This window comes from Solanum dulcamara, chromosome 7, assembly GCF_947179165.1.
Source record: "Solanum dulcamara chromosome 7, daSolDulc1.2, whole genome shotgun sequence".
Classification (NCBI taxonomy): domain Eukaryota; kingdom Viridiplantae; phylum Streptophyta; class Magnoliopsida; order Solanales; family Solanaceae; genus Solanum; species Solanum dulcamara.
This window is the reverse complement of record NC_077243.1, coordinates 14,404,233-14,458,514: the sequence shown is the minus strand read 5'-3', so window position 1 is coordinate 14,458,514 and position 54,282 is coordinate 14,404,233. Positions and strand designations below refer to the sequence as shown.

General features: G+C 31.5%; 5 protein-coding genes across 6 annotated transcripts; 4 read left to right on the top strand and 1 right to left on the bottom strand.

The window, feature by feature from the left end:
* Positions 1-2,567: 2,567 nt before the first annotated feature.
* On the bottom strand, positions 2,568-5,696 carry LOC129894184 (late embryogenesis abundant protein At5g17165). Its single transcript, XM_055969743.1, has 2 exons — positions 5,480-5,696; positions 2,568-3,079 (listed from the first exon to the last, which is right to left on the bottom strand). Exons 1-2 carry the CDS (start codon positions 5,590-5,592, stop codon positions 2,809-2,811), a joined length of 384 nt encoding a protein of 127 aa, XP_055825718.1. The 5' UTR covers positions 5,593-5,696; the 3' UTR covers positions 2,568-2,808.
* A 6,823-nt stretch (positions 5,697-12,519) lies between these two features.
* On the top strand, positions 12,520-15,177 carry LOC129896860 (flavonol sulfotransferase-like). Of its 2 annotated transcripts, none has more exons than XM_055972842.1 (2): positions 12,520-12,718; positions 13,817-15,177. In XM_055972842.1, exon 2 carries the CDS (start codon positions 13,911-13,913, stop codon positions 14,907-14,909), a length of 999 nt encoding a protein of 332 aa, XP_055828817.1. In that variant the 5' UTR covers positions 12,520-12,718; positions 13,817-13,910; the 3' UTR covers positions 14,910-15,177. The 2 variants fall into 2 exon arrangements, with proteins under 2 accessions (XP_055828817.1, XP_055828816.1); XM_055972841.1 differs by having other exon boundaries at positions 13,801-15,177.
* Positions 15,178-33,653: 18,476 nt separating this feature from the next.
* On the top strand, positions 33,654-34,445 carry LOC129894537 (flavonol 4'-sulfotransferase-like). Its single transcript, XM_055970241.1, has one exon. The coding sequence runs from the start codon at positions 33,654-33,656 to the stop codon at positions 34,443-34,445; it is 792 nt and encodes a 263-aa protein (XP_055826216.1).
* A 5,145-nt stretch (positions 34,446-39,590) lies between these two features.
* Positions 39,591-40,840, top strand: LOC129896109 (flavonol sulfotransferase-like). Its single transcript, XM_055971934.1, has one exon. The coding sequence runs from the start codon at positions 39,687-39,689 to the stop codon at positions 40,653-40,655; it is 969 nt and encodes a 322-aa protein (XP_055827909.1). The 5' UTR covers positions 39,591-39,686; the 3' UTR covers positions 40,656-40,840.
* A 2,540-nt stretch (positions 40,841-43,380) lies between these two features.
* Positions 43,381-46,640, top strand: LOC129896490 (uncharacterized). Its single transcript, XM_055972410.1, has 6 exons — positions 43,381-43,692; positions 44,388-44,606; positions 45,111-45,277; positions 45,499-45,580; positions 45,696-45,764; positions 46,303-46,640. Exons 1-6 carry the CDS (start codon positions 43,558-43,560, stop codon positions 46,471-46,473), a joined length of 843 nt encoding a protein of 280 aa, XP_055828385.1. The 5' UTR covers positions 43,381-43,557; the 3' UTR covers positions 46,474-46,640.
* The last annotated feature ends 7,642 nt before the right edge of the window (positions 46,641-54,282 follow it).

The following is a 54,282-nucleotide window of genomic DNA, read 5'->3' as shown; positions in this document are numbered from 1 at the left end:
TATCACACTGGTAGCAAATATTGAATTTACCTCTGGGGATTATTTTGAGGAACTTTATTGTTCTCATATTTATTTCAACATGATAATGATATTTGTTTCGTCCTCTACAACGTCCTCGCCCACGTCCACGACCACGGCCGCGACCACAGTAATTATTTTATATTGATTTAGACTGATTATGTGCTGCTACAATATTCGCTTCAGGAAATTGAGCAGACCCAGTGGGACGAGCTTCGTAATTTTTCATTAGCAGAGTATTATTCTGCTCGACCACAAGTAGGCATGTAATTAATTTTAAATATTTCTTAAATTTCTTTTCACAATATTATTGTTGTTGTAGCAACACATTTGAAGCGTGAAAAGTGGAAAGAGTTTTCTCAAGTAAGTCATCATCAGTGATAGCATCTACAGATAATTTTAACATGGAACTTACCTTGTGAATAGCAGAATTATACTCTGTTATAATTTTAAAATCTTGAAATCGAAGATGTATCCAATCATATTAATCTTTTGGTAACACCATAAGTTTTAAGTGGTGATATCAATCCTTCAAATTAATCCATAATTCAAGAGGGTCTTTCACAATTATGTATTCAATTTTTAATCCTTCATGAATATGATGACGGAGAAAAATCATGGCATTTGCTTTATCTTGGCTTGATGCTTTATTTTCTTGTTTAATAGTATCACCAAGACCTTTAGCGTCAAGGTGAATTTCAGCATCAAGTATCAATGACAAATAATTTTTTCCGGTAATGTCAAGTGCCACAAACTCAAGTTTTGATAAATTTGACATTATAAAAACTGAGATAGAAATTAATTTAGAAATAACAAAGACAACTAAAATTAAATTTCTTCAGTAAATATACCTAATATAAAAGTTAATTTATTTGGATAAAATTAGAGTTTCGTGCTGATAATCTGTTATAAAATAAATTAACTTACCAATTTAATAATAAAGACAATTGAGAGAATTGCGTTGTATCTGTGCATCAATTTTCATTGCCAAAATATGACAATTTATAAGCAAACAAAGGAGAATAAGCTGTGGACAACTTGCCTAGTGGGTCCCACTACATGGACATCCACTTGCATATCCTTTCATAACAAAACTATGTAAGAAGCTAAAATCTTGAAAAAGTAACTAATAAAATACCGCTAAAAGCTCATTTACTTAGCAATTTAGATTATTATTTTTTTAACAAATTTATGCCATTAGACAGAGCTTGTAGCTATCTTTTATTAATAATAAAACAAAATTCTCAACCTGAATAAGTACAAACAAAGGGGATTAGGCCTTACCCTACCAATTCTAATGGGATAACGAATTTAGAATAACTAAATTATTTGAAAATTTCAAATTAACTCTTGATATTTTTGTAATGTCTTTAATTAACGACCAGACATTGCAGTCTTCCAGATTCTAAGGTCCGTTCGAAATGCAATATTAGATCATGATTTAAAATTATATTAATTTGAATTCGAAGTTTTGTGTTTTGATATGCAATTTAAATTTGTTTTAACTGTATTATTCTCATAAACATGAAAAATCCATCAATTGTGAAAACTTATCAAAATTTTCTCAATTCTTATATAATTTTACCAAATAAGCAAATTATAGTTCATAAATAAAATATCAAAATATCTTAAGACGCCACATTGATAAATCACATATCTCAAACCATGTGTGTTTCTTTTATAAATAAATATTTGCGATTATAAACTTTCAAACACACATAATTTATAAAGATCCGCTAAATATAATAATAATAACTAATTATTTCTTAATATTAGTATCATTTTACATGGCACGTGCAATTCTTCACATTGAGCATGTGTATTTTTTTTTATAAAATATAAATATATGAATCAAGTCTTACATTTAAAAAAATTGAGATCACAATTTAGCATTCCAAATCTTACTTTTTAGAGAATTTGAAATTATTATTCCAGATCATATATCCAATTAAAATCATAATTTCATATCATTATTAAATCAAGAAAAAAACTAGAGGGTTCTTTGCTTTGCCATCCTAGACTCATTATCTTTGGTCCCCACAGGGAACAGGAGTACAAGACGATAGTAGGAAGATTTATAGAAAAAGCAGAGGGACAAAAGTATTGGAGAGTAGGGGGACAAGTGGAGTAAACTCTTTATCCCTTAACAGGTAATGGGGTTGCCGTAATGGTACGGGATTCTAGAGGATAGGACACACTGATGTGGATATGCCTACATCTTTTCATTTTATCATTGGGAAAAAAATTGTGATTTCAATTTATTATTGGGGAAAAAAAAATTGTGATCCGATAAAGTTGGATATTTTTGAGGCGCAATTGCTAAAGTGCATATGCAATCAACAAATTCCCTATCTTGTTTAGCTTCAATTTTGGATTAGTCCTACTTTTGAATCTTATCTTTTTCCTAATCTTGCCAGCAACTTTATCATGGCATTAGCATTTATTACAAGTTTACAACCTATCGCCTTCCGTTAGTCTTTCAACACAGCTACCGACGTACTAATCTCCTTCCCATTTCCAATTGATAAGATTTTGAAAGTTACATAATATTCTGAAAGCAAAAAGTTCATAGCATAGATCACCAGCGGTTACGTAGCAGTAACAAAACACACCCATATTACATTACCATATGAACTTTCAAAAGTAGTGCAGCTTTAATACCTTATTATTCTATATACTGCACCTTAAAACTTACTCTAATAAAGTAGAGACTCTCATAAACGTAACACAAGCAAAACAGCTTTACTTGTACCCAGTATATATAGTTATAAAGCAATTTTACTCGTGGAATTAGTTAAGCATGGGCTTGTCCAAGTCCTCAAGAGGGCGAAAGAAGGTCTTCTGCTCCAAAATGGATTCAGCAGCGGCAGCAGCGGCGGGTGAGGAGTGGAGGCCACATTCTCCGCCAGAAGTATCAGTGGCTACTGGCCCAAACACCCCAGTTTGTGGGTGAGGAGCCCAGTACTTTTCTGATTGTGCCTCTAGCACTTCATCAGGCACAACCGAATCGCGCACATGATCCTCTGGGTTCTTGTCGTACACTGATGTCTGCACTCCCCTCCTGCGTAAAACAACTATCAACTATTTGTTAATTCAACAATGTACAGTACAAGCTAAATTTATTAGGCCTTGTAATTATATATCATATCTAAAATTGATATATGCTGTGACTTGTTGCTACACACGTCCAACATATTTCGTGCCCCAGTGTCGGGTCTACTCACGTGATTATGACACCTCCTAATAAAGAATTTGAGACAAACCAAACTTTAATTATACGCCAAAGTTAACATGTAAACCATCTTCAACCCTAACACCAAATTTTACATCAAATTTGGTGGTATAAATCAACTCAACTCTAACACCAAATTTTACATCAAATTTGGTGGTATAAATCAACTCCAACTGACTTCACTAAATTTTTCACCAAAAAAAATAATCTTTTTCTCTCTCTTCATTATTATATTATTATTCCATTTATTATTTCTTATTTCATAAAACAAAATTCTTTCTAAAAAAACATTCAATATAACATTCAATATATATAATTGTCATATTGTTTCAAATTATCGCCATTTAATATAAAATTATTTTATATCATAATTTTTTAAATAATATAAATTGTTAGCAAATATTACATATTATACATAATAATGAATAACACAAATAAATGTGAAATCATAAACGAAATATAATTAAATAAGCATTATACAATTGAACATTTTATTTTAAGTTCTGCATTCAAAATCAGTACAGTACTCCCATAAATGCTCAATTAATGCATTACATAATTCAAATTGAGCTTCTTTGTCCTTAATTTTTTATGTTGAGATTTATATTTTTGCATATTTAATTTTTGTCAAGGTTAATCGTACTTATATCCAATTCAAATTTATAGTAGAATTAATTTAAATTTAATTTCAAAAAAAATTAAGTAAAGGAAAATAATATATAAAAAAATTAAATTTTAATCTAAAATTTAATATTATAAAAATATTACGTAAAACTAATAAAATATTTTAATTAAAACATATCAATTTATATAATATTTAATTAAAAGTATTATATAATAAAATAATAATAATAATAATAATAAAGGACAATTGTTTGTGGATCACAGGAAAATTATTGATCATCGTGGTGGAGACACGTCACATTCCCCAACCCACACCTGTTAATGAACCAACCCATTAATCATCAGCAATATTGTTTTGCTTCAAAAAGGCAAAATAAGCTCCAGCCCTACATGTCTAATCAAGTGCTTCTATCTAATCTTTTTATCTTCATCTTTGATTTATGTGGGTCCCTATAGTTTCATCAACAGACCTACACCTACTCACCTACTACTTTTCCTAACTTTCCATTTTTTACCCTTTCCAAGCTTCTCCGAGTTCAGGTTGGACGGTTACATCCTTACATCTAACTTTTTTCTTTTATCTGCTATAATAATAATAATAAATAATGTTAATCGTCATCTCATCACCGTGAAATACATGAAAGTATTAATAAATTTTGTAAATTGTGAAAAAGATCAACGGTTCAGATCAATTGTGACTTGTGTGTGTTAGGCTCAGGGAACATTATCTGTCATAAGAAATTCCTAAAGATACCCCCGGCAACAGGTAATAACATTTTCAGGGCATATTAGTGGGTGAGACGTCCTCATCCGATAAGCCCTCCACTTCAGCACCGCACGCATTATTTTTATTATTAACAAGGAAGAAAAAAACGTGACTGACAGAAGTAGGCCTAAAATAGTGCTTAGGTGAAAATATCCTGATTTATGATCCCTGTTTCTGGAAATACATTAAACGGGAAACAAATCAGAATAGAAAATCGCCAGATCAGAGAGACGAATACGGTACAAACTTTCCGGGAAAAGAAATATGCCGTGACAAATCGGACCAAAAATCCCAGCTAGCTAGCTAGAAGACGAGTAATAGAATCTACGGTTGCTAGATCTGGAAAAACAAACTAAAACTGGTAAAATGCGAAGTTTAGCTCCTACAAGTTTAAATCTAACTGAAATGATCTCGAATTTGATTGGTAAATACCAAATACTGGTTATTATAAACCTAGGATCCCTCATGGTGAGTGCTAAGGTCAGTGATCTCTTGCTCAATGAAATCACTAACTTTGTTTCCTCATGAAGGATCAAAACCAGAGAGAGACTAGAGAAAAAAAAGGAGCATCGTGGACTCCGAGCATTGTTTGACCAACAAATTCATCCATTACAGAACTTAGCACAGGACAACAAAAGGATCTCATAATTTTCTCAGAAATTAAGCAAAGATCGCAAAATACTAATTTTAGTATACAAATATCGAACATTAAGCTTGTCTATACGAATAAAATGCACTAGAAAGCAAACACTGTACACTGAATAAGTTAAAAAAAATGCTAGCTCTAAACGGTAAAAGGACAAAAACAACATTCACAGAGATGAAATTTAGAACTATACCTGCCAGAGAGGGAAGGTGAATTAGCAGTAGCTCGAACACTTGCGTAGCTGATCTGGTTGATAACTCGCTTCCCCAAGCTCACGAGTCCACGGCTCTGCAAATTGGCGGCCATACAACAAACACTAAAGAAGAAGAAGAAATGGAGTTTCTGAAGAGATGATGAATTCACAGAGATAAAGAGCAAAGCCCCTATGTGATGATGATGACACCCTTGGCCTATTTCCCCCTTTTTTTATAGTGAAAAAATGAGCTGTGTTTCTCTTTCCCACTCACCAAGTACAACGGCGTACCACTTCCGTCTCATTTAACGGCAATCGGTACGTTAACAGAATATCCAATTCTTAATTCCGTCGATAAAATGGAATTATGGATCTTAAAAAGAGATCCCGGTATCTTGATTATATTGTGTTGGTTTATTTTATTTGTCCATTATTTTTATTTTTAATATATTAAGAGAAAATAGTTAATTTTTTCATGTTTTATTCTTAGTATTAATTATTTATTTTTTAAATTATTTTTCAAAATTTAATATTAAATATTAATTAATTTAAATATATTATTTTTTAAAATACATGTAAAGTCTGGACAAATAAAAATGAACATAATTTTTAAAAAGAAAATTAAATAACTCAATATCATATTTATGTCTAGTTCATGAAGCTTCTAAATTGATTCCGATTAGGTATCGGAACAGGACCACGATGGAAAGGAGTAAATAATCTGATTAATTAAGGGAAAAGTCGTTTGGTGATCTTGATGTACGACAAGGACACCGTTACCTCCGTTTCGAAGTTATCATTGTCTCATAAAGGAAGATGATATTTAGTTAAATGACTATCTTGTCCTTGAATGGTCCCTATACTCATGTTGCCAGGTGTTAACATTATCTTGAATTAACACGCGGTTTTTTAGTATGGGGATAAGATAAAATTGTCAAACAATCTTTACAAAAAATAGCAAAATATTCCCTTATGTTTAGAGTAAGTACAAATTAGTTCCTTAAGTATATTACAAAGTAATTTTGATCCTCTAAATTTATCAAAGTCGATAATTTTGATCTCTGCAGATACTTGTGAACTTTGACTATTAAATTTGATGAAAATTATAAAAATAAAAAGGGAGGAGGATGAAGAAGGTTGGTGTGTACAAAGTTTTATTTATTAACTAACTTTGTCCTTTGTCATACTATTTGACTATTTATGTCCCATCATCATAAAACTTTTGTCATTCATATTTCTTGTTTGGATCAAATGCAGGTAACTTTAGTTATTTGGGTCGGGTGCGGTTAAATTAGGGGCGATGATTTTTATTTTTTATTTTCATTTTTGGATAATTTGATCTAATTTGGGGTTTTCCATCTAACAAGAGGTATAAATAATAAGTTTTGTGATGTTGGGGTTATAACTAGCAGATAGTATGACAAATAGCAAAGACAGCTAATAAATAAAAATTAATGGGTATTTTTAATTTTTTCTCCTCCAAAATAAATAACAAAACTCATATTTGAAATTGCATGCTATATTTGTCTATTTTCTAAAATTTAATGTAGCTTTTTAAGATCAACTTTTACTCTCTCTTTATTTGTTTTTTTATGGGCAAAATATTGCGTTATGGTCTTTAGTATTTAATTCTGGATCCTTTATTTTATTTTTTCATTGAAACCAAACCTAAACATGTGCTCGAGAGATAAATTCTCGAGTAGAGAGGAGTCGTGTTGGTTTCCTTAGACATTTTGTGTTTTCAAATTATATTTTTTATTTTGTATTTTATCTCAAATCCAACAGATAAAGTTTGCTAAAATATTTGACTGAAACTAAAATGCTCTCTTTTGAAAAAATTAAAATAATAAATTTATTTAGAAATATATTTAAGGGGTTATTTTGAACTTTATCACAAAGATACTTTCGTCTTTTTCTAACATTTTATTTAATTTCTTCTTCTGTATTAATTTTATCTGCTTCCTTAAGTGATCGAACCGAATTGCTGATTAGATATCGAGTCACACCTACTTAAAGCAGATTATCTATGGACATAACCTTAATAAAATAAAAATAAAACCTTGTAGATATTGAAGTCTACCTAACATATAAATAGGGTTGTTCACGGATTGATTTGGATTGATTATTGATCAAAACAAAATGAAATTAATTTAATTGGTTTTAAAATTATTAAAATCAATAAAATAAAATAAAATATGCATTCATCGATTTTGATTTGATTTGATTCGATTACTAATCAAACACAAAAATAAAAGAAACGATTCATTTAAAAGAGAAAAAGACAATAATTCACTCAAAGAAAAAAAATTGTCCTCGTGTCATTTTGAATCTTATAATTCTTATACCAGAACTTTAATAATGTTTAACTTCCTACTTATATTGTTAGTTAATTCAATGTGTTAAACAAAATAAACTTAATGAATAATACATAACCTAATAATATGACTGTACAAATAAAAGACGCATCATAACTTACTATTTTAAATTAGTGTGTTGCATTTTTTACATAAAAAAATATTCATAAAATATATATATTATGTATGAATAATTATAACAAAATATGTATATAATTTGTCGGTTCAGTTCGATTATATATTTGAATTTTTCGAACAAAATCAAAATTAAACCGAATAAAAAATTAATTTAATTTAATTTTTTGATTTGAATCAATTTTTACTCAAACTGTGAACACCCATGCAAACATATATGGTGCGCTAGCTTTTAATAGCACTTGGAAAATAAAACCTTCATATTTAAATGACGTTGAAAATTAGACATACTACATTAAATAGGTTTATCAAATATTTAAATCAAATCTGGGAAAGAAAAATTAATATTGAGAGTAAAACAGCATTAATTAGGACTGTTAATTCGGGAATCCATGTGTTAATAAGGATCTTTGTATATTTTCTTGAAATTTTCTTCGATAGCTATAAAAATAGGATAATATTTACTCATTTTAGCTTGATTATTTTGGATTCCAAAAAGTGTGAGAGTTTCTTTACAAAGATATACACAAATTCAGTCGAAACATATTATTTACATATACCTTTTTTCTTTCTAGAATTCGATCAAAACATATACAACTTATATGCAATTTTTATACAAAATATTTATTGTATACAAATTCGATCAAAACATACAAATTATATATAATTTGCGTATAAGCTATTTATGTCTTCCTTTTCAACTTTCAATATAAAATTTCAATCAAAATCAACGCTGATCCTTACCAAATTAATTCCCTCAAAATTGAGATAAAAACTCCAAAAAATATTTTCAAACTAACTATATTTCGCAAAACTTGTTTTTTGAATAGTTTATCCATATTTTATCGGTGCCTTCATTAATTAAAATCGCAACTCTCTTCCTTTTTAACTTGTAATTTTATTTTATTTACGATTTCACATACATTGTTTGATATTTGCTTTACAAATTGTCTGATGGTTGTTACATATTATTTCATAATATATTGTATTGTATAGTATTGTATTGTTTTGATGAATATAATGTTTAGATAGATTGTATTATTTTTCATCATTTTACAAATATCACATATTAATAATCCGGAGAATAAACTTACATTCAAATTATTAAATAATAAGCAAAGGCAAAATGAGGGGGAAAAATGTTGACATGAACATTACATAACTAAGACCCGCATAACAATTAATTTACGTCTTTAACGATACATTGCAATAAAACTTAAATAATAATCAAAACAAATGTTAAAATTAAAGTGGAGAATGGCCAAAAATGCCCTGACATATTAAAAATTGTTTAAGTTTGCTTTTCTTTCATCTATTGAACCCCAAATTTCCTTAAACATCAATTTTCAAATAAAAAATTCCTCTCCATGGACAGAATTATATAATGACACGCGTTGAACTTCAATTAAATAGGTAATACTGGTTTATTGTTGTCTAATATCCACATGAACTACTAGTAAGTTAATACAACCTATTTAATCAAAATCTCACGTATTCCGTCTCATAATTACGTTAAAATGAGGGAATCTTTTAACCGTTAAGGATTCATGTTGAGGTTTAATAAGTTGGAGCAGTATTTTTCAACCCAACAAATAATGTTAAAAATAATTATGATTCGATAAATGGAAGAAGGACAAATTTAAATCCTTTTCAATTCCTTAGAGATATTTTTAATTTTTTTTTCATATTTAAAGTAACAATACAATATGTTCCTAATACAACAGGTAATAATCACCCAAACAAGCCATTAGAATTTAAATAAAGACTACTTTATTATTAAAGATTGAATTCGTGAGCTCTAAAACTCTTATCGCAATCTTTATTGGTGCTAAGTCACAAATTTAGTTTATTAGCTAGTTGACCACATATTTGGAGGCTTAAATGTTGCGGGAGTCTCCTTGCACTATGCAAAAAATTAAAATATGGGTAAAATTAGCAAAAGTAAATTTGTTTATATCATTTTTATTCATTCACGAAGACATGCTATTAGATATTTATTCAATTGCTACCTCTCGTATTATATTGTTTACGTATTAAATTTTTTATTTTGAAATCTACTAAATTTAAGTGTCCATATTGATTAAAATATGAATTGTTATTTCATTATATGATCTTTACATCTTCTTCAATTAGAATGTGTTACGATTTTTCAAATTAAGATGCAAGTGACCTTTGCTATTATTATATTAAGAAAACACACATAAAGAATAAATCTCCATCTTATCCATTCTTCCAATGAAATGATGCTTTGAGCATATGCTAAATTCCACATATAGCTAAATAGGGAATGAGTTCGAAAGAATTTCAACTTTTGAAAAGTGCACCCAAAAAAAGTCAGACGTTAATATTTTCATTCAACTTTAGTCACTTTGATTTAAGTGTGACATTTTTATTCTTTGATTTTTAATTCTTCATTAGTGCATACTGTACCAAATAAAAAGTAGTTTAATTTGATTCGATTTATATAACATGTAACTATCATAGAGTAATATTAAATTGCATTATTCATTTATTACATTGTTGGATTACTTATATGCACCGTTCTATTTTTTTTAAAAAGATGTAAATGTTCCAAGTTACTTGGCTTCCAGTCTAATTTGTGAGCCAATAAATAAATAAAGTCGGCACGTTTGATTTGTTTTTTCCTCTTGGACTCGTGTTATAATTATTTTTAGAAAAACTATGCGAATAAATAAATATATACTTGTTAATTAGTTAATATAGCTATAATTTAATTAATTTATAAGTTGTCACTAATATTTAGCGTTAATTACAATTTAATTTTGTATAATTCGCATGATTGTATAATTCGAAATTTATATAATGTAATTTTGTATAATATAATTTGTATAACTGTTTAAAGTTTAGATGTTTGTGTTTCTATAAATTTGTTATTTCGAATTTTTATAAAAATAGTTCAATTATACAAAGTATCAGTGAATTATACAAATGAAACAACTTAATCTATAATTATAAATCGTAAATATACAAACTATAGTTAAGAAGCCTAATTAAATTTATTATAATGATTATTTGTGAAATATTTTCCATTATAAAACATCATAGCTAATCAGCTGGAATGTGCCAATTTAGCAGATACAATTTATTTATTTATTGGGATAGAAAAAGGGAGCTAGTCAACAACAACAAAAAATTATTCTACCAAATATGTGGTGTTTGTGGATATTGTTCGCCAAATCGCTAGTTTTGAACTTTAATTTTGAAGTATTTATTCTAAAGTTTTTTATTGCATAATGCTTTTAAGGTTGAAACTTGAAAGCGAAAGAACATACCACCAAAAATTGGTGGGCGGTATTTACCCCCTCTATTTTTAATTAAAATTTTTGGATTCAAATAATATAATAAAATGCTGATATAATTTTGTTTATACTCTTGATTTTTATTTTCTAATTTTTTTTCATAATTTAAAGACTGGAACAACATTTTTCTCTAAAGAAATTAAAATTTAAAATAAAATAATTCTCAAACTTTTAATAAAAATAAAATTCGTCTCATAGAGTCCCATAAAATTTCTACATCTACACAAAGATGAAACGACATTAAAATAATTCTTAATCGAGTGGATCAATTGTATATCATAATCCAATTTCCAGGAAGCTTCGTAGCCTAAGTTGATAGATTCACTATCTGCGGAAAATTACACTCAACCTGGAATCATTCCCAAATCACAAAGTTCGACGTAAATTCAAATAAAATTTTGAATTATTTTTTGAAAAAAGTATTTTCCACTATTTAAGCTTTGGGTTTGTCATATACTATATGAAATTATGATTTAAAATTAGATTAGTTTAAAATTAAAATTTTATTTGGACATGTAATTTTTTAAGTTATATTTTTTCATAAATATAAAAATTCACGAATTGCGAAAACTATCAAAATTTCTACAATTTTTATACAATTACCAAATGAGCAAATCATAATTTATAAACAAAATATCAAAATATCCTAAAGCACTACATAATAAATCATGTATCTATATATTTTTTTGTATAAATAAATATTTTCATTTACAAACTTTATAAGTACATAGAATTTTATGAAGATCAATTACTAATCAACAATCATAATAACTAGTTATTATTTAATATAATTTTTTTAAATGTTGTAACCATTTCTTTCAACGTCGAATATGAGTATATGATAGAATTTGTGTAAGACAAAGTGTGTGTTTGGTACAAAGGAAAATGTTGTTCACAGAAAATGTTTTTCTTAAAAATAAGTGAGTTTTTTAATTTAATTTTTTAGGTTTGATAAGTATGAAAAAAAATATTATTTTAAAAATATTTATATGTTATCAAATAAAATACTACGAAGGCTGATGAAAAGTGAGGGTTCTAAGCTGGCGGGGATGTGATGATTAGTGACGGAGCTAGAATTTTCAATAAAGAATTTAAAATTTAAAGAAATAGACACATAAATTAGCCAAAGATGGTTCGATATCTACTATTTATACATAAAAAATTACTTAATCATATAGATATAAATAGTATAAATTTTCACCAAAATATGACTCGCAGTAATGATCAAGGGGTGGGGGATTGAATGAGTGTGAATAGACAGTAAACTTGAAATGTCGAGCAATTTATCTTCTTTCTTACTTTCAAAGTCATTTTTCTAAATTTGAAGGACTGGAAGTGAAAATCCCATTTGTTCTTCCACAATCTCTACCGGCGTTCCACGTCCTCTCTGTTTCTCCGGCGAAATTCACGATCTCACCGCAATAAATCAAGTAAGTTCCCTTCGATTCCTGAAGGAAATCAAAATTGAAGAGACACGAAATTTGGGAATTTTCTGTATATTCATCAATATTGTATCTACCCATCTTATATACAAATACCTAACTAATAATCTATTAAAGAAAACAAAAATCCTACATATTTGTGCTATTCTCATTGGCTGAAAAAATAACAAACTAACTAAATTTGTTTTTATGTACAGGTGTTGTATATTGAGATATATGGTTCAGATTTGATCCATCAAGATTGCTTTCAATGGTTGTGATGTTATCTTGAACATCAATTGTTGTGATGTAATATGGGAAATCAATGGCTGTGATGCAACCTGTACATTATTTGGACACATAAATATCTTCTCTTCTTCTCCTGGAGACTTCTATGTCTCTGTCGGTTCAATGTCTTCTCTTTCTTCTTTGTTTTTCTCTTCATCTTCTTGAAGCTGTAGATTCTTCTTCAGAGATGGCTTCTTGCCAACAATTCCTCGTCTGCTGCTCCGATATTCCAAAATCCCTCAATTAAAGCCTTTTCCCAATTGTTTTTTAGTTACAAGTAGAGAATATCAGTGATGTTTGCCTGACACTTTTTCGCATTTCATAGAATACAAGTAAATTCTTACCTTCTAGTATTGGATCCTGAAATTGTACAGTTATGTTGCTCAAATCCTTCAAAAGTGATGCATTTTTTGATGAATTAGACACTCGAGCGTCAGATTCTGAACAACATAGCCTTCAAGATAGTTTTGTTACAATTGCTAATATTTTCACTGGACACTCCTTTTGTCTACTAGACTGCTAGTGCGGATTTGTGGACATAGAAAGAGGAATTTTCTCGAGTTGTCCTAATGATTAACTTATGCTGTGCTAACCATTAGGGGGGGGGGGGGAATGCTGCAAGGATATTGGAAAATAGTACACAGTGCTACATTGTTTAATAGCTATATCTAAGTTAAAGTAATAGTATTGGAAGTATTAAACCATATCTCTATTATGAAAATGTTGCTTTTGATCACAAATCACAACTGAGTTTTTGATTACTTGAACAAAAAAAGATTAAGCCATTCTGATCATTCCTACAGTTTTCTTACAACTTAGGGGGACAAGCTTTTGTTGATGAGTAGGGTTCAGCTCTGGCTCGAGCTGGTGAAAACGAATTTGGTCTATAGTTTATCAAATTCCAACCTCGTCCATGGACATGTCGCGTTCCCACTGTTCTCAACGTGAACTTGATGATGAATATGATAAAGATGAACAAAATGAGAGTGATATTCTCATAACCCTTTCCAAAGAAAAAGGTTGGATGACTGAGTATCTTTACCAATACAAGTCCTTTTGGTTTACTCCGGCAGCTATTAAAGGAGTTAAGAGGGCAAAACAATGCTTCAAAGCTCAACCCACAGATATTCTTCTATCTACTTCACCAAAATCAGGAACAACATGGTTCAAGGCCCTTATCTTTTCCCTCATGAATCGTGATCGATTCGATTTCTCTTCCCATCCTTTACTTACCAAGGGCCCCCATGAATGCATTCCCTTCTTGGAAGCCATCATACAAGATGAAACTTCCTACCAAGATTATCGAATTTCGTTTTCACCACGTTGCCTTTTTGCAACCCACATTCCTTACTCTTTGTTACCAGCATCAGTAATGTCTTCTGGTTGCAAAATTGTGTATGTTTTTCGCGAGGCCAAGGATGTTCTCGTTTCAAATTGGCATTATATGAAAAAGATAAGACTCAAAGAACTACCTTCTTTTCCAATCGAAGATGCGTTTGATCTGTTTTGCAAAGGGGTATCACATTATGGATCCTTTTGGGATCATGTCTCGGATTATTGGAAGGCAAGCTTGGAAAATCCAGACAAGGTACTTTTCTTGACTTACGAGGACATGAAGAAAGACCCCGTTGTTTGTCTTACCCAATTGGCCAAGTTCTTGGATAAGCCATTTTGCTTAGAAGAAGAGAGAGAAGAGGTTGTGCAGGGGATTGTAAGGCTTTGTAGCTTTGAGAATATGAGTAGTTTGGAAGTGAATCAGACCGGAGTGCAACATTTCAGTCCACAACTTGCTGTTGAGAACCGAAATTTCTTGAGGAAAGGTCAAGTTGGAGATTGGAGAAACCATCTGACGCAAGAGATGGCTGAACAGTTGGATGAAATCACTAGGCAGAAACTCTGTGGATTAGTTTGATGGGAAGTTTGCTTGTCGATGCAATACCCTATAGCACCAAGGCATATGTACGTTAGTGATCTACTGTCTCTACTCTATGTATAGTCCCGAAGCATGTATTGTTAATCAAAACATATGCAAATGTAATTATTCTTCGGTTGGTGTAATTGTCAAGTGATTTTATCCCGTTGGACTTTCATTCCCAAAAAATAACTTCACACATTAATTGTAGTAACAAAAATGAATGACTTGATGAGATTTTGGTACATGAACCTTAGTTATTTGGTTATTGTGCTCTTGTTGTGGTTCATTAACTATTACTCTTTTAGTTCACTTTTATTTGTTCATTTTGGATTTTGCAAGTCTTTTAAAAAAATGATTAATATGATTATATTACCACAATACTCATATTAATTGTCGTATAGTCTTAGATATTAGAAATGATCTAGAGTGAGTAATTAATGTGGAGAGTAAAATAATTTTTTTTATTGATATGTTAAAAGTGATAAAGTAAAAGTTAACTGAATTACAAGTTTGTCAAGTGCTTACTTTGCGCGAGACTCGGGATGGGAAAAGGTTAGTTAGGACTAACGAAATTCTTCTCATCATATGATGGAGTGCAATTCAAGAAAGGAAAAAGCTTTTAAAGGATGGATAAAGACACTATCTCCATTAAAAAAAAAATATAATAGGGAAAAAAAGAAATTCGGAGTCAAAAGAGTTAATTATTTTTTAAAAAATTAAAATGCACAAAGGGCCACTTATATTTTTATTTAATCAAAATGGATAAATCGTTGGGCTTCGAGAGAGTTGTCCTAAGTTTAACTAATGGCCAAATGTCGGTTTATCTATTTAATTTTTTTTAAGTAAGTCGTTGAGCTTTCAGCGACTTACCTTAATTACCTTAATTTTTTTATAGTGTATCACTAAAATTTGAATAACAATTATTTATGTGACTTTTAACTATTTATTAAAAATTAATTAAGAAGGTGTTTGGATTGACTATTTTTAATTGACTTATAAGTTAAAAAATTGAAAACACTAAATAAAAATCAGCACCAAAGTGATTTTAATAAGAACAATTTGATAAACATAATAAGATATTCTCTTATTTTTTAAACTTCGTATCTGATCAAATAATGTCGGAAAAATTACAACAAAGAGAAGTATAACTTTTAAGATCGAAATTGCATGTCTAAAAACAAAAATTTCTAAAACTTCAAATCAATAGAGAAGGCCAAACGGGTTAAGTTCAAACACGAGAAAAATAGTTTCACTGTGCGGGTTGGGTTGACTTCTCCGATTGGAAGAAGCCCATTTGTTTGTTCCACTATCTCTCCCGGCTGAACTTCGTGTCCTCTCTCCGGTGAACATCACGATCGTTCTGCTAAAAAATTAACAAGTAAGTTTGCTTTTTCTGATGAGAAAATAGCCTTAAATCCTTTCCAAATTGCTTTTAATTAGTAGTAGAAAATATATGAGTGCATTTTGAATGTCTGACAATTGTTCCATTTCATAGTTAAGTCCCGGTTTGTTAGATTGGGTTACAGTCCCACAATGGATCGGTGGTCTATTTATATGGACTTGGACAATTCTTCTCAATAAGCTAGCTTTTTTTGAGGTGGAGTAAAGTAGAGATTTTTAGTTGTGGATCCTGAAATTATTGGACCTTCTGGTCACAAATGTTTTGACTGAACATTTCTTATTGCATTCTTAAATCATATCAGTTACGAGAATTTTGATTCAGATCACAACTGAGTTTTGATTGCTGTGACTCAATCTGGGTTTGGTATAGAGTTATATCAAATTTCGTCTTCCTCCATGGATATGTTACGTTCTCAACGTGAACTTGATGATGAATACATGAAAGATATCGAAATGGCAGTGATATGCTCATAAGCCTTCCCAAAGGAAAAGGATGGATCATTGCATGGATGAGGTTTTCTCAAAATGATATAAATGAGCCAATTTTTTAACGAATAACATAAATGAGCCTTATCTCAAAGTTCGCTGGTATATTTAAACTTTTTTCCTATAATATTGGCATATTTAAACTTTTTTCCTATAATATAATACTATCAAGGGCATATCTGTCAATTAACAAAAAGAATCCAGCTTCAAGCAGATGAGAGAATGTTAAACTTCTGAAAAAGTCATTCAAGTTGAGCAAAATTACAATAACCACGTGGTTTCCACACAGAGTCAAAAAATCTTGTATACGTCTGCAAATGTGGGCTTAACTCTCGTCTTCTAATTTATGACCATGTTTTTTAAGCTACAACACATTCCAATAATGGAGGAGCTTTTATAGATTGACAATAATGCCCTTGGTCGTTCCAAGGATTCACCTTTCTATCTTATAACTAGATCCCAACAATTTGAGAGAGCTGGGAAGTCTAAAGCTTTCATTTTGTTGTCGATTTTCTTTGTTATCTTTTAAATAAAATAACAAGATTTTTAGTAAGAAGCTAAACAACAAATTGAAAAATGTAAAAGATAATTGCCCTACTTTCCGGATTGCATTGCCAAGTCTTTCCATGAGAAACACAGTAATCTACAAAGATTCCTCTTCAAGACCACGACCTACCCCGCCTTCTACCAATTTAATTGGAAGTGTTGGACTGTACAACTTGATTCACCTTCAGGCAACTATCAAAAAGGGAAGAATAGCCTATGTTCCAAAGAGCTAGAACTGATTTAGATTCAGGCAACTATTTTAAAAAAAAAAAGCAGATGAAGATGATTTCTTGTCGTCTTTTTCATAAGAATTACTCTAAGCTTATATTACTCCTAGCTATCAACCAAAAAATTTCATAAGCTTTGAAGTTTGTTTTTACTTCAGTCAAATGTATTCTTCAATGTAAGCATAAAACTATTAGCGTGGGTAAAGGTATCTTAAAATATTGACACAGATTGACTGTTAAATTGCACAAGTTGTGACGCTGACATACATATAAAGATGGTTCTATTTCAGCATGTTGCTGGTTATGCTATCCTGTGAAGAAGTGGGGATGCTTTCCTGGCATAATTATAGAAAACTTTTTGAGTCCCCTAATTTTTATTTAGTTATTAGTATTAAAATCACCTGCAATCAACCAAGATGGTCTATTAATGTGATCGATAGACGTTAACTTTAGAGATAATTTTGAACTCCTTGGCTTTCTAGTCTACAGTTTCTTTCCCCACAAAGAATAGAAAACTAAGCAGAACAATGCCTAGATCAAACAATGAACTGATGAACATATATAAGGGATTAGATTGATATTGACAGTTATTTTGTTTCTTTTCTTGATTCGATGTGGATTATTAATTGATGGGTTAATCTTGTAAAGTGAAGTGCCAGAAAAAATATTTTTTTTGAGTCTCTGTATTAATACATGATGAGAAATGTAAGTTCTAAAATCAAAAGTTGTAGCTAAAGCACGTCATTTCAACGCAACAAAAATCAATCAATCTAATGAATATTTCTTTTTAATACTTTCTAGATATAAATAATTTACTTTTTTTAAAAAAAAATTCGTCCCTATGTTTAAAAGAGAATGGTTGACTTTGAAATACTATGGATGGATGAAATAACTTATCCCATATTAGTGATTTATGCCTCTTCTACATTGGACCTCTCAAAATGCGATTTCAGCTTGAATAGTTCCTTCAAACCAAGCGAACCACAGGTTCGATCTTTGTTGCCTTTAATTAATTTAAAGTTGATCTGTCTATTATATCACATACATTACCGGTACTGGCAATATCGACTTTCAAGTATTCCATCTATTCTACTTATATTAGGGAAATGCTTGCAGTAGCAGTACTATGAAATAAATTGAGCCACATTATTCTTACCTACCCTTGTGACATGTCAATATTAATCTCAACACTCCCTCGATGGTATTAATCATAAAATGATATTAGCACTCTCTTTATCACCCTGTTGGTGCAATGAAAGAGCAGCACCAGTCATTTCGATAAATTTATATGATATAAAATAGCATTTTCATTACTATGTAATGAGTGAAAAAAGTTCATAATATTTTCATCATAATAAATGAGCATTCAAACTTCTTTACTCTCCGCAAATCATAATAAGTGAGCATCAACTGCTGTATTACATAAGAAATAGACAACTGCATATACCAATTAAGAAGCTTGGCATATATTTCTTGTTTAAATTTTTTATTGTAATCTCGAGTAGTCCAAGTCTTTGACTGTAACTATTCAGTATGGACTGTGTCAACATGATGATCATTATGTACAACCAATATGAAGATTATAATTTAAGGAACAGTGAAAAATAAATGAAAATATTAGTAAGATGCTTTTCTAACAAAAGGAAGTTGTGGCAGTTCGAAAAAGGAAAAATATGTCAAAGATTAAGAGCTCTTTAGTTAAACGACACCCAGTAAGTAGAAAATGCTGGGAACCCTTCCTAGTACATATATATATGGTGGCATCAGGTGGGTAATGCCTCCCAATATTAGGATCTTGTTGGAGAGTTGACATTGTTTGACAATGGCACATAGTTACCTCATTTTGCATTTTCTTTATAATTTGACTGAAAAAGAATAAGGTTCAATATATGTGCAGGAAGAATCTGATATTTCTTGCAATACAGCAGGAAGTGTAAGCCCATGCCTTGTACCCATGCTTTCTATTGAATGAATAGAGGGTTCATGTGAACCACTGGAGTATATTTCTCTCTTCTCTCTTCGTTGAGTCTTTGTGATATCAAGTGATCGTAAGCAGCCACCTGGCAGTTGTCATCGCGGTGGTTACAGGAGTAGCCGCCATCTTTGTGTAACCACAATTTGGATTGTTATTAACATTGGATGCACCAGGAGAACAGTAAGGAGAGAGTTGTCTTTGTTGGGGAAGCCATTGTGTCAAATTTCTTCTGCACAACAGAAGATAAACATAACTGCTTTCACCGAGTGTTCAGTTTACTGCATGATGGCTTTAACAAAATAAGGATATCCTGAGAACAAACCTTGATTCCATTCATATCGACTGCACCTCCAGACAAGCTCCCTGACCCCAGAAGCTATCCTCGTCATTGACAAAACTCCCTCACACAATTCACCCTTGTTCTGAATTGCGTCACTGTAATCCTTCTCTAGGTTACTTATACTTGACGATAGAGACGATTCTTCCAGTAAATTTTCAAAATAGGTCAAACCATCTGCACCAAACATCCTAACTTTCAGAAAAAAAGCAATTAACTAAAGCAAGAGATTGCTGATGTCGAGACAAACCTGTGTCGATGTTGTCCAGGTTCTCTGCCCGCATTCTGAAGCCAAACAAGGTTTCTTCTTCAACTTTCCTGTTATTAGATTACTAACTTTATCGTGGGTCTCCCTTAAGTCATCTATTGAGGTCTGATAAATGCTGCTTAATGAAACAAGCAAATCCACTTTGCCTCCTTTCTTAACTGTAAGAAAATCAGCTTTAGTATAAGGCCAACACCATCACAGATCTCCACACAGATAAGTTGAAGATGTACTGGACCAAAACCCCAACTCTCTTAATGCAAAATATGAAAAGATAATTACCAAATCGCGGGGAGTCATTGATGTTGAAATTTCTGAAGCGGACAGGCACATGTATTATTAAGATTGCCTGCACCATGGTTTATTAAGCTCAGCTAGTTTAAATGCCAAGTGTAGTTGAAGTATGCACTTTGGTGAAGAAAATGTGCAGATGAACAATAAACCCACTGGCCTCATAAATTATCAATTATGAAAAGAAATGATGTTTCCATAGAGTTCCACCTTAAGCACATTAGTGCCTGTACTAAACAATTACGTGACGCTAAGCACCAAACCTAAAGTGCGCCTAGCTTCATGACTTAAATGCACCTTTACAACATTGCACACACGTTGTACAGAATTTATAATCAGCATGCCCAATACAACATGCACAGATAACAAAATAAATCAGACAGAACCCAAGCAATCAACTAAATGGTATAGAAACTGACCAGCACAGAGACTAAACCAGTTGTGCATGTCGCAAGGTCCTTGAAGCGGCTGAATACATGTTCGCGAAGTGAAGGAAAAGAAACCATCCAAAATGATAATATTGTGGCAAGATGGTAGTCGAATTAGAAGTAGCAGACTGCTTGTCTTCATTGCTATCGCTTGACAAAAACAGTTCCTGGTATGCGAGCTTGTAGTACCTAAATGCAGTAAATACGTTATCAAATGTACCACAAAAAGCTACATCCCGTGTATTAAAGGAATGAATACCAGGATAATGTCAGACATAAAGAAACAAGAAATGAGAGAATTACTTGTCCTACCAAAACAGCTTTAAAAGGCATAAAACAAACAAAAAAAATTGTCTAGACTCATCCTACCAAAACAATTTTAACAGGCATTAAACAAGGACATAAGAGCATAGCCAACAATTTGGAAAATTGCAACATAATAAGCAAAAGATTCAATTCAATTCATGATCGTAAAGATTAATAAAGCATCCAATGATATGACTGACTAAAACATTAAACACATTGCTAAGTTTCTCAGTTAAGAAGGTTAGTCTCCTAAGCTGCTGTTAGGAAGATTAAGGAGATTGACAAGCTAGCTTGCTGACACGTTTCATTATTCCAAAAAGGTTCACATATCTGACTATTCTTTTTCTCTAGCCTGAAGAAAAAAATTAATAAAAAAGGCTGAAGAAGAGATGGTCATTACAGAGTATTTCAAATTATGTACAAGAAGAAAAAAAACACAAGTACAGTTTTTTTAAAGGAGAACTTACATGCACATACAAAAACACTAAATCATAGGAGAACAAGTAAGAGGTTGAGGCTTACAATAAATCAATATAGAGTATTCACCATAAGGCTGACATCTTGACTTGTCTCTAAGAAATTTCTAGTTTTCTCTCCCTCCTTGAGTTCCCTTATAGATCATCTCTAAAGCACTCTCCTCCATAGATGGTAACCATCAAGTTTGACTACCTCTGGTTTGAGGTTTTCTGCCTATTTTCAGATGTTTTTTGCGTTGTCCAATTATTTTTGTTACTGAATGAATAGAAGTCTGTAACTTACAAATTTGGGCTCTATTTTCTCTGTTAGTGCCATTAAATTAGCATTCCGAAACACTTATAAAATTACCATATGCCATAACACTATTTTCTTTGTTCATACAATCATAAAAATTTCAACACCAAAACAGTGATCAAGTTTAATCCAAAACATCATTATAAAAATTAAAAATAAAACTTAAACTAAATAATTGAGAGTTTCTTGTACTAATTCAAGATCACATTTAAGTTGCGTCGGAAGTTGATCTTTCCTTGCTAGCATAGCTTTACTAAGATGTTGAATCTTGTAATTATGTGAACCTTTTGCTCGCATGATCTCGATCATACAGGATTGCAGCATTAGAAAAATATAATTAGACTTTTCTTTTGAAAAATCTTCATATGATTTTGTAACTGCTTTGACAAGATCGTCAATACCTTTAGGACTCTCCTTTTGCTGTAGAGATTGAATAGCTCTGAAATATCCAAGGTCTAATACATTTAAATCCGAAGAATTAGGTGGTTAACACATCAAGAGGATATCGAATCCATCTTGTGTGGCTGCTCGGAAAAATTCTTCATCATTAGGTTGAACATGTGTTTGTGCATTATCTTGTTGTATGAATATTGGAGAATTTGAATCTCCTCTCGGCCATTTTGCCTTGATAGCAGGAGGAACTTTCTCGATCAAGTATGATCGTGAAACTTCTTTGGTTATTGAAGTTATTGATTTTGTCTAGCCTGCAACTCTATTTACACTAGCTCTTCTAACTCGTTTTTGTTTCACAAATGAGAACATCCCAATTTTTTCGGAGAATGTTTCTATTGCATGTCCATCAAATCTAGGACAAGCTACAGCAACTAAAAACGTAACTTTCTCGATGAAATTTTTGCTCTTAGTAGTACGTATTGGATCTTCTTCATCCGACAATAAATAATATATCTCAATTTTTTTGGTCATATAAAATCTCTTCTCGTCGATATGGACCACATTATACATGAAAGTGAAAACTGGATCATGTGGTATGCTACCACCATCAAGCATAGATATGCAAAATTGCAATCGACTTATTTTGTTTTCATCTTTCAAATAAGGCTTTATGGCATTAGAATGTCTTCGTATATCTCCCGACTTTAAACGCCTAAACAAAGTGGTACGACTCATATTCATGGCACAAGCTAGTGATTATAGAGTCGTCCGCTTCCGTAAAGAAATTTGGGGAAAGATATTGTCATCCATATCAATTCTCTTACGACCACAATTCTTCACTTTTCTACTATATATACTGCTAGGAGCGCCTTCACCATAGTTTTATTGTCTCCAAATGTGCTGAATTGTTTGGATAGAAGTTGAAAAATGTGATGCCACCATCTTCGTCACTCCTCTTTTAAGTTTTCCATCAACACTTTTTCGCAGCAACATTTCATATATTGCAGTACGTGTAAAATTGCTCAACATTTTAACACTTCCTAATGGCTGGGATAGCTCTTCAATTGCATCTACTTAAACAAAAGGAAAAAAAAGTTAAGCTATTAATCAAAAAGAAAAAAGACAAACAGAGCAAAAACAATCAAGTCCACTTTTCAAGCAATGATCACATTATTAGAAGTAAACTATTTTAGCATATTGAAAATAGATAGGAGTGATAAAACTTATTTACCACCATTTAGATTTGACTCTTCCTGTGATTCTTGCAATGCGACATCAAGTTGTGTATCCATGTTCAAGTCAGGAATTGTATGTTCATCATCGTTGTTATTTGTTGATACATTAAGGTTAGGAAGTTCATTAGTATCACATTCAAATGGAATATAAAGATCAAGTTGTATTGTATCCATGTTTAATTCCACATTAAGGAAATTAATTTTTTTTATAGGATAAATATTGGAGGGAATTTAATATTTAAAATTTTGGCTCCATGTTAATTTTTGTTTTAACTTTTTAAGTAGAATATTTTTGATTGAATTTGCAAAGCATTGTTTTAAAATTTTCTTTTTAAAAATTTATCTCCAAGTACAAAATTTTCACCAGAAAAATAAGAGTCAAATTTAAATTTTGCTTTAAAATCAGAAGCTTGATGCTTACATTGGGAATCAAATGGACTTCTTAACTTCTATTAATAATAGTAGTAATTATTATAGGTAAAATACAAACTTTTTTGAGTAATGGCTTAGGAATAAACAAAAGGGTAATATAGAAAAATATTGTTCAAATTTTGTCCTTAAATGATTTTCTTAATATATGTGTATTAGCTTAGAAATTCAGATAAAAAATCTAGCTTCAAGCAATTGAGAGAATGCTAAATTTTTGAAAAAGCCATTAAAGTTTCAGTTGTTATAAAACAAACTAAACTTACAAAATTAATAAAAAGGAGAGATAATAGGAGAAAGAGAGAGAGTTAAGAGGATTCTACATATCTGTGTATATATATTCTCTGATTTCCAAGGCTATTTATAGCTAAGGAAATCAGATGATAGGTAAGAGAGAAATGACAATTTGCCATTTAGTGGGTTCCACTAATGAAAATGGAACATCCACTATGTTTTGTCTTAACATTCCCCCTTGGATGTCCACTTATAATGTGCCTCATTAAAATTTTTACAAGAAACAATATACATAGTTATCCTGAACACCCATATATTTTGTGCCTCGTTAAAACCTTATTAGTAAAAACCTAGTGGAAAAGAGTATACATATCTGATAATACGCCTTGAGTGCTGCCTCATTAAAACCCTTACCAGAAAAATCTAGTGGGACAAAATCTTGGTTAAGGGAAAAAGAGTACAACGCGTATTTTACTCCTTATAATGAAAACTTCATTTGATATTTTGGAGATAACGTATTCTTATCTTATATCTTAGTGTCTCAAAAGTTAATGTTGGTATTGCCTTTGTGAATAAACCTACAAGATTATCACTCGAACGAACTTGTTGTACATCAATATCACCATTCTGTTGGAGATCATGTGTGAAGAATAATTTTGGTGAAATATGTTTCATTTTGTCTCCTTTTATGAAGTCACCTTTCAATTGAGCTATGCACGCGACATTGTCTTCAAATATAACTGTGGGTACTTTGACATCATTTTCCGGGTCGCATCTTTCTTTGATGAACTGTATCATCAATCTCAACCACACGCATTCTCTACTTGATTCATGAATTGCTATTATTTCAGCATGATTTGAAGAAGTAGCAACAATAGACCGCTTTATAAATTGCCACGATATAGTAGTTCCTCCGTATGTAAATAGATAGCCTATTTGAGATCGAGATTTATGTAGGTCTAATAAATAACCTGCATCTGCATAACCAATAAGGTTTGCATAACCTTTGTCAGTATAAAACAAACTCATATCAATGGTACCCTTTAGGTATCTCAAAATATGCTTGATACCGTTTCAATGTCTTCGCATTGGGGATAAACTATAAACTTGCCAGCAAATTATCAAAAAATGTTATATCAGGTCTGGTTGGGTTAACAAGATACATCAGTGCACCAATAGCATTGAATATGGTACTTTAGGACCAAGAAGTTCTTCATTCTCTTCTGGAGGTTGAAATAGATCTTTTTCCACCTCAAGTGATCGAACAACTATTGGAGTACTTAATGGATGTGCTTTGTCCATGTAAAATTGTTTTAAGATTTTCTCAGTATAAGCAGATTGGTGGATAAAGACCCCGTCTGCTAAATGTTCAATTTGCAGATCTAGACAAAGTTTTGTCTTTCTAAGGTCTTTCATCTCAAATTCTTTCTTTAGATATTCAATCGCCTTTTGGACCTCTTTAGGGGTTCCAGTGAGATTTATGTCATCAACATAAATGGCAAGTATAACAAACTCTGATTTCGTTTTCTTAATAAAAACACATGGACAAATGACATCATTTATATAACCTTTATTTATCAAGTATTCACTAAGGCAATTATACCACATACACCCTGATTGTGTCAGACCATATAATGATCTTTGCAATTTGATTGAGTACATCTCTCGAGACTTAGTACATGCTTCAGGCAATTTTAATCCTTCTGGGATTTTCATGTAAATTTCATTATCAAGTGAACCATATAGGTAAGCTATAACTACATCCTTTAGATGTATTTCAAAATTTTTATGTACAGCTAGATTGATGAGGTATCGAAAAGTTATTCCATCCATAACAGGTAAATATGTTTCTTCATAGTTGACCCCGGGTTTTTGAGAGAATCCTTGTGCAACAAGGCGTGCCTTGTATCTTACAATTTCATTTATCTCATCTCGTTTTTGCACAAAAAAACTCATATATTATAGTAACATTTGCTTTTCTTCTAATCAAGTAGGAAAACTATTTTTCGTCTTTAAAAATGGCATGAGTTGTTCCACTATCAATTGCACAAATATCCTCGTGATTGATCATTGATCCAAATAAAATTTGAGGCATATCTATATTTTTCTTCAAAAAAATAATAAAGTAAACATTATAATTAAAATATGGCTCATTATACAAATTTTATTTATTTACATAAAGTAGAAAAATATAAACATATGTTTTAGTACATACAAATAAAAAGAAAATTATTTAAATATTATTAGGCTTATCAATATTTATATTTTCTTCTAAAAAATTAAAGAAATCAGCTACATCCAGACGCATAGGCTCAATATTATCTTCAGAGATAAAGATTGTCTCTGGATTATTTTTTGCCCTCTTTAAGGATGCCTTATATAGCTGAACTAGACATTTTGATGACCGGCAGATCCGTGATCAGTGCCCCATACCTCCACATCTATGACGTATACTTTCTGAATTTTTCTTTAGTATAACTTCTTGCTTTTCACTCTTCTTTTTCTAATGCTGATTATTTCTCTGTGCCAGCCGAACATCATGATTATAATTTTTTTTCGACCACTACCATGACCACGACTGGGGCCATACCTCTTTCTCGTTGGTTATAGTTTGTCGGATTCATTTCAGAAAGTGGCAAAGAACCAACGGACCGACTATCATAATTTTTCATTAACAGTTCGTTATGGGGTTCAACAATAAAAAGATGAGAAAGTAATTCATAATATTTTTTAAAACTCTTTTAGTGATATTGCTGTTGCAGGAGCATATTCGCGGATGAAAATGTGGAGTATATTTTTTTTAAGTTTGTCTTGCTCAGTGATTTCTTCTCCGCATAAATTTAACTAAGCTATAATTTTAAACAAGACAAAATTATATTTAGTTATATTTTTTAAATCCATTAATCTCAGATTTAGCCAATCATGATGTGCATGTGAAAGGATGACCAACTTCAGGTGGTCATATCTTTCTTTTAAATTCTTCCACAGTTTGAATATGAGGTACTGTAATTTTAACCTCTCGTCAAGATGGTGGCGGAAAAATATCATGGCTTTGACACGGTCTTGACTAGATGTCCTATTGTCATCTTTGATTGTGTCTGCCAGAGCCATCGATTCTAGGTGTATTTCGGCATCTAATGCCCATAATGAGTAACCTTTTTCAGATATATCAAGAGCAACAAATTCAAGTTTAGAAATATTAGACATTTTTAAAAAATAAAAATTCTTACCCTTTTGTTACTTTTTAAAAATAGCTCAAACTGATGGAGACTCGTGCTTATAACGTGTTATAAAATAAACTAAACTTAGCAAATTAATAAGAAAGAGAGATAATAAGAGAAAGAGAGAGAGTTAAGAGGATTCTGCGTAGCTGTGTATATTCATTCTCTGATTTTCAAGGTTATTTATAGCCAAAAAAAATGAGATGATAGGTAAGAGAGAAATGACAATTTGTCATTTAATGGGTTCCATTAATGAAAGTGGAACATCCACTATGTTATGTCCTAACATCAGTAAATTATTAAAATAAGATTTTAATTACAAATCCTAACATATTAAAAATATTTTGAATGAGAGTAATTTTTATTTATTTTATCTTGTATTTACTGTATTTTAAGAGAGAGAAGCGGTTTGATTTAGTTTTTCTTTTCGAAAATTATGGCTATTAATTAGCATCATATTACATTTTAGGGAATCATGAGCATGTCTTCCAATTTTTAAAAAGGAAAAGAAATTCTTCACTCTCTCTCCTCATAATTTTCCCAAAAACCTGATATTCATCTTCATCTCTCTTAATTTGTTTTTATTTGTCTCTCCCTATAGTTCTTATCAGGTTAATCGTGTGTTTCAATTATATTTTGTGTGAAATTCTTTGATTCATAACTCTCCATTATTGATTTTGCTATTTTTTTTGGATTTTCTTCAATTTCATTTCGGAGATTTCTTTTTTCAAATAATAGAGCAATTTTTATTTTTGATAACTAACACTAACAATATTATTAATCACCAATGTTCAAAAGTTACCGAGGGCCAAATCAAAGACCAAAAGTAAACAGATAGAGCTGGAACATACTAGAAATTAGCTTTTTGATCGTTTTTTATTGGATATTTTCATTAAATTTTTAGAAAATGCCTTGTGAAATTTATTTGGTATTAAAATGTCTATTTTGTGTTCTATATCTTGAATGATATAATTACGTAAAATGATCATATTATAGTGTTTTTATTAGTGTAAAGTATGCAATACGCCTCTAACTTCTTGAGTTTATATTGGGTATGCATAAATATCATTATTTTTGTTACGTTTGCTATTGATAAAACAAGTAGCAGTACGGATCTAGGGGGCAGGAGGGGGTTTACTCGAACCCCTCGGCAAAAATAACACTGTATATATAATATAGATTTTCATATTTACGTAGATATATTAATTTTGAACTCCCAAAATAATAAATAAAATGTAGCTCAATGGTAAAGGCCCTTTCATTGCATCTTTGTGTTCAAGGTTCAAATTCCACCAACTACTTTACTTCTTTCATTTAGCTTTTATTAATTTTTTTCCATTTATTTTTAACATTTAACTTTTGTCATTTTTTTCATTTAATTTCCGAAACAGCCACGAGACTACTACCCAACTATGATTATTTTTTTAAAAAGAAAGTGCTGGAATAGTGAATTAGAGACTTGTAACCCCCAAAACCAAACTTTTTTCGAATCCTCTGAGTGAAAATTCTGGATCTGCCACTGATAATATGACATGTAAACTGCTACTCGAACACAACCTTAGCCCCCTTAGCTCTCCTTAGCTCTCAAACACAACCTTACCCCCCTCGATATCACTCAAGACAACTTACTCTATTCTACCATCCTTGATGAGTGCAGGTTTCTAATGTTGCAGCTGAGAGCAGCACTACCAACCCACATCCTCAGGGAGCAGAATAAAGTGCCTGACATGCTAAGCAAGGAAGGAGTAAAGTCCACCTCTTTTGCAAGACCCCCCATTTTGATTGTTCCACCTGTGTATGCAGCTAAGACAGTGTAGACAGACACAATTAAAACTATGTACTCTGAAAAACTCTCTACATGTAATAGTCACGTACTAAGCCACAATATGGCACAAACTCTCACTAATACCACTTCTCCAAGCGGAACTCTTTTGCACTAATCTATTATATATAATATGCCACTTTATAACCAAAAAAAGAAGAAGATGAATGTCAATAGAAAAGCATTTAGTTTATGGAGTTGTTATTCAAATGCAATTTGTATAAACATTGATTGCAAAAAGATTACTTTATCAAAAAGAAGGTTACCAGCTTTTATACCATTTTCATACACTACGAAATACGTATAGGACTGCATCATTTAGGATTAACATCTTATATATACAAATTTCATAAATCTTAAAATCTATTTTTTTAAAAAAAATAAATAAATCAAGGTTACCAGTTTATATACAATTTTCATACTAAATAGAATGAGTATATATCTTGTTACATATCAATTCTTACAGTAACCAACAGAAATATCATTTACTGTATGTAATGAGTATATGATATGATTTTCAAAATTAACTTTAACTAATACTATTAAAATCAATTTATATATCAATTTCATACATTAAATATATAAAAAAAAATTAGTACCTCAATGCATATAATTGCTATTTGATATAAATGACAAAGAAACAACAATGAGAAATTCCATGAAGTTAAAATTTTGACTTCACCTCTCATACCAATAGTTTCATTGTCATGTGGTCTTCATTCTATCTCCACGCTAAGAAAAAAGTGAATAATAGAAAAAAATACACAATTACTAAAAATTTTACAATACGATAGGAATTTTAGTTGGATTTTAAAAGTAATTACCATGATAAATAATGCGGACTGATAATTCAATAATTGGATAAAATTGTTATATATTAGTTAGAGAAAATCGAGAGAGATGAGGATGAATATCAGATTTTTGTGAAAAGTATGTGAAAAAAAAGAGAGAAAATCAGGGGATTGATCAACCAATTGAGAAATAATAAAAATTATTTTTCAGAAGCAAAAAGTTATTATTTTCTTAAAAACACTTGTTTAATAAGTAATTTTTGAAAAAAAACACACAGTAGCAGCTTTTTAAAACTTTGGTCAAATATTAATTGCCGCTCAAAAATATTTTTAAAATTTATTAATCAAATATAAATTACTTTTTACCGAAAAATATATTTCAAAATAGAAAGATTTTAGAAGTTTGATGAAACTGACGGTAAAACAGATACTCTCTTCATTTATTTTTAGTTATCATAGTTTTTTTTTGAAAATCAAACAATATAAACTTTTACTAACATTTTAAAATTTAATTTTTTATTATATTGATATAAATTTTTTTTACAATTTATAGTACTTTTCATATAGTTTTTAGATATATAATTATTTATTTTAAAATATCGAATTAATGTAACTAATTTAGTTAAATTAAAAAGGAACAGGAGCGAGTAGAAGGTACAGTAATACAGTAGGGGTGTGTATCGGTCAATTCGATTTTAAGTATTATCGGTTCGATTTATCGGTTTTCAACTTTTAAAAACACTAAACCGATAACCAAATCGATAAGATATTTGTTATCGATTTTCGATTTATTAGTTTTGAATCTTTAACGGTTCGATTTTTGATTTAACCAATAAGAAAATGCTTTCAAAACAAATATACGACTTCTCTTACAATTTTTGAAAATCTTAAACATTATTGAAAAAGGAAAAAGAGTTTCTTAAGGAAAATATTCAAATGCTCATTAGATTTACCCCCAATTAGGATGAAATAATTTCCTAATTCTTTTACCAGCAAAGTCGAATTTACCAAAGAAGTCGAGTTTTTTGAGAAAGTGGGCACGGAGAAGAGGAGAAATCAGAAAAGGGAAGAAGAGAAGTAAAAAAAAGAGTGAAATTAGACTCACAATTCACAATCCTAGTTGTCGTCTAGCCCTTGCCGTCGTCGTTGCAACTTGCAAACCATAGCCGCCGCCGTTTTTAGTTTTTGAGTTTTGACGTTGTGAACCTAAAACGGCAAAGCCTAAAGGGTAAATATAGTGATGTGTGAATTGTATAGAGCACTAATAGTATGATATAGTAATTTTTTTATTTGATAGTTGTGTATGAGTAAATATTAAAATATAGTAAATTATTATAGTCTTAATGGGTTATCGATTTACTCAATAAACCAATATTGAAAAGTCAATACCAAATCGATAATCCAATAATTTTTTTTATAAAATCATTAAATAACCGTTAACCCAATAACAATAAACCAATAACACTTTTTTTGATTCGATTTATCGATCGGTTCGATTTTTGCACAGCTCTATGGTGGAGGCGTGTGGCTCACACCAAGCAGATGAGTAAGTACATCTCTAATTCAAACTTTTATAAGTTGAAGCTGATGCGTAGGTACATCTCTAATTCAAGCTTTTATAAGTTGAAGCAGATGAGTAGGTACATCTCTAATTCAAGCTTTTATAAGTTGAAGCTAATGAGTAGGTACATCTCTAATTCAAGCTTTTATAAGTTGAAGCTGATGAGTAGGTACATCTCTAATTCAAACTTTTATAAGTTGAAGCTGATGAGTAGGTACATCTCTAATTCAAGCTCTTATAAGTTGAAGCAGATGAGTAGGTACATCTCTAATTCAAGCTTTTATAAGTTGAAGCTAATGAGTAGGTACATCTCTAATTCAAGCTTTTATAAGTTGAAGCTGATGAGTAGGTACATCTCTAATTCAAGCTTTTATAAGTTGAAGCTGATGAGTAGGTACATCTCTAATTCAAGCTCTTATAAGTTGAAGCAGATGAGTAGGTACATCTCTAATTCAAGCTTTTATAAGTTGAAGCTGATAAGTAGGTACATGTCTAATTCAAGCTTTTATAAGTTGAAGCAGATGAGTAGGTACATGTCTAATTCAAATTTTTATAAGTTGAAGCTGATAAGTAGGTACATGTCTAATTCAAACTTTTATAAGTTGAAGCTGATGAGTAGGTACATCTCTAATTCAAACTTTTATAAGTTGAAGCTGATGAGTAGGTACATCTCTAATTCAAGCTTTTATAAGTTGAAGCTGATGAGTAGGTACATCTCTAATTCAAGCTTTTATAAGTTGAAGCTGATGAGTAGGTACATCTCTCATTCAAGCTCTTATAAGTTGAAGCAGATGAGTAGGTACATCTCTAATTCAAGCTCTTATAAGTTGAAGCAGATGAGTAGGTACATCTCTAATTCAAACTTTTATAAATTGAAGCTGATGAGTAGGTACATCTCTAATTCAAATTTTTATAAGTTGAAGCTGATGAGTAGGTACATCTCTAATTCAAGCTCTTATAAGTTGAAGCAGATGAGTAGATACATCTCTAATTCAAGCTTTTATAAGTTGAAGCAGATGAGTAGGTACATCTCTAATTCAAGCTCTTATAAGTTGAAGCAGATGAGTAGATACATCTCTAATTCAAGCTCTTATAAGTTGAAGCAGATGAGGAGGTACATCTCTAATTCAAGCTCTTATAAGTTGAAGCAGATGAGTAGGTACATCTCTAAATCAAATTTTTATAAGTTGAAGTAGATGAGTAGGTACATCTCTAATTCAAGCTTTCATAAGTTGAAGCTGATAAGTAGGTACATGTCTAATTCAAGCTTTTATAAGTTGAAGCTGATGAGTAGGTACATCTCTAATTCAAATTTTTATAAGTTGAAGCTGATAAGTAGGTACATCTCTAATTCAAGCTCTTATAAGTTGAAGCAGATGAGTAGGTACATCTCTAATTCAAACTTTTATAAATTGAAGCTGATGAGTAGGTACATCTCTAATTCAAGCTCTTATAAGTTGAAGCAGATGAGTAGATACATCTCTAATTCAAGCTTTTATAAGTTGAAGCAGATGAGTAGGTACATCTCTAATTCAAGCTCTTATAAGTTGAAGCAGATGAGTAGATACATCTCTAATTCAAGCTTTTATAAGTTGAAGCAGATGAGTAGGTACATCTCTAATTCAAGCTCTTATAAGTTGAAGCAGATAAGTATGTACATCTCTAATTCAAGCTCTTATAAGTTGAAGCAGATGAGTAGGTACATCTCTAATTCAAGCTTTTATAAGTTGACGCAGATGAGTAGGTACATCTCTAATTCAAGCTTTTATAAGTTGAAGCTGATAAGTAGGTACATGTCTAATTCAAGCTTTTATAAGTTGAAGCAGATGAGTAGGTACATGTCTAATTCAAATTTTTATAAGTTGAAGCTGATAAGTAGGTACATGTCTAATTCAAACTTTTATAAGTTGAAGCTGATGAGTAGGTACATCTCTAATTCAAGCTTGTGAACATTAAGAATAAATTTGGTGTAGAGTTTATCAAATCCTACCTCCTCCATGTTCATCATGTCAATTTCTCAACACGATGGTGAATACAAAAAAGATGATGAAAATGATATGCTCACACTCCTTCCCAAAGAAAAAGGCTGGAGAACTGAGCATCTTTACCAATATAAATTTTTTTTGGTTCACTTTGGGAGCTCTTAAGGGAGTTAAGAGTACGCAACAATGCTTCAAAGCTGAACCCACAGATATTTTTCTAACTTCACCAAAATCAGGAACAACATGGTTCAAGGCCCTTATTTTCACCATCATGAATCGTGATCGATTCGATTTCTCCTCTCACCCTTTACTTACCAAGGGCCACCATGATAACCTTCCTTTTTTGGAAGCCATCATACGAAATGAGGCTTCCTACAATGATTATCGAATTTCATCTTCTCCGCATTGCCTTTTTGCAACACACATTCCTTATTCTTTGTTAGCAATATCTGTCATGTCTTTTGGTTGCAAAATTGTGTATGTCTTTCGCGAGGCTAAGGATGTTTTCGTTTCAAATTGGCATTATATGAAAAATTTAAGACCAAAAGATCTACCTTCTTTTCCAATCGAAGATGCGTTTGATCTGTTTTGCAAAGGGGTATCACATTATGGTCCCTTTTGGAATCATGAATTGGGTTATTGGAATGCAAGCTTGGAAAATCCAGACAAGGTACTTTTTTTGAATTACGAAGACATGAAGAAAGACCCTGTTGTCTGTGTTACCAAATTGGCTAAGTTCTTGGATAAGCCATTTTGCTTAGAAGAAGAGAGAGAAGAGGTCGGGCAGAAGATAGTAAGGCTTTGTAGCTTTGAGAATTTGAGCAGTTGGAAGTGAATAAGACAGGAGTGCAAAAATTCGGTTCACACTATGCCGTTGAGAACCGGCATTTCTTGAGGAAAGGTTAAGTTGGAGATTGGAGAAATCATCTAACTGTAGAAATGGCTCAACAGTTGGATGAAATCATATAACAGAAATTTGGTGGGACTGGTTTGAATTGTTAGTCCAACAATATCAAAAATCAGTCAGAATCTTGTGAGGAGAGTTTTCAAGAGTTAAAAAAAGACTACTTGTTTCAGCTCCAGTTTTGACTCTATCAGATGTAATTGTTCTGCAGTTGTTACCAATATCTGTAATGTCTTATGGTTGTAAACTTATTTAATCCACTGTCATATCTTTTGATTTTGATAAAATAAATACCCAGTTTCACTTTCACTAAACTTTAAAGTTTATTTATATGCAAATGTTGTTGGTGTAGAAGCTTATTCTTAGGGATATTAATTGCAGCAAGAAAAAGAATGACTTGACACTTAACAGTTAACATGGCATTCCAATTCTAAAAGTTGACAAGCAACGATGAGAATTATAACCTTGGGGGCCTGTGAAAGGTCACTATGCTGTAGTACATGAGTAAAATGTACACAATTTTTATTGTTGGGGGTATAGAATTAATGTTAAATAGAGTATATCAATTATATTTGTATTAATTATGCTTATATTAATTATATAGAGATTATTTTTTATACAATATTTAATTTGGTGTATTAAAAATAACTGGCATTGAATAATTCTTTTTAAAAATGTTTATTTATAAAAATACCCTCCATAAATATAAAAATATTTATTTAAAAAAAAGGTTTTGAGGGGTAGTTGATCAGTCTTTAAACATGCTAATGTATGCATTAAAAACATTTAAAATTATTTGGTAGGATATATAAGAATAATGTTAAGTAAAGAGTAATTTCCCAATCACCCATGTTTGGGAAATTGCCTAGAATATCACTTTTTTTTCCCTAAGATTACAATACCACCCACTATTTCTATTTTTCCCAAAATATACTTAATACAATGAAAACATTTTTCTCCCTCCTAATAAGATGACATGTCAAATTATTCCTTTTTACAATTTCTTTTAACCATCCATATTCCTAAGCAATTTTCCAAACATGAGTGATTGTTCAGGGAAATTACTCGCTAAATAAAATATATTAGCTAGTAATGTTTGCATTAATTATTCTTGCATTAACTACGCAGAAATTATTTCTAATGTATTATTTGATTTGATATATTAAAAATAACATGCATTGCATAATGATTACATACAAATAACCCCCTATAATTAATATCCCAAAACACGCGACTTTCCTTCCTTCAATAATTTTTTTTAAAAAAACTCTAATCCCCTTCCCAGTTCAAATAAATACTCGATTCCACAACATTCTATCAATGAAGAAAATTGCGATTTTCCTAGCTAAGCTTATAAGCTAGTAGCTACAAAAACTTATAAACTCATGGACGAAGCTGCTAGAAAATGCTAGAGGAAGAGAAGTCAAAAAGGGCTGCCAATGCTAGAAAATGCTAGAGGAAGAGAAGTCAAAAAGGGCTGCCAGCATTTTTAACTTGTCAAAGTTGGTAGCAACCCTTTTTTGACTTGGTTGTTGCCAATAAATCTTTACACATTTTTGAAAACGCGTTTACGCGTTTTTCTTCCGCCTATAAATAGAGGGCATCCTGCCCTCATTTAGATCATCCCAGAAAGAAAGAGTAAAAATACAAAGAGAGTTATACACCAAGATAAATATTGTAGTCTTGAATGTCCTCTTTAGTAGTTGTTCCTTTTACAAGAGAGAAGTGTTAATTGTTGTTTTCTCCTTGTATTTGAGAGCTTTGTACTCCATATTTTTATAGTGAGATCCTTCTACCCCGTGGTTTTTTCCTTCTATTTGTTTGAGGGTTTCCACATAAAATTCTCGTGTCTAATTTATTTTCTTTATTTATCATCAAATTAAATTTTAGTTGTGGTGTTTTCTCCCCCCAACAGTGGTATCAGAGTCCTCGGTTATTCTATCTGTTTTATGCGAAGGTATTATTCGTGAATAGTAAATTTTCGTGAATAGTAAAATTCGGTGAATAGTACTATTCACATGAATAGTAAATTTCGATGACGATACAGTTTGTCACGATTGTTCGCAAAAATATTCAGAAATGATCTAGAAGGGTGTGAAGCAAATAACAATGTCGAGTACAACAAAGTTTGATATTGAAAAGTTCAATGTGACTAATTTCTCATTGTGAAAAATGAAAATAAAAGCGATATTGAGAAAAGACAATTGCTTAGCTGCAATCGAAGGCAGGCCCGCAGACTTTGCTGATGACAGCAAGTGGAATGACATAGACAGCAATGCAGTAGCTGATCTACACTTGATACTAGCCGATCAAGTATTGTTTAGTGTGACGGAAAAGCGGACAGCGAAGGAAATATGAGATACTCAAACGCAATGGTAATGATCAAGTGGAGAAGTATCGTGCAAGATTGGTGGTAAAAGGATTCGCTCAGAAAGAAGGTATAGACTTCAATAAGATATTTTTTCCGGTGGTTCGACTCACAACAATTCGAGTGGTCCTGGCGATGTGTGCTACATTTGACTTGTACTTGGAGCAGTTAGATGTCAAAACTGCATTTCTTCATGGAGAACTTGAAAAAGAAATTTACATGCTCCAACCAGAAGGTTTTGAAGAACAAGGAAAAGAGAACTTGATTTGCAGGCTGAATAAATCTCTATACGGTCTCAAATAGGCACCGAGATGTTGGTATAAGAGATTTGATTCCTTCATTATAAGCCTTGGATACAACAGACATAGTTCGAATCCTTGTGTTTATTACAAGAGATTTAGTGATGAAGATTTTGTTATTTTGTTGTTGTATGTTGACGACATGTTGGTAGCAGGCCCCAACAAAGATCGTCTCACAAATTTAAAGGCACAGTTGACTAGAGAGTTTGAAATGAAGGACTTGGGACCAGCAAACAAGATTTTAGGGATGCAAATTCACAAAGATAGAAATAATAGAAAGATTTGACTTTCTCAAAAGAACTACTTGAAGAAAATCTTGAGACGCTTCAAGATGCAAGACTGTAAGTCAATTTCTACCCCACTTCCTATTAATTTCAAGTTATCCTCAAGTATGAGTCCTAGCAATGAAGTAAAGAGGATGGAGATGTCTCGAGTACCGTATGCATCAGCAATGGGAAATTTAATGTTCGCCATGGTATGTACAAGACCTGACATTGCACAAACAGTGGAAGTGGTTAGTCGATACATGGCTAATCCTGATAGAGGGCATTGAAATACTATTAAGAGGATCTTTAGATATATCAAGGGTACCTCAGATATTGCAATGTGTTATGGAGGATCAGATTTTACTGTTAAAGGTTATGTTGATTCAGATTATGTAGGTGATCTTGATAAAAGCAAGTCCACCACAAGTTATGTATTTACTCTTGGTGGAGGAGCTGTAAGCTGGGTTTCAAAACTGCAATCTATCGTGACAACATCTACGACGGAAGTAGAATATGTAGCAGCTACACAAGCTAGCAAAGAGGCAATATGGATGCTGATGTTATTGGAGGAGCTCGGGCACAAACAAGAGAAGGTTGCTCTGTTTTGTGACAGTCAGAGCGCTTTGCATCTTGCAAAGAATCCGGCATTTCACTCTAGGACAAAGCACATATGAGTTCAGTATCACTTTGTTCGTGAGAAGGTGGAAAAAGGCAGTGTGGATATTCAGAAAATTCACACTAATGACAACCTAGCAGATATGTTTACGAAGCCGATCAACAATAACAAGTTTAAATGATGTCGATCTTCTATTAGCCTAGCAGAAACGTAATATTGCAGTAATTTGGGTCGAAAGGATGGTATGAAGAGTTAATTGATTCTCAATTAAATCTTCAAGTGGGAGAATGCTAGAAAATGCTAGAGGAAGAGAAGTCAAAAAGGGCTGCCAATGCTAGAGGAAGAGAAGTCAAAAAGGGCTGCCAGCATTTTTAACTTGTCAAAGTTGGCAGCAACCCTTTTTTGACTTGGTTGTTGCCAATAAATCTTTACACATTTTTGAAAACGCGTTTACGCGTTTTTCTTCCGCCTATAAATAGAGGGCCTCCTGCCCTCATTTAGATCATCCCAGAAAAAAAGAGTAAAAATACAAAGAGAGTTATACACCAAGATAAATATTGTAGTCTTGAGTGTCCTCTTTAGTAGTTGCTCCTTTTACAAGAGAGAAGTGTTAATTGTTGTTTTCTCCTTGTATTTGAGAGCTTTGTACTCCATATTTTTATAGTGAGATCCTTCTACCTCGTGGTTTTTTCCTTCTATCAGTTAGAGGGGTTTTCACGTAAAATTCTCGTATTCAATTTATTTTCATATTTATTGTCATATCAAACTTTAGTTGTGGTGTTTCCTCCCCCAACATGAGCCACCTAAAAGAAAGGATAATTCGGCGTACACCTTGATGTACAAAAATTTAAATATTAACTATTATAAATATATATTTAATTTTGCATACCTTGATTAAATTGGTGACTCTGTTACTATAACAACTTGGTTGAGACATGTGGAGTGCATGCTCTAGGATAAAATACTTATAATTATTTTATGATGCATGTGGTTGATCCTTTTTTGAAGAAAGCTCATTTTCCAACTTCATCATCAAATCCAAGGCACGGACATTTTGCATGTAAGCTCATTCCTCAGTTGTGTGTAAATATGCATTCATGTGATTGTTTCTCTGAACCTTATTAGAGACCCATGCATGAATTTGGACACGTACACGGTACATGAATTTTCTTGTTCCCATTTATTTTTCTTGCGATGATATCAATATGCCCTATTCAAAAATTGTAATTTATAGTAGTTTTCGTATAGCTTTTTAATATTATTATTTTTATTTTAAAATATCAAATTAATGTAATTTAATTTAATTTTAATAGATCCTTGTGGTCAGGCCCTTCCCCGGACCCCGCGCATAGCGGGAGCTTTAGTGCACCGGGCTGCCCTTTTTTAATTTAATTTTAAATTTAGAAAAATTATATTTCGAAAAACGCAACGTGACGATTAAAAAAGAACAGAGGGAGCAGAAGGTACAGTAGTGCAAGTAGTTCAGTGGGGGCGTGTGAATATACCACTGGATTGTTTTCCTCTTCACATTATAAATTGAAGCTGATGAGTGGCTTCATCTCCAATTCAAGCTTATGAACACTAGGAATTAATTTGGTGTAGAGTTTATATAATCTACCTCCCATGGACATATCAATTTCACAACACGATGATGAAAATGATATGCTCACAAGACTTCCCAAAGAAAAAGGCTGGAGAACTGAGCATCTTTACCAATATAAGTCCTTTTGTTTCACTTTGGGAGCTCTTAAGGGAGTTAAGAGTACGCAACAATGCTTCAAAACTGAACCCACAGATATTTTTCTAGCTACTTCACCAAAATCAGGAACAACATGGTTCAAGGCCCTAACTTTTGCCATCATGAATCGTGATCGATTCGATTTCTCCTCTCACCCTTTACTTACCAATGCCCCCCATGATAACCTTCCTTACTTGGAAGCCATCATACGAGATGAAGCTTCCTACAATGATTATCGAATTTCATCTTCTCCGCATTGCCTTTTTGCAACACACATTCCTTATTCTTTGTTACCAATATCTGTCATGTCTTTTGGTTGCAAGATTGTGTACGTCTTTCGCGAGGCTAAGGATGTTTTCATCTCAAATTGGCATTATATGAAAAAATTAAGACCAAAAGATCTGCCTTCTTTTCCAATGGAAGAGGCGTTTGATCTGTTTTGCAAAGGGGTATCACATTATGGTCCCTTTTGGGATCATGTATTGGGTTATTGGAATGCAAGCTTGGAAAATCCAGACAAGGTACTTTTTTTGAATTACGAAGACATGAAGAAAGACCCTGTTGTCTGTGTTACCAAATTGGCTAAGTTCTTGGATAAGCCATTTTGCTTAGAAGAAGAGAGAGAAGAGGTCGTGCAGAAGATTGTAAGGCTTTGTAGCTTTGAGAATTTGAGCAGTTTGGAAGTGAATAAGACCGGAGTGCAAAAATTCGGTTCACACTATGCTGTTGAGAACCGGCATTTCTTGAGGAAAGGTGAAGTTGGAGATTGGAGAAATCATCTAACTGTAGAAATGGCTCAACAGTTGGATGAAATCATAAAACAGAAACTTGGTGGGACTGGTTTGAATTGTTAGTCCAACAATATCAAAAATTCGTTGTGCTTTGTTCCATAGTTGTAAGAGATAAACAAATAATTGTGTACTTGTTTCACCAATCAGTCGTAAGCTATTTTTGTTTGCAAATGTAATTGTTCTGCAGTTGTTACCAGTATCTGTAATAATACTAGCTTTTAGTTGGGGTGCTTAGTTGGTCGTTTGTGTTGAGATGGCGTTTGTGGTTGTTTGTGTTGAGATTTTAATGTTCGTACTTCTCCTTAAATTTAATTATTATACTTGCTCTTCATCATTATAACTTTAAATTCACTCGTTGCCTTCTGAGTTTTTCCGCCACCCTCAAATTCATTTTCTCTCATTTCTCCTCATACCCACTACCTCTGTATGCTTAAAAATGAAAATTTGCTCGCTAAAAGTCATAGAAATTACGTATATACATTTACTATATAATATAGCTTATCTATACATAAGTAATATATTGATTATATATTATGATACAATTAAAAAATTGGATATAGCTATAACTATATATGAAGTATACATCGACTATACATGTAGTATATATCACTCTCAAATTTTAGATATAATTTTTTTTTATGTTTCAAGTCTTTTGATATATAATTCGCTTGAAACGATTCACATTAGCACAGAAACAAGAAGAAGAAACAAAAACATCTGGAAGAAAAGCAATTAAGAAGAAGAAGAAGAAACAACAACATCAGGAAGAAAAGCAATTAAGAAGAAGAAGAAGCAATTAAGAAGAAGATGATGAAGCGGGCGAAATTTTGTAAGGAAAGAGCATTTGTTTTAATAAATGGCTTATTTTTTTTAAGTGGGCTTATTTTTGTGTAAGAAATATAACCTAATAGATATTTTATCTAATTTCCCCTTTTTAAAATGGGAAAAACTAAGTCCATGTCTCGTAGCAACAAAATGATTACAGACAAATACCCTTTTACAATTAATACTCTCAAATCACGCGACATTCCTTTCTTCAACCATTCAAAAAAAAGAAAACTCTGCTCTCCCCTATGCAACCCCTTTCCCAATTCAAATCAACACTCGATTCCACAATGTTCTATCAGTGGAGGAGGTTGTGATTCTCCTACAATATCATGAAAGTTTGAATTCAAAGCAACAATACATCAGCTTTGATGTTGAGACAATAATAATAGAATCTATTTTCAATTACAAAAATTTAGTCAAACAAATCTCAAATCAATTCAAAATTGTTGCTTTTGAAATTATCGAGATCAAGTATGCAGTTACATCTGAATTCCCTCTACTGAAAATATCTAATAATATGAGCGTGAAATTCTATATTGAGTTGAAAAAGAAGAAACCAGAAACATATTGTTATAATACATTGAGGAATAATAGAAAATTCAGGAAAAATTGTATAAATACTAAATGATACCTTCATAGTGTGTATATATATATATATATAAAAGGTTTTTCTAGGTTATTCGATGGTACATGAATGTTACTATAACAATATATTTGTATATTATCATGATATTGAAATAGTATAATTGAGGAACAACCACTATTTCACAAAACTAATCCTCAATCTTTAATGTGGAACTTCTAAATCCTCAATAATATCATAACAATATATAGTATGCTATTGTAATATCATTGAGGAACAACTAGACATTCAAGAAAATTTGTACAAATGTAGAATGATATCATATCGGTATAATACTGTGATGCTATCATAAAGATTTTTCCACGTCATTTGTACATGAATGATACTACCAATCATGATATTGAAATGATATAATTGTCAAGAATAACCAATATTTTACAAAGTCAATCCTCAATCTTTAATGTGGAGCTTCTAAATCCTCAATAATACTATAACAGTATATGACATACTGTTATGGTATTATTAACGAACAACCAAACATTTAGGAAAAATTGCACAAACACAGAATAATACCATTATAGTATATTTATACTTTGATGGTATCATAAAGGTTTTCCTAAGTTTTTCGATGTTACATGAATGATACTACCACAATATATTCATATATTATCATGATATTGAAATAATATAATTGAGGAACAACCACTATTTCACCAAGTTAATCCTCAATCATTAATGAGACACTTCTAAAATACTCGGTAACACCATAACAATATATTGCATATTGTTATAGTATTATTGAGGAACGACTAGACATTCAGAAAAAAATACACAAATAATGAATGATACCATCATAGTATATATATCGTAATGGTATCATAAAGGCGAATCAGGTCTTGAATAGAAAGGAGGCACGCGGGGTAGTTTGTTTGGAACAAAAGGACATAGAGAGAGTTAATTAAGGGTGGACTACGAACGGATAATTAGTTTGTTTTTGTGTCTACTAAGTGTAGGTTTTCCTTTTAAAATTTTAAATATATAAGGTATTTGATCAAGCTTTTTGAGAAAAAATAAGTACTTCTCGAGAATAACAAAAACTATTTTCAGAAACTAAACACTATAGTATTTTTAAAAAAAGTATTTTGAAAAAAATTACACTTAGAAATCGTTTTTTTAAAAAACTTGATCAAATATTAATTATTATTGAAGTTTATTGATAAAAAACAAACTATTTCTTACCATAAATACTCTTTTAAAAATATATATTTTTTTTTCAAAAATTAATTAATTTCTTATTAAAAATAACTCAATTTTAAAAGTTCAACCGAACAGTAATATATAAAACAAGATAAAAGGTACAAAAGTGCATTTGGGGCGTGTGGCTCAACTGTAAGGCCAAGCTATCTGCCACTGGATTGTTATCCTCTCCACATAACTTCTCCAATTGCTGACACGAACCCAAATTACAGGCACACATCACACCACATCCCAAACAAACAAAAACACACTATTTTCCTCTCTCCGCTAAGTGGAAAATTTAACGTACCAAAAATCATGGCATCTGGTGTTGTTGTTGCTGGTGCTGCCTCCTCTTCCTGCTCTGTTTCTTATTCAAGAAACCTTAGCATTACCAAATCTAATGCCTCCATCCCATCTCTCAAATCATCCATCATCACCACTCCACCCCAGGTATAATATAATTCATTATAGTCGCAGTGGTTGATCATCTCATTTAAATATATATATATTTTTAATCATTTAAGTAAGATAATAGCATTTTTAGTCCTCCAATTATTTGTAAATTAGCATTTTTAGTCTTCCAATTATTTGTAAATTCTGTGATATTTGACTAAACACATTTGAACTTTGATTATATATTTGCACTCTTTTAGAACAATAGTATTAACACATGAGTAATTAAGCAGTGACGCGGTTAAAATTTGTGGTAGATTTGTGAATATTCACTAGAAAATCAATCAAAAGTGTGTATTTCCATTAATTGAAGGTTAAATATGTTTAGTCAAATATCATAATCAAAATGTGTTATGTTATGTCTCAATAGGCCTCTTCACTTGGAGGCCGTGGCAGACCCATGATTTTCACTAAGGAGTTCTAAACATGAATAAGTAAATACATAAACAAACGAAAAGGTTCAACAACTAATATATATACCTAAAAAAATTAACAATGTGTAAAAAGTGTGATTTTTTGCTGAAGAGAGTTCGAACCCCCTGAGTTCCACTTAGCCTTACCTGGATCCACCCCTGCCTGGAGGCTTAATTTCTTTTCATGGGATAAACATGTCAAATTATTTTTTGATTTTCAATGGTGTGTTCTGAATTTTGGGTGTTTTTACCTTATGTCAAGTTATTTTACCTCTTCAGAAAACTAGTTTTCAAGGGCTATCACTACGAGAGGCCAAAAGGAGCGTTTCGAATTTGTTCTTAGGTGCGGAGAGTAAGAGGAATATTGCTATTGGTGGAAGTAGAGGCCTTGAGATTACTGCAAGAAAAGCTGCTGCTACAAAGAATATCGAAGTTGAAGTTGATAAGCCATTGGGACTCACTTTAGGTCCAAAGCAAGGTGGTGGAGTTGTCATTACGGTCTGTAATTTGTTGCTCTCCATTATGTCGATTTATTTCGTTCTGTTTTAATGAGGCAATTACTAAAGAACTTCTCACAAGTAAAATGGACTATTAACTAGTTTTAATCAGCCTGTTTTTGGTTGAACTATATTGTGGACAAGTAGTGAAGCTACGTGGACCCAAGGGGTTCAATTGAATCCCCTTAGGCAAAAAAAAAATACCCCGCGACACAAATGACTTTTTTTTGGTTATATAGAAATTGTTGAATCTCCTTAACATAAGAAAATATTCCAGTGTAGTGATGAAGGGGTTCAAAAGTTGCTTTACGTCACAAATTCAAATCTCAATGTGGCATTTTTAGTCCCCTTGTTGGAATTTTTGGCTCCACTATCGATTTTGGATCGACTAATGACATTTTATACACTAACAATGTAAAACTGTTTTACATGACTGGTGGAAAAGCTGCCTAATACAAAATGAATTGTTAAGAACTTTTTTGTTGTTATGTTTTGAATGAATTAGGGTGTAGAGAATGGCGGTAATGCTGCAAGGGCAGGGCTTAAGGTTGGTGACCAGGTAGTCTACACGAGTAGCTTCTTCGGAGACGAACTCTGGCCAGCTGATAAACTTGGATTCACGAAAACTGCCATCCAGGCGAAGCCTGATTCTGTCTACTTTGTCGTTAGCAGGTTAGCAAGCGAAACATTTTGATGATTTTGTTCTTGTGAAACTTGACGATTTAAAAAATAACAGAATTAATCCTAATCTGAAAAGGTACCCCTGGACTTTCTTATGAAATAAGACATCGCTTCCTAATTACAAAATCTAGCCATGACAGAAGATTTGTGGCTACATGTTAGTAACGACGTCTTTATTAACAAAAGATGTGATGGTTGATATTTTGATGCAGAGGTGCTGATGTAGATGTTAAAAGATTGCCCAAGCGTCCCGCTCCTCCTCAATTTGGAAGGAAATTAACCGATGCTCAAAAGGCTAGTATTGATCTATGCATCATTGGAGATGCTCACATCTAATTTGTATTTGCTTCATGTTCATCCCTTATGTATTCGTTTCTTTGCCTAATCATCTATAGTTCAATGTCCTCAGGCCAGAGCAACACACATTTGCCTCGACTGTGGTTACATATACACCTTGCCTAAGTCTTTCGATGAACAGGCAAGTTTCTGCACTCTGCTTTAACTGTATTTCAATACAGGCTTATAATCTCTTTTTCTGAGGCTTCCTTGTAATTGTTGGCATTTTAACATTATAAACACTAGATCGGATATGATACTTTGATATGAAATAAGTATAGAGTAGTAAGAGGATCGGCATACCAAATTGAGCCATGTCGAATTGACGTAGGATTAGGTTTTCCACTCTACAACTCTTCGTCAAGATGATAATGTCAGTGGGACAACTACAACACTCTTTTGTTTCAAGACAAATGTTGTACATATATAAAAAGTAGAGAGGAGACCTAATTGCAAATTATAAAAATTAATGGCCCCGCCATTTAGCCTACACTCTCCACCTTACTAGATCCATGCACCAAGCACATAGCGCCCTCTTTTTGGTATGCAAGTACGAAGGGTGACTGCCTCTAGGCTAACTTCATGCTTGTCTTTGTACCCCTAACTCCTTTATCACTTAGCGGTTATATATTTACGTGCATCTACAAATAACTATATAACTTGTGATTTGATGGATGCAGCCGGAGGACTATGCATGTCCACAATGTAGAGCACCAAAGAAGAGGTTTGCAAGATATGATGTTAACACTGGGAAAGCAATTGGAGGAGGATTGCCCCCAATTGGTGTCATTATTGGTCTCATTGCTGGTATTGGTGGTGTTGGAGCATTACTAGTTTATGGTCTTCAATAAGATCATTTCTTTTTTTGAGTTCAAATTTTTCCTGATGATTTATTATACCTAAAAAAAAATGCTACTTAAAAACTACTAATGCTTGTGCTTATAATTACACATTCTTGAAATGAAGCTCAAGTGTGTATTTTTTTAAAAGGGAGAGTAGAACCTGCGAGTTGATGATACTTGTATCCAAATTAATCGGTGTGTAGATAAAACTTGTTAATTTTCTGAAATATATATGTATATATTAAAACATTTATATTCTTCGTAATCATCATCACACTATGATCAGAGGTGGATTCAGGCAAAATTCTCACATCCTAATCAAAAAGGCAATTTTTTTTTAATAGTAACACGATTATTATCACTTAAAAAATAGACTAATCATTTTACTTTCATGAAATCCATCATGAAGACTGAAGAGTTCGCACTTTTTTTGTTACTTACTTTTTGCCCCTGTTTTTGGCTTTTCCTTTCTTTCAAATTTTCAAATACAATTTTTATTTTTCAAAATTTTAATATCATTTTCAAAAGCGTAATATATATAAAAATACTAAATACTTTATCCGTTTTAACTTATGTGACATCATTTAATTAGACACAAAATTTAAAGAAAAAAGCAAAAAATTTTAAAATTTATGATTTAAAACAATCTTATATATTCATTCAATTACGAGTAAAAGAGAAATTTCAATGGTAATTATTTATAATTATAGAAAATGATATTATTAGTTTTGATGAACTAACGAAAACAAAGTACCACGTGAGTAGTGGGATTATTAAACAAATATTCTCTCCGTTTTATTTTGCTTCACCAATTATACTAAATTAGGTATTTTTTTTACTTCTCTTTTTAGTAAATTAAGAGAAATTTATATTTTCTTTCAATATTATCCTTATAATTAAATAATTATATAGAGTATCATATTCTCTCCGTCCACTTTTATTTGTCCGTATTAAAAATAAATGTATATTTTTACTTATCCAAATTAAAATATTAAGAGATAATTTATCACCTAGTTCATCATTGTCCTTATTATTCACTATAGTTATTTCTCAATATATTTTCCAAGACATTAAATTTATAATATTCAAAGAGTGATACTATAAAATTTCATTACATTTATTGCTACTTAAGGAGTGTATTAGGTCAATACAAGTAGAGATAGATGGAGGGAATAATAGTCAAATTCAGGTTTTCAAAACATAATTAATAAGATTAATTTAGTAAAATAAATTATGAATAAATAAATATTTTTAAGGGACGTATCAAGTCAACATGGGTCAGTTAAAATGATACTGGATGAAGTACTTTTCCATTTTAACAATTCAAAAGAAATTTACTCTATTATTTTGCTTCAGTACTATATATATCATTAAATTATTGTATAAATATTAATATTCAAATTTAAAATTTTTAAACATAGCTAAAAAGATTAATTTAGTAAAATAAATTTTTAATAAATACTTTGTCAAGGAGTATACTTCATACCAAATTAACATGAGTCAAGAAAATAAAATGGAGGGAATAGGTAGAATCTTTACTGTTTGAAAATATATACATTTAAAGCATCTTGATTTTTGAGTTTTATATCTAAATTATTAGGAATATGACTTTTTAATTTAAATTATCATCAATTATTTATTAAAGTGTCTCAATTATAAATTTTTTTACTTTTTTTTATTAGAAAAATTCAGATACTAAACTCAAAAAACTAATAATTGAAATATATTATGATAAATAATTGATGATAATTCAAATAAAATTTTGCCATTATAATAGTTCAGATATGAAACTCGTTATGATTGTTTTTTTTCCATTCATTTAACAATTACTCTCTCTATTCTATATTAAGTGAATTTTTGAAAAAATTTCATTGTTCAAAGTTTGAGATAAATATTTAAAACTTTTTCCATATGTGACTTTTCATTTATTGAAATTTTATATTTTTTAGGAGATAAATTACACTATTTCTAAAAATTATATTTATAATTTTATAAAAAATAATAAAAAAAAATATAATTTAAATTATATCTTTAAATATTTTCTTAATATATATGTATTGCTTCAAAAATTCACTTTGGAATAAAGGAGTATCTTGTTTTAGGAAAATGCCGTTTTATTTGCCAACCCTTTTCACACAATTGTCACTACTTTTGTCTTGAAAAAGCATACTGCAGTAAACCTTCTCATTATTATCAACCAAGTAAAATGGTTGTCCACTTAAAATGGTGGATAGTTCATTTACTTTTTAAGTGGGTAAATTGCCCATTAATATTTTCCTCCACTTGTAAATATGGCTATAAATATAGCCTTAAACTTCAATGTAAAAACACACAAAACACATAAAAGAAGAGAATTACTATTACTCTCTCTATATTACTACTCTCTCTATTAATACTTTCTATATACATATTCTCTTGTTCTTCTTCCTTTATAAAATTGTCAAGTTAGTTAATTTATAACACGTTATCAGCACGAAGCTCTAATTTTTCAGAAAATTAACTTCTATATCAGGTATATTTACTAAAGAAATTTAATTTTTAAGTTATCTTTGTTACTTTCAAATTAATTTTCATCATGTCAAACTTGTCAAAATTAGAATTTGTGGCACTTGATATTTCTGGTAAAAATTATTTGTCATGGGTACTTGATGCTGAAATTCACCTTACCGCTAAGGGTCTTGGTGATGCTATAATTGAAGGAAATACAGCATCAAGTCAGGATAAAGCAAAGGCTATGATTTTCCTTCGTCATCATCTAGATGAAAGCCTAAAAATGGAATACTTGACAGTGAAAGATCCACTTGAATTGTGGAAAGACTTAAAAGGGAGATATGACCACCTCAGGGCAACGGTATTGCCAAGGGCTCGTTATGAGTGGATGCACTTACGATTTCAAGATTTTAAAACTGTAATTGAGTATAATTCTGCTATATTTAGAATAACTTCCCAATTAAAATTATGTGGGGAAACTATAAATGATGAGGACATGTTAGAAAAGACACTAACTACTTTTCATGCCTCAAATGTAATATTACAGCAGCAATACCGTGAAATGGGTTTTAAAAAATACTCTAAATTGATATCATGCCTTCTGGTGGCTGAACAACATAATGCCCTTTTAATGAAAAATCATGAAGCTCGTCCTACTGGAACTGCTCCGTTACCGGAGGTAAATATGGTAAAGGCACATGGCCAGTTTGAAAGAAGACAAAATAAAAATTATGGCCACAATAATGTGTGTGGAAGTGGCAATGATAGAAGACGATTTAATAATCGTCGAGGTGGTGGTCAACATAAAAGGGAGAACAATATCAGTTCTCAAAATGGTCCTTCAAAAAGTAACTGTCATCGTTGTAGTATGAAAGGCCACTGGAAAAATGAATGTCGGACGCCTGAGCATTTTGTAAGACTTTATCAAAATTTTTTCAAAAGAAAGGCAAATAGAGGTGGTGCCTCTTCTTCTAATGCTCGGATAGAGTCACACTTGGCGTTCGAAAATAATATTGAGGCAAGGCCTTTGAATAATGATAATATTGAAGCAAATCTGGCTTTAAGGGATGATGATTTTAATGACCTCAATGATATTACTCATTTGGAGGTTGAAGATTTTTTTAAGGATCTTAATTGATGTTTAATTTCATGTTTTTCAATATGCTGTCATGTACTTCGAATTATTGTATTTTTACGTTTATGTATTTGAAAAAAAAAATCAAGGCCACATTTTTATGATAATTGTATATTGTTTATTACATTATGCTATTTTACAATGTTGTAATTAATTACTATTAGTGTGCTATTATTTAATCTTAATATCATATTGTTACTAAAAATAATATTCACCTTATTTAATGTCATTATACTAATTGTTTATTCTTGTTAATGTTTTAGACATTAATAATTTATAATGATTGTATTATTTTTGTCAATAAACAAATTATATATACATGATGAATAATATTATATTAATGTTTTATAATATTTTATATTTATTTTTAATACTTACGTATAATATTTATTTAAGGTTAATAAGTATATAATTCGATAAACTAAATTATTGTAACATTCATCATAATTGAATCATATAATTTTTTAAATTCTAAATAACCATAATTTAACTTTTAAAAAAAAGGGACTTATATTTTTCTAGCAAAATTGTTACTTATTTTATTTCTTACAATGCATTTTTATTTTATGAAGATAAATAAATTTATCAGTCTTCAATTGGATTCAAGATGAATAATGGAGATATGTGCATTTTGGATAGTGCCACAACTCATACGATATTAAAAGAAAAGAAATATTTCTGTCATTTGATTATGAAAAAGGCATATGTCAATACAATATCTGGTAGTACAAAATTAATTGAAGGCTCTGGAAAAGCAGCTTTATTACTACCTGGAGGAACGATATTGGTAATTGATAATGCATTATATTGTAGTAAGTTTCAAAGAAACTTGTTAAGTTTCAAGGTTATTCGCCAAAATGTCTATCATATTGAGACTGCAAATGAAGGAAAAGTTGAATACCTTTATATTACTACAATAAATATGGAGAAGAAAATTGTGCACGAAAAATTATCTGCACTTTCTTCTGGGTTGTACCATACAAATATTGGTACTGTCGAATCACATGCCATTGTAAACAAAAAGTTTACTGATTCTAATGATTTTATCATTTGGCATGACCGGTTGGGCCATCCCGGTTATAATATGATGCGCAGAATTATTGAGAATTCACATAGACACACTTTGAAGATTCAGAAAATTCTTCAATCTAAGGAATTCTCTTGTGTTGCTTGTTCTCAAGGAAAACTGATTATCAAACCATCAGCAACTAAGGTTGGGATTGAATCCCCTGCGTTTCTGGAACGTATACAGGGTGATATATGTGGGCCAATTCACCCTTCATGTGGACCATTTAAATATTATATGGTCTTGATAGATGCATCTACAAGATGGTCACATGTGTGCTTATTATCAACTCGCAACATGACTTTTGCGAGATTGTTAGCTCAAATTATAAGGTTAAGAGCACAATTTCCAGATTATACAATAAAAACAATTCGTCTTGATAATGCTGGTGAATTCACATCTCAATCATTTAATGATTATTGTATGTCGGTTGGAATAAAAGTTGAGCATCCGGTCGCTCATGTACATACTCAAAATGGTCTAGAGAATCATTGATTAAACGCCTCCAATTGATAGCTAGACCATTGCTAATGAGGAAAAAATTTCCTATTTCAGTATGGGGGCATGCTATTTTGCATGCAGCAGCACTTGTGCGCATAAGGCCAACAAATTATCATGAATTTTCCCCATTACAGTTGGCGTTTGGAAGGGAGCCAAATATATCCCATCTTAGAATATTTGGGTGTGCGGTATATGTCCCAATTGCTCCACCGCTGTTACATTCCGTATTTTTGCATTTTGGATTATTCGTAAGCTAACGATTATAAATTCAAGGACTTTTAATTTTAAATTTTAAAAGGACATGATTTGTTGTAGATGCCAAATTATATGAATAATTTATGTGTAGTAAAATACATCTCAAGAAGGACCCTTAAGCCAAATCAAAATAGAAGCCATCAAATATGTTTTTCTTAGAGTTACGTTTCGGGTAAGCTGACTTCGGGAGGCCATAACCTCTTTATAATTTGAGAATTTGGGAAAACTCTCAACATGAAAGTTGTAGATAATTAAAATATCTTTCCAACCATAGGTCGTGGGATGAAATGTGATATCGAAATAATAATATATAGACGTTTTAAGTCTGACAGGCCAAACTAAATAGTGAATTCGGCCCAACCCAATTCTAATTCGGGTCAGGCCCAATACCCACGAAATTAATCTAAATTCTATGTCTTTCTTCATAGTTTAGACTAAGAAAATATCCAGAAAAATTTCTAGAGAGAGAGAGAGGGGAAGTTCTTGAGAGAAAAACTAAATCCGACCAAAATTCGAGTCCCAAAATTCGAAGCTCATGAAGAAAAAATTGTTGTACGTCGCGTTGGCTTCAATTTGAGCTAGAAATCAGCCAATAAGGAGAAGATTTTATGTGGTGCTGCAAATTTAAGGTAATATTAAAGTCTCCTTTTTATTGTTAACAAGTTTAGTTAGAGTTTTAACGAATTAGAACGGAGAAAATAGTATTATAAACTAGTTTGGTGATTTGTTGAGAGTTATGGGTTAAGGGGTTATTTTAGGTAGATTAAATAGATGGAATTATCTTAGTGATGATGTATAATAATGGTTGATATTGTTTTGATGTTGTTGATGAGTTGTTGTTTTTGAATTTGGAGGAAAAAGGTGTATGAGGATTGTGAATGTTCAAACCCGTTTTTGGAATTGAGTAGCTGGTAGTAATTATGGAATATCTCAATGTGTAGATCTTCGATTTTAGATATTAAACATGTTTTGGAAAGCTAATACACGTACCTACAACTCTTATGTTTATGTATTAGTCTATATCTGCTGTTATTAGGTCGAAAACTGAGCATGAATCATAAGACAAATTCTGTCCAGATTCTGGATTGAAAAATCCTTCATGTATAGCTGTTCGTATTTTGATGATATCTCTTTGTAGAAAATGATTTTTGAGTTGATTTCTTTTGCATTGGAAACTTAAGACAGAGATATAAATGTTTCATGAAGGTCATAAAGTCCAGTTTTGCCGTTTTCATTTTCAAAATTTAGATACAACGTGAGGTACTTGACTTTCCGAATTTACTGCTTTGGTAACATGAGTCGGGTGGCAATATTCTAGGCTTATTGTCAATAATAAATCTTATTTTGTATCAATATTTTGGATTGTTGATGTTGATTGATGATTATATGGCTGGTTTGAAAGTGGGAAAAGTGAGCGGTATAGGGGAGGTGCTGTCCAATTTTTTTTAGAAATAACCTACTAACGATAGACTACGTTTTATTCTTGTCCATAGCTTAACCATAGTGCTTAACGTTTTAATATAGGTTGAGACAATATTGGACAACATATACGTATAAACGCTAAAGGTATGTAAAGTTAACATTTTCTTCTTTTGGCATGATCCATATGAAACGAACGAATGACGTATGCTTAAATTCCAAAGAAACTCTTATTCGTAGATATACTCGAATGGCTACCATTCTTGATTTTCAAAAATTTATATTGTTATGCCTTGACTCATGTGTATGATTCCAGCCATCCTAGTTGGTATAACTCATGTTGTGGTATAATTCATATTTTAGTATAATCCATAATTGGTGTGATTCATAATGACTATTGTCTTGGTTTTCAAATGATGGACTGTTTTGCTTATTCTATTAAGTCTCCGATAATGATCAAATTTCACAAGGTTGCTAATGATACCTTATTCGTGCATATTATTATGGTATTATTCACTGAGTCCTACGATAGGCCGGGTATGTTATCATGTATGGATTCCACTACATTATTCACCAAGTTCCTTACTAGAGGGCCGGGTATGTGATATGATAATATGATATTATGATGATATGACGATATGATTATGGCATCGAGTCCCATAATAGGCCGGGTACGGTATTAGTGTACACTACTCTATTCACCGAGTCCCTTGCTAGAGGGCCGGGTATGGTATATATATACATATGACGATATATTGATATAATTGTGACACCGAGTCCCATAACGAGCTAGGTACGATATATGATGATGATATGCATGTCTTTATTTTATAAGACACAGGTACAGTGATTTATTGATTATGATACTTGACTCCTGAATCTTTATTTCAGATGTGATCTCCTTTATGATATTTTATGCTTTATATACTCGGTACATATTTCGTACTGACCC

Excerpts from the sequence above, each read along its gene's own strand:
- LOC129894184 (XM_055969743.1), bottom strand. The coding sequence starts at position 5,592 with ATGGCCGCCAATTTGCAGAGCCGTGGACTCGTGAGCTTGGGGAAGCGA. Across the intron at positions 3,080-5,479 it reads TCACCTTCCCTCTCTGGCAG|GAGGGGAGTGCAGACATCAG; the intron begins GTATAGTTCTAA and ends TGTTTTACGCAG.
- LOC129894537 (XM_055970241.1), top strand. The coding sequence starts at position 33,654 with ATGGTGAATACAAAAAAGATGATGAAAATGATATGCTCACACTCCTTC.
- LOC129896860 (XM_055972842.1), top strand. The coding sequence starts at position 13,911 with ATGGACATGTCGCGTTCCCACTGTTCTCAACGTGAACTTGATGATGAA.
- LOC129896490 (XM_055972410.1), top strand. The coding sequence starts at position 43,558 with ATGGCATCTGGTGTTGTTGTTGCTGGTGCTGCCTCCTCTTCCTGCTCT. Across the intron at positions 45,581-45,695 it reads AATTAACCGATGCTCAAAAG|GCCAGAGCAACACACATTTG; the intron begins GCTAGTATTGAT and ends CAATGTCCTCAG. Across the intron at positions 45,765-46,302 it reads CTAAGTCTTTCGATGAACAG|CCGGAGGACTATGCATGTCC; the intron begins GCAAGTTTCTGC and ends TGATGGATGCAG.
- LOC129896109 (XM_055971934.1), top strand. The coding sequence starts at position 39,687 with ATGGACATATCAATTTCACAACACGATGATGAAAATGATATGCTCACA.